The sequence below is a fragment of the Neophocaena asiaeorientalis genome, unplaced genomic scaffold (genome assembly GCF_003031525.2).
Source record: "Neophocaena asiaeorientalis asiaeorientalis breed wild unplaced genomic scaffold, Neophocaena_asiaeorientalis_V1.1 scaffold388, whole genome shotgun sequence".
Lineage (NCBI taxonomy): Eukaryota > Metazoa > Chordata > Mammalia > Artiodactyla > Phocoenidae > Neophocaena > Neophocaena asiaeorientalis.
Window position 1 is genome coordinate 4,220,247 of NW_020172738.1, and position 56,988 is coordinate 4,277,234.

A 56,988-nucleotide genomic window follows, 5' to 3' on the forward strand; every position below is an offset into this window, starting at 1 on the left:
GGGGGGGGGGGTTGCATTCCTGTCTTGCTAGTTGTTTGGCATGGGGTGTCCAGCACTGTAGCTTGCTGGTCGTTGACTGGAGCTGGGTCTTAGCACTAAGATGGCGATCTCTGTGAGAGCTTTTGCTGTTTGATATTATGTGGAGCTGGGAGGCCTCTGGTAGACCAATGTCCTGAACTCAGCTCTCCCACCTCAGAGGCACAAGCCTGACACCTGGCCAGAGCACCAAGACCCTGTCAGACACATGGCTCAGAAGAAAAGGGAGAAAAAAGAAAGAAAGAAAAAAATAAATTAATGTTATTAATATAAAAAAACTAATTATTAAAAAAAATTGAAAAGGAATAAAAATAAGGGAAAAAAAGAAAGAAAAAAGAGAGCAACCAAACCAAAAAGCAAATCCACCAATTATAACAAGCAGTAAAAATTATATTAAAAAAACTAAAGAAAACAGACAGAACCCTAGGACAAATGGTAAAAGCAAAGCTATACAGACAAAACCACACAAAGACGCATACACTTACACACTCACAAAAAGAAAAAAAGAAATATATATATATATAATCTCGTTGCTCCCAAAGTCCACCTCCTCAATTTGGGATGATTCTTTGTCTATTCATGTATTCCACAGACATCAAGTTGATTGTGGAGCTTTAATCCGCTGCCCCTGAGGCTGCTGGGAGAGATTTCCCTTTCTCTTCTTTGTTCTCACAGCTCCCAGGGGCTCAGCTTTGGATTTGGCGCAGCTCTGCTACTTACTAAATAGAAATAGCTGAGTAGTAAGACTGTGAAGAAAGCTGACGATGGTTAAAGGCATTTGTTAGAGAATAATCAACCAGTGAGACTCCCATTTCATATGAAAGCTCTTTTGAGGCTTCCCCTATTGTACCTGAAGGCAATAAACATTAATGTCTTATAACTGCGGGGGAGTAACGTGAGAAGAGGAAAAATGTTGATATTTCTTGACATTTGAGACCACTATGTCTCATCACTGGCCCAGCAATCCGCAGTGTGTTCCGCCCACTTACCCTTTATCTTATTATTATAAAATTTAAACAAAGGTTCCCACGCCACCCCTGGTATAAGCAAACATTGTTATTTTTCAAAACCAGTGGCGACACTGAACCAAGCAGCATTCGAAAACCACAAAGCTTATTTCTAGCAAATGTGAGCTAGCTGTGCCTTACCCACGCTGCGTTGCTCGGTGGTTCATTACATCAGGCACACAGGAGTGTCTTTCTCTTTAAAGAATCTTCATCTTTAATTGCCTCAGCCTTCTAGACGTTAACCTGCGGTTTTTCTACCTAAAACTGGTATCCCAAAGTTGCAAACTCTTCTTAAACAGTGGCTTTGCCCCAAGGAAAGAAAGTAACGTATTAGAGTCCATGCAAGTTTTCAATGCATGAAGAGTCTGTGAATTCCTGTAAGGCAGTTTTCTCTCTATCCTTCAGATCCTCGTGTGAGTGTGTGTGTGTGCGCGCACGCAGTTTTTTTCTTAAGAATCATTACATATACATATGTATATATACATATATAATGGTTCTTAAGAAAATGGTTCTCAACAGTCAGCCAGGGGTTATCAGTTAGGGGAAACAGCTCACTTTCACCCAGACAGCACGGTGGGATTTTAGGGGTCAGGAGGGGATGTATCTCCACCTGGGCTGAGACTGTAGTCAAAAGCTGCTGGACAGAGTGAGGGGTCTGCAGGCATCCTGGAGAAGTGGTCCTTCCCCCTCCACTCACCCACCCACACCCCACAGTGGACTTGCAGCACTATTCTTAGAACTGCAGTCTGTTTCCAGGCAGTTCGCTGCACACAGGGTGGAGAAGAATTCAACTCTTGTCAAGAATCCATCCAAAAGTCGGGTGTAAGAAAGGATTTTTCTCCTCCTAGATCAGTTCAATAAGTGATTTTTAAGCACCTGGCCTAGTTGTCCTGGAGGAGTAATAATTACTGCACAGTTATGGCTTCCCACTGGTGTTTGGATAAAGACAAAATTCTGAACAAGTCCCCAAGCCCTAGGTGGCCCGACCCCTGCCGACTCTTCAGCCTCGTTTTGCTCAAGCCCCACTCCCGCCTCCGTCCTGAAGCCATGTGGTCTGTGGAAGAAAACAGCTATCCCAGGGAAAGCCATCTTTTAGTCACTGGCTAATGCTGTACTCAGATCAGGGGGTGGCAAACTTTTTCTGCAAAGGGCCAGATAGTAAATTTTTTAGGCGTTGCAGGTCATAGGGTCTAGGTCACAACTACTCAGCTCTGCCATTGTAGCACAAGAGTCCACAGATGACAACTACCTGAATGGGAAGGACTGGGTTCCAGTGAAACTTGATGACACTGAAATTTGAATTTCATATAATTTTCACATCACAAAGTACTATTTTCCCTTGATTTTCTTCCACCCAATTAAGATGTAAAAACTGATCTTAGCTCATGGGCCAAATAAAAGCAGGTGACAGGTCAGATTTGGCCCGTGAGCCATGGTTTCCAACCCTTGCTCTAAATGACCTGCCCTTGCAAACTCTGCATGAGGCCTTGACACTGACCGGAAAAGGGTTAATGGCAGTAAAGCTCCCTAAGCTACCCCATCAACGGGATAAAATCTTAGGCATTAGATGACCTAGAGTCTATCAGAGAAACATTATTCACTCATTATCCCTGTGAGTTATCATTTCACAAATATGCCTGTATTAATTTGCTTGGGCTGCCATAACAGAGTACCACAAACTGGGTAACTTAACAAAAATGTATTGTCTCACAGTTCTGGAGGCTGGAAGTCTAAGATCAGGGTTCCAGCGTGGTTGATGTCTGCTGAGACTTCTCCCCGGGGCTGGCAGATGGCCACCTCCCTACAGTGTCTTTACATGCTCTTTCCTTTTGGGGTATTGTGTCCTAACCTCCTCTTCTTAGGACACCAGTCATATTGGATTAAGGCCCACCCTGATGACCTCATTGAACCTTAATTATCTCTTTAGAGATCCTATGTCCAAGTACAGTTCATTCTCAGGTATTAGGGTCGGGACACGAATATATGAATTTTGTGGGGAGGACACAATTCAGCCCATAACAATGCTTTACAGTCATCCTTTTGTCAAGACCCAAGAGCCAAAACACTTGGGGATGATACGCACAGGAAATGACAAGACTGGTCGTTCTCACAGGTCAGCTGGGATTGACCCTTTGGCTCCAAATAAGACCTCCCTGAGCTAATCCCACCCAGAGCACCCAGTTTCCTGTCTTGGCCAAAAACTCTTGTCAAGGCTACTGATCCACGTGTCCAAACTTGTCGGCCTAAGATAACCTAGTGGAACTTTCAGGCTGGCAGCACATGGACTCTCAATGTAAGGCTCCCCCTGGCAGCCCCGCGTTAGCCCACCACACTGCACACTCCGCCAAGGAAGCAGGAGAAATAGAGCAGGTGTCACCGAGGCTGCAGTGTGTCTGTGACAAAGGACAAAGGCTGGGGGTCCTGGGGAGGAGGGTGGATCCTCTTCCATTCACATCCCTGGTTTTCCACTTGACAAAGCTATATGGCACTAAGAACGGGCTCTTTCTCTCCACATTCACGTGCACATTTTCCAAAACGGCCTTCTGTGCCCTGGTAACCCCAGTATTCCAACCTCGTCGAGAAGTTCTGAGACCCTGTGGGAGGGCCGGTTTCGCTTTCAGTCCTAGAAACATACAAGGATCTTCTCCCAAAAGAAAAGGAAAAGATGGGCAGATTTGTCATGTTACCCACGCACGGCACCTTGACTGTAGCCTTTGTGCCTTGCAGCGTGCTGCTGCCCCTGCCTGGAATGCCTTCCAGCCCAACCTTCCTAATTTCTGCTTCAAGGTCACATCCTCCAGGGAGCCTGCTCTGAAGTCCCCAGGCAGACTGGCGGGGGCACACGTCTATTGTTGCCCTTCCCAACTGCAGCCACAAGGTGGCAGCACAGGGCTGTGTTTGAGAGCCCAAACTGCCTAAATTCAACCACCAGTTCGGTCAACTAGTAGTTAAATGACCCTGGGAAAATCAACTAATGCCTCTCTGTGCCTTTTTTTTTTTTTTTTTTTTGGTCTGAAAGATGGACGCAAAACAGAATCTGCTTCATAAAATCATTGTGTGGATCATACGAGCTAATATGTGAGAAGTGCTCAGAAAGTCCCACGGTAAATGCTCAGTAAGAACTGTTAAATTTCAATTTTCTATTGAGGTGTCTGCCCCTCCCAGCCGACTGTGATTAGTATTTCATGCTTAAACATGAATAGGAGAGAAGCTATTTCATAGGAGCTGCTTAATTCTATCCTAGGGGTTTCACATTTTCAAACTACTTGCGAATTTTCCTGGCCGGTTATAATTACCCCCTCTCCTTCCCCTCCCCCCTGCTTCCTTCCACCCTCCGTGAACTGCTTGGTCAAACACTTTGTTTTCTGTTTTGTTTGTTTTTGCTTTACGCGGGCCTCTCACCGTTGCGGCCTCTCCCGTTGCGGAGCACAGGCTCCGGACGCGCAGGCTCAGCGGCCATGACTCACAGGCCCAGCCGCTCCGCGGCATGTGGGATCTTCCCGGACCGGGGCGCGAACCCGTGTCCCCTGCATCAGCAGGCGGACTCTCAACCACTGCGCCACCAGGGAAGCCCCCACTTTGTTTTTTTATTTCCTCATCGGAGGGAACTTTTGAGAGCAGCTCTAATCATGCCACTCCCCTGCTTCAAAGTCCTGTCTGCTTCGCCGTTGCCTGGAGGGTAAAGTCTGACCACCTCAGCTCAGTTTACAAAGGTCCACCCGGGTTCTGGATTAACTCTAGAGAACCATGAGGTCCTTTTCACTTCCCTTTCAAGAAGGGAAGAGGTCAAGTGAAGACAAGAGGCCTGAGACTAGGAGAGGGAGAGGGGCTGGCGCTTCCTGCCACGTGGAACCTGGAGGACCCACTGGCCATCTCAGTGCAACCAAAGGACACAGACATAGGAACCACCAAGCTGAACCCTGCCAGCCCACAGAACTGCAGGGGGTCATAAAGCAGCTGTTGTTTTAAACCACTAAGTCTTGGGGTGCTTCAGTGAGGCAACAGCAGATAATAGAAACATTCTTAATTATTGGTGGGTTTTCTGAAGACTCCCACCTTTGCCGCTTGCTGACTATTCTGAATTTTGACGGAGCAGGGCTGCGCTAGGCTGACGTGTGGTCAATGTCCACAGAAAGCAGACTTTTCAGAAGACCCAGGGTGTCTAGATCTGGCACTAGCCCGACGTGCTCCTGGGCATGGATAGGTGCCCTTCATCCTTCTCTGAGCTCAAGCCCTGAAAACAATCAGCGCCCACTAAATATGTAATACCTTGAGCTGAATTGAACATAACTCCCTGCAATTTGGCTCTAAGTTCACTATTTCTATTTTCTATGGAAATAAAGAAAAATTGGTAGCCTAAGGATAATTCTTTACATTTAAAAACATGTATTACAGGGCTTCCCTGGTGGCGCAGTGGTTGAGAATCTGCCTGCCGATGCATTAGAAACTGATTGGCTAAAGAAAAAAGTAGCATTTATTTGATTAAACACACTAACAATTTTATGAAATTTTTATTATTTTTTATTTTTTGCGGTTCGCCGGCCTCTCACCGCTGTGGCCTCTCCCGCCGCGGAGCACAGGCTCCGGACGCGCAGGCTCAGCGGCCATGGCTCACGGGCCCAGCCGCTCCGCGGCACGTGGGATCTTCCCGGACCAGGGCACGAACCTGTGTCCCCTGCATCGGCAGGCGGACTCTCAGCCAGCGCGCCACCAGGGAAGCCCAAAATTTTTATTTTTACTCATTTTACTTATTTTTATGCCCCACAGACCCCTGCGTGCTTAAAATCTAAACTTGAGACTTTAGTCAGAGGTGAAATTTAAGTATATGACCCTGACCAGGTAACAAGGTATGATTGTTAAATCTTAGGAAAGAAAGGGAACACAGAAGATTGCCACTTCCTGGTGTCCAGAGGCTGGATGGTGATGGTCAAAATACATGTGTAGACCTGACCGGGGACACCCCAAGCATTACCTACATGGCTGAGAACTCCAGTATTTTGATTCCAGCCATTGCCTACAGCAAAGAAGCAATAAAGTCAAAAGCATATAAACGTCATCATCATTTATTCATTCATTCATTCACTCACTCAGTAAAGCCTTGTCGATCCTGCTGGTCAGTTTCTACATGCCAAGCCCGGTATAGCTCTGGGCATACGACCTTACTAGCCATGGTTACACATTCAACCAACAGCAAATCATTCTCCAGAGAGATAGTGAACATCCGCTGTATTCGTTTTTTATTGCTGCTGTAACAAATTACCACAAACTCTGTGGCTTAAAATACAAATGTATTATCTTACAGTCCCAGAGCTCCAAAGTCTGAATGGGTCTCACTAAAGAAAGTCAAGTTGTCTTCCGAGGCTCTGGGAGAAGATGGGTGCCTTTTAGAAAAGCTGCATTGCCTTGTGGTCCATCTCACTACAGAATCACAGTTACCCAGGAAAAAATGACAATATGAATTATCAATTCATATTGAAAAATAAACAAATAAATCTTCCCTGCAACCTCTTAGCAAAGTTCAAAGTGGGAAATGGATCACAGAAGCCAGATAAAAACATCCTAAACACCTTCATCTCCTGACTCTCCAGTGCCCTCCACACCAGAGTGTGGCCAAACTTCTCACATCTCCCCCGTCTCTCAAAACTACCCCCAAATTTCCAAAGAACTCAGTCTGGGCTTTCGTCTCTCATGAACCACCTATTTTCTTTCCTTGTCTAATCCTTCCCTTTTCTCCAGATATAAGTTGATTTTGTCTTTTTGAACTTCTTTCATTCTCTGCTCTCAGAGCTAGCAGGCAAACTCAAAAACTATGGGGTGGAGGGGAAGATGCCATTTTTACCCATAACTCGCTTTCATCTGTGTAACATATGCGACACCTTATCTAAGACACTGTGCACACCCAGATATATGTACCATGATGATCCCACTTCTGTAATTTTACCTAGGAATAGGTGGCATGCAAGGGGCTAAGTGCAAGAAAACAAAGCATCTTCTATGCTTTTGTGAATGTTTGGTTTTAAATGCACCCAGAAACATGTTTCCACACATATTCAACAAAATACCTCAGGCTCTTTTGAAGACAAAGAACATAGCTGTGACTGTGTTAGTCATTTAAGAAGCTGTTTTCTCCACTGTGAAAACAGAGCCTGGGGAACTGTCTGTAAAGACGCTTTACAGCCAATTATGAAACTTGACCCTTTCCTCGTCTGGTGCCCTTTACTCTCTTGTGCCGTGTGCTAAGCGGCGGCACCCTGATTTTGCATAATTGTAATTCAAGCAAGTGAGCATTCTCTGTGCTATTTATGCAGCCAGCTTTCTTCTGTAGACCAGAACATGTGTGCAGAACACCACAAAAGTGCTCCAGCCCCAGCTAGTAGCCGTAGCTGATGTTCCTTCAAAGGCAAACCATACCCCATTTAAAGTAGGATGTTCGATGAAAATATACCTGGGACCTGCCACCTTCCATGTATTCACACAGATTTTAGTAGATGACTTCTGCTATCAAATGGTTCCTGGGTGTAGGTTTTGGAAAAGAAAGGGAACATATGAGTCACTGAATACAGGTGAAAGCGTGAACCCTCCTCTTCTTTCACCCCATCGACCTAAAGCACGGAATGGGGATGGGGTGAGGACACCAAGACCAACCACGATCTTCTTCACCAATTCCTCAGGCCAGCCCTCCAAAATACCACCCTGAATGCCAGCCAACTGCCTCTCATAAATCAACATCATTGGGATATAGTCCAGCAAACTTGCACACACCTATGCACGTGGAGGCGCCCACATCCTGTGCTCGAGGAAGCTGACTGTCTATATGATTTGCTAAGCAGCTCCTTTGTGCCTTTTCTGTTTGTCCATCCTTGTTTTCCTTAGACCTTAATCATAAAGATGAGACCATTAGGCAACATTCAACTTAGCTCCTGATTTCTGCTCTTCTAAGTATACGTAATACCTCGCCTAACGTGTTGACTCCTTTCCTGGATAAGCAGGAATAACAATGAAGAATCAAGTAAAGAATGACTGACTCTCTACCCCTAGCTTCCCCTAGGAAAATTTGCAGGTGGACCCTGTGGGTGCAGGCAAACCACAGGGCCAAGAGAACATCCAACTAAAGGTGGACCACGTGAGCAAGACAGCACCCCAGGGAAGATGGGTAGAAGTCAGCAGTCCTGCACGCAATGGAAAAATGACCTCCTGCCTTAATGGTTAACTGAGATTGTTTCCCCTTTTTCTCTTTAAAAATTGTCCTGGCTGAGCAAAATCTTGGGAGTTGGTCTCTGGATGCAAGTCCACCTTCTCCCCAGATTGCCAGCTTTTCTGAATAAAGCATCTTTCTTCTCTACCAAAGCTTGCCCCTCGATTTATTGGTTGTTGAGTGGCCAGCAGCCCAACCTGAGTTCAATTACACTAAGTATCTTCACCTGTAAATTTAGGTTCTGGAAATGGGAACAGTGCTCACTGAATCCCAAACACATCAAGAAATATTGTTGTGATTAGAGTCTTAGCCAAATAATGGCCAAAAAAAGAAAGTTGTCTACTGAATGGAGAATACACATTGACACTGTGGTTGTGAAAATATATAAGCAATAAGCTATTTTTTTCAAAACTAATAAAGCTTTGTGTTTCTTTGGTTTTATTTTTAACATCTTTATTGGAGTATAATTGCTTTACAACGTTGTGTTAATTTCTGCTGTATAACAAAGTGAATCAGCTATATGCATATGTATGTCCCCATATCTCCTCCCTCTTGCGTCTCCCTCCCACCCTCCCTATCCCACTCCTCCAGGTGGTCACAAAGCACGGAGATGATCTCCCTGTGCTATGCAGCTGATTCCCACTAGCTATCTATTTTACATTTGGTAGTGTAGATATGTCAATGCCACTCTCTCACTTCGTCCCAGCTTACCCTTTCCCCTCCCCGTGTCCTCAAGTCCATTCTCTACATCTCTGTTTTTATTCTTGTCCTGCCCCTAGGTTCATCAGAACCATTTTCTTTTTTTAGATTCCATACATATGTGTTAGCTTACGGTATTTGTTTTTCTCTTTCTGACTTACTTCACTCTGCATGACAGTCTCTAGGTCCATCCACCTCACTACAAATAACTCAATTTCGTTTCTTTTTATGGCTGAGTAATATTCCATTGTATATATGTGCCACATCTTCTTTATCCATTCATCTGTCGATGGACACTTAGGTTGCTTCCATGTCCTGGCTATTGTAAATAGTGCTGCAATGAACATTGTGGTACATGACTTTTTTTTTTTTTTTTACTTTGGCATGAAACGTATTTTTCACGGAATTGTGTCCTTACTTTTAATAAACGCAAAACTGAAACAAACTTTAACAAATATGGTATGATACCACTTATATGTGGAATCTAAAAAAATGATACAAATGAACTTATCTAAAAAACAGAAATAGACTCACAGACATAGAAAACAAACTTACGGTTACCAAAATGGAAAGGAGGTGGGGATAAATTAGAAGTTTGGGATTAACATAGACACATTACTATATATAAAATAAACAAAAAGGACCTACTATATAGCACAGGGAACTATATTCAATATTTTGTAATAACCTATAATGGAAAAAAATAATATGTCTACATATCTATATGTATCTATGTGTGTCTATTTACAACTTTAGCCATTAGGTAATTTTTTCTAACTTTGGTCTGATTAGTTGATGAGGTCCTAATCACAAGACAATGTCTCGTCTTCTTCCTGATCTTAGTGGAAATGGTTTCAGTTTTTCACCTTTGAGAACAATGTTGGCTGTGGATTTGTCATATATGGCCTTTATTATGTTGAGGTAGGTTCCCTCTATGCCTATTTTCTCGAGAGTTTTCTATCATATATGGGTGATGAATTTTGTCAGAAGCTTTTTCTGCATCTATTGAGATTATCATATGGTTTTATCCTTCAATTTGTTAATATGGTGTATCACATTGATTGATTTGTGTATATTGAAGAATCCTTGCATTCCTGGGATAAATCCCACTTGATCATGATGTATGATCCTTTTCATGTGCTGTTGGATTCTGTTTGCTAGTACTTTGTTGAGGACTTTTGCATCTATGTTCATCAGAGATATTGGCCTGTAGTTTTCTTTTTTAATGACATCTTTGTCTGTTTTTGGTATCTGGGTGATGGTGGCCTTGTAGAATGAGTTTGGGAGTGTTCCTCCCTCTGCTATATTTTTGACGAGTTTGAGAAGGATAGGTGATGGCTCCTCTCTAAATGTTTGAGAGAATTTGCCTATGAAGCCATCTGGTCCTGAGCTTTTGTTTTTTGGAAGATTTTTAATCCCAGTTTCAATTTCAGTGCTTGTGATTGGTTTGTTTATATTTTCTATTTCTTCCTGGTTCAGTCTTGGAAGGTTGTGCTTTTCTTAGAATTTGTCCATTTCTTCCAGGTTGTCCATTTTATTGGCATAGAGTTGCTTGTAGTAATCTCTCGTGATCCTTTGTATTTCTGTAGTGTCCGTTATTACATCTCCTTTTTCATTGCTAATTCTATTGATTTGAGTCTTCTTCCTTTTTTTCTTGATGAGTCTGGCTAATGGTTTATTAATTTTGTTTATCTTCTCAAGGAATCAGCTTTCAGTTTATTGATCTTTGCTCTTGTTTCCTTCATTTCTTTTTCATTTATTTCTGATCTGATCTTTATGATTTCTTTCCCTCTGCGAACTTTGGGGAATTTTGTTCTTCTTTCTCTAATTGTTTTAGGTGTAAGACTAGGTTGTTTATTTGAGATTTTTCTTGTTTCTTGAGGTAAGATTGTATTGCTATAAACTTCCATCTTAGAACTGCTTTTGCTGCATCCCATAGGTTTTGGGTCGTTGTGTTTTCATTGTCATTTGTTTCTAGGTATCTTTTGATTTCCTCTTTAATTTCTTCAGTGATCTCTAGGTTATTAAGTAGTGTATTGTTTAGCCTCCATGTGTTTCTATTTTTTACAGATTTTTTCCTGGAATTGATACATAGTCTCATAGCGTTGTTGTTGGAAAAGATACTTGATACGATTTCAATTTTCTTAAATTTACCAAGGCTTGATTTGTGACCCAAGATACGGTCTATCCTGGAAATGAGAGGAAAGCTGGTCATTAATCATTAATGGTGCGTGTGAAGTTCATCTCTTCCAATCTCACCTAACCTGCCTCTCTTTGGCATTATACACAATTTACTGTTTTGAAGAATTATTGGATCCTTTTCTTTACCATGCATCAAAATAAAATAGGTGGAAGTTTGGGGGAAATGAACATAGAGAAAGGTTTTTCATAAAGCATACCCTTTTCCTGCAGGAAGAAAGATCTCAGGGTGGATCAGTAGGAACAAATTAGAGAAGCTGAATTCTTGGGAAGCAACGGCAAAGGAAAGTAAACCACCAACATTTTTCTTGGCTCAAGTGCAGATGGCTTTTGTTGATCGCTTATTTTCTTTCTTGCTTATTTATGTTCCACTTTATTTCACAAAGGACTTGAGATAGCTTTCAGAAAACACGCAGAAAGATAAAGTTGAAAAAGTAATGGCAAAGGGAAAATATAGGTGTGTAAATCAAAGCTAAGAGGAGAGATTAATACAGAGAAATATACATTATTCAGTGCTACCCACCACTAGAGTCAATAAAAAGATTTTAGGCTTCCTTCCAATCAAAGTCAGGCAGAGAGAGTTATGAAACCTATTTAACATTGTATCCTTAGTGTTTAAAGTACATACTTTAAAAAAAGTTTTTAGAAGTTTTTTTGGTAGATGACTTTTGCAAGAAGGGGCACTAGACTCTAACCCCTTCTCAATAAACCAGACTAACTGATTCTTTCATGGACCACAAAGACAATCATAAAGTTGCTGTGTCTTTCTGATTTTAAAAATAATTTTAAAAATAATTTTATAGTGTGTATATGTGCGCATACCAATGTATAGTAATGTTGAGGAAGGTCTTATATCATTTCGTGAGAAGAATGTAATATTGATTCCAAACTAAGGGCCATGCCAGAGGAGAAATGTGTAGGGACATTCCACTTATAAAATTCACTACTTCACTAGATTGAAGGAGAAAATTTAAAAGACTATCTCAATTTTTTTATGCAGAAAAAAATTTCATAAAATTTGAAAGCTGTTTATGGTTTATGAAAAGAATATCTCTTATCCACCTAGGAATGTCTAGTTAACTTACAACAAACATTATGTTTAACAGAGAGACTTTAGCTGTATTCTAGTTACTGTCAGAAACAATACCGGGATGCCTAGAAATACTAATAGAACCAACTGATAAATCATTAGATCTAATAAGAGAGCTTAGAAGGGTGACCAGATGTAGGACCAAATAGAAGAAATCAATAGCAGTTCTTTATATACCTCTCTTAAATGCAGGATATTCAACACCTATAATTTCCTAGGATTGCTGTAACAAAGTGCCACAAACTGGGTGAGTGAAAACCACAGAAATTTATTGTTTCACAGTCCTGGAGGCCAGGAGTCTGAAATCAAGGTGCCTGCAGGACCACGCTCCCTCTGAAACCTGTACGAGAGGATCCTTCCTTGCCTCTTCCTAGCCTCTGGTGGTTTTCTGGCTATCTTTGGCATTCCTTGGCTTGAAGCTGCCTAACGCCAATCTCTGCCTTCCTTATCACGTGGTGTTCTTCCTGTGTGTCTGTCTTCATATGGCCATCTTCTTATAAGGACACCAGTCCTATTGACTTAGGGGCTCACCCTGCTCCAGTATGACCTCATCTCAGCTAATTACATCTACAATGACCCTATGTCTAAATAAGGTCACATTCTGAGGTCCTGGAGGGTTGTGACTTCAACATATGAATTGTTGAGGGGGAAAGATACCATTCAACCCATTACAATGCTCACCTGCGGCAGAATATAGCAAGTGCCCTAGAGTGGGCCAGGCGAAAGGCTATGGGTAAGAGACAAGAGTGATGCCTTGTACCCCAGCACCTTACGAAAGGCGGAGAGAGCACTTCAAATTGACTTTGTAGGGACTTCCCTGGTAGCGCAGTGGTTAAGAATCCACCTGCCAATGCAGGGGACACGGGTTCAAGCCCTGGTCTGGGAAGATCCCACATGCCACAGAGCAGCTAAAGCCCGTGCGTCACAACTATTGAGCCTGCGATCTAGAGCCCGCGAGCCACAACTACTGAGCCCACGTGCTGTAACTACTGAAGCCCACATGCCTAGAACCCATGCTTCACAACAAGAGAAGCCACTGCAAGGAGAAGCCCGTGCACCACAACGAAGAGTAGCCCCCGCTCGCCACAACTAGAGAAAGCCCGCACGCAGCAACTAAGACCCAACACAGCCAAAGATAAAATAAATAAATTTTAAAAACAAATTGACTTTGTAAATTTGGTCCAGGTGGAGAAAAATCATCGAATTTTTGACATCAGAAATAGTGGAAGAAAGTGTGTGAGTTAATGCAAATATAGATTGAATGAAGAGAAATTGAAAAAATTAAATTCAGAAAAAAGGCTGAGGGGGGGTCTTGAAGGCATTGGTACATGAGCAATTAGGAAATCGGACCCTTCCTCGTTTTATCAGGAAAGAGCATTTTGCAGGAAAGAGCTCTCTGCAGGAGGCCCCTTTTGTCTCGTCATGAACCTTAAACCAGGCGCCACCATGCTCCACTCATGTCTGGCCCTAGCACACCTTTCAAATCTTTTGATCACACAATGTCTTGAGTAACCTGTTAGTTCTTTCCATAGAACAGAGAAGTAGAAATGAAGAATAAGTAATTAACAGATTACCAAATCTCTTCCCTACCTCCCGCTTCAGTCATCTCGTGAAAAAAACTGTGTGAACAAAATAGCATCAAGAGAAAGATTGCAAGAAGTCCACAAGCCCGCACACAAGCCGACACACAAGCCGGCACACAAGCCGACACACAAGCCGGCACACAAGCCTGCACACAGTGGGGAACGACAACTCTGACCCCTTATCTCAATGACTAACTGAGATCACTTCTCTTTTTCCTTTTAAAAACTGTCATGGCTGAGCAGAATCTTTGGAGGTGGTTTCTGGGGGACACTGAGTCCACCATCTCCCCAGATTGCCGGAATTCTGATTAAAAGCAACTTTCCTTTCTACCAATATTTGCCTCTCTTGGGTGTTGATTTTCAAGCAGCAATCAGCCAGACCCGAGTTCGGTAACACTAGTCCAATCTCTACAGACATTCAGTTACCCATTCTTTTTCTTTTTTTCACTCTACTGATTTGTATTGAGCGACCAGCACAAGCTATTCCTGGTTCTGGAGACATAGCACTAAACCAGACTCTCATGACACCTGCAGTAAATATGGGAGGGATCAGACCATAAAAGGCAAATTCCTATCATTTCAGTATGTGAGAAATACTATGATGACAGTCAAACAGAGCAAGGGCAGAAGGCATCTCTGAGGAAGTAGCTTTTGACTGAAGGATGGCAAGGGGCCAGAAGTGCAAAAATCTAGGGAAAGTGTGTTCTAGGAAGATGGAACAGTAGGTGCAAAGGCCCTGAGGCAGGGAAGATTAACATACTGCCTGGAGCACAGAGTGTGGGAGAACACTAGAAGCCAGTAGCCAAGGACCAGATCACACAGAGACTTGGTCAGGAGAAGCCTTCAAATGGCAATGAGTTTTAAACAGAAATGCTAATATTCAATTCACGTTGTTCATGTCAAGGTTTGAGGGGTGTGGAAAAATACAATAATATCACCAAATAACGTCAGCAAAGCTGATTGGTGGGGTGCTCAGAAGAGACCTGACTCTCGTTGGAGTCTCTTTCTTGATTTCACCACTATTCCAAAAAATAAAAATCAATAAGATATGCTTCTGAATGTGAAAATATCTATACTTAAATGAAAAAAGACAGTCGTCTGCTGGGACAGGAATGGGACAGACATCTTGTTTCATACTTCATAAACTTCTATATTGTTTGAATTTTTCCAGTCTTGTATTCACATACTACCTGTGTCATTTTTTTAAAGTATGGCTAAGATGGCAACAGCTCATTTTAACTAGTTCTTCAAAGACAGCATCAATTTTAAGTGTCTTATCTGTAAACCCATCCCAGACATACCTCCCTGAGGTTACACCCAAAACTATCTAATCAGATTTCAGGTGTTCCTGAATCTCCTTAATCATACATCCCCAGGCAGTTTCTTGGCTTTGATTATTTCTTCATGAACCGACATCATCATGACTTTTTTTTCCTCTGAAAAAAATGGTGGGTCTTCCCTGGTGGCGCAGGGGTTGAGAGTCCGCCTGCCGAGGCAGGGGACACGGGTTCGTGCCCCGGTCCGGGAAGATCCCACATGCCGCGGAGCAACTGGGCCCGTGAGCCACAACTACTGAGCCTGCGCGTCTGGAGCCTGTGCTCCGCAACAAGAGAGGCCGCGATAGTGAGAGGCCCGCGCACCGCGATGAAGAGTGGCCCCCGCTCTCCGCAACTAGAGAAAGCCCTCGCACAGAAACGAAGACCCAACACAGCAAAAATAAATAAATAAATTTATTAAAAAAAAGAAAAAAGAAAGAAACAGTCACAAGACAAGGCAGCTCCCATTCTACCATGTAACAGCTTAGAATACTATTCACATGTCGTGAAAATTCCTAAACATTAAAAGGGAAACACTTAAAAATAAATGGTGCAAAAATTTTAATGTACAAAAAAAGACAAACAGTGAAAAATAAATTTCCCTCTCTCTCCTGTCCTTCAGCCACCCAATTCCCCTCCCTTGTCATTATCTTGAGTATCTTTTTAAAGCAGTAGTCCCCAACCTTTTTGGCACCAGGTTTCAAGGTTTCCTGGAAGACAATTTTTCCACGGGCAGGGCGGGCAGAGGGGGTTGCTCAGGCCGTAATGGGAGCGACGGAGGACAGCAGATGAAGCTTCGCTCGCTCACCTCCTGCTGTGTGGCCCGGTTCCTAACAGGTAGCCGTCTGTGGCCCTGGGGTTGTGGACACCTGTTCTGAAGCATAGGTTACCATTGTGTTCCTCACTTTGAAAGTAATACAGAGACAGCTGCTTCATTTTTGTTCATTGCTACATTTGATTCTTTTTCATCTATGTACTGTAACTGAACTAAGTCTCCCTTGGATGGATCTTTAAAGGTTTCCGTTTTTTTTTCCTTCTACAAATAACGCAACAAGTATCCTGGTACACACATCATTTTGCCCCTGCAGGATGCATAGATTATATTAGAAATCTTCCTAATTTTATTCTTAGAAGTTAATTTTGATTCTAGTTCGAGGCTCCCTTAATACTATGTGTTCTGTTTAAACTACTCCACCTTGGTGGGTTTACAATAAGAGTATGTGTTATGAACTGAATTGTGTCCCCTCAAAATTCATATGTTGAAGGTTTAATCTCCAGTGTGACTGTATTTGGAGATAGGACCCGTTAGGAGGTAATTAAAGATAAAGGAGGTCATTAAGGGTGAGGCTCTGATCCAATATTACGGAGGTCCTTATAAGAGAAAGAGACCAAGGATGTTAGCACACAGTTAAAAGGCAAGAAGATGCCTGTCTGCAAACCAAGAGGCCTTAGTATAGAGAGGCCTCAGGAGAAACCAAACCTTCCAAGACCTTTATCTTGGACTTCCAGCCCCCAGAACTGGAGGTATAAATTTAAATAAAATAAATAAATTTCTGTTGTTCAAGCCATTCATTCTGCGGTATTTTGTTATGACATCCTTAGGAAATGAATGCAGTATGTACTCTTGGCAGATGATGGAATTAGAAGTTACTTAAATTGTTTAGTATGTTACACCATATTTCTTAGTAATTGATCCTTGATATTTGTGTAATTAAAAACTAAATATTACAATACTTTTTTCTTTATCACTGGAGGTTTAATTCAGTATCATATTATTTTAGGTTAATTAGTCTAACAAATATTAAAAAACAGTTATTACTTAAATCAGTTGACAATGTAGGGTAGATTGAGGGCACCATGCTATTAGTTCAGGTTCTTGGCAAGTTCTAAAGATACTCTCATGTTGACGAAACCTGAGTCACTGATTAATACAGAAAGTCAGTAAGGCTCTGTTTTAACTTCAGGCATCTTTATGAAAATTGGTCTTTTTTCCTTTGACAACAAAGAGAACCATGAGTCAAGTCCAAAGAGAAATCTAAATAGACCAAATCTCACCTTTCCAAAGTGTAAGGTGTGTGTGTGTAAACATATATATATACACACACACATATACACACACACACGGTATACACAGTGTCTACTCAAACAGTATATATTAGGAAACTAGAGTATGTACCAAGCCCTATGACCCATACAAAGTATGTTTGGGGTCTACAGTCTGAATCTAATATTCCTCTTAGAAGTGAAGGCAAAAGATCTTGATTAGATAAGTAGACCAAAACAGCGATTTTTTCAAGCCGAGATCTTTTTTGGTTTAGCCAACATAGCAAATTAAGCAGACCTGCTTCTTCTTGGAACGCTCATGCCACTGGAATAGAATAAATACACCACGAATGGGAACAGAATGATTTATGAGAGAATTTCACCTGTAATTCCTTGGACGGCTCTTTTAGGCTGTTATCAACTCCCTTTACCTTTATGCCTTACAGAGTGAAACAAACAACCTTAAAGGAAATGGTCAGTCCCTCACCTAATCGTTGTCCCTATTTAATACAAATTTTTAAATGGGCTACCTTGTACAGTATCCCATATCTCTCAGAAAAAAAGAATAAAGGCCACCATACACTGTTCCATCACTCTGTCAGTCAGCTTAGGCTGCCATAACAAAACACCATAGCCTGGGTGTTCCACAGCAGAGGTGTATTTTCTCACAGTTCTGGAGGCTGGAAGTCTGAGATCAGTGTACCAGTATGGTCAGGTTCTGGTGAGGGCTCTCTTCCTGGCTTGTAGACGGCCACCTTCTCACTGTGTCTTCACATGGCAGAGAGAGAGCTCTGGTGTCTCTTCCTCTTCTTGTACTGATCCTATCAAGAGGCCCACACCTTCAGGACCTCATCTAAACATAATTAACTCCCAAAGACCCCATCTCCAAATACTGTCACATTGGGGTTTAGGACTTCAGCACATGAGTTTGGGGGATACATTTCAGTCCACAGCAATCACCATTGTTATCTCGCCCATGTGTAATGGTAGATGTTGTCGACATTTATTGGGGTTTGTACTTGCCCACAAATACCCTGGCTGTCCCTCTGCCATTGTTTCAAGTCCTTGTTGTTTGTCCCAGGATTACTGACATAGCTGCAGTTCTCCCCATGAACCAATTAACTGCAGGTTGCTGCACAAAAGTCCCTCCTCGAAAACCTTCACTGGCCTACAGCACTGCTGCATGTCAGAGCTCCACCACCGGCAGCTGCTGTGTGCTTTAAGCAAGTTATTTAAGCTCTCTGTGCCATGGGCATAATAATAGGGCTTCTATCAAAACATGTAGTACATTCTTAGAAGAATGCCTGGCTTTTAAGGGCAACATGTGTGCTGGTCAGTGCTGTTATTGTAAATGACAGACCTAGTCTTTTCAGTGCCCATTTCTAACTATTTATATTGATATACTCTGTACTTAGGTCAAACTCATGGCTTGCTAGTTCCCATATGTGTCTTGAACCTTTCCATCCCTCATTTGTTTGCCCTACTTCTAGAATATCTGCCTCCAAACATCTTCACCTGTCAAAACCTTACTAATTCTTCAAAACACATCTCAAAATGTCATCTCTTTCTTGAAGCTACTCTACCCTTTGCACCCATTTCCCATCCAACCATGAGGAGCCCCTCCTGCCATGATACACAACATCATGGACTTTTGGTACGTTTATTACTATTCTGTCTTGTGTTCATGGTTATTTGTGTATGGCTGGATTGTAAATCACACCAGGGCATAATTATTTGTGTATCCTTGAGAGCCCCCACCCACGGAAGACCATAATTAAAGCTAGTTTAATAAAAAAAAAACTCTAATCATAAAACAAGGGAAACTGTTCAGAATTTATTTTTGTATTTTATTAAGAGATTTTTAGGGCACCATCTAGAAGAAACTCTATGGCCACAGGAAGAACAGAACATTTATGGTAAAAACAAGAAGACAATGCATAGACAGAAAAGAATTTAACAACAAAGGTGTAAATCATCACCTCAGTTTTCTGAGCTCAATAACCAAGATGTTCTCCATCTTTTTTCTTGGATGACATTGAATAAAATATCCACGTGACCATCTTAAAAATAGAAAAAGTTACTTAAAGTCAGAGAATAAGAACCAAAGAGGAAAGTATGATAAAGCCCAGGTGGCAGAGAGACAGCACAGAGCAGACGGAGGGGTGGAGGGAAGCCTTAGCAGTGGGAGCAATCAGACGCCCCAGCAGCGCCTGCAGACCAGCCCGCTTAGCAGCAGCGTTGCTTCCGGCAGCAGCTCTCTTGCTGGCAGCAGCCCTTCCACAGCCGCAGCCACACGGGCTGCAGCTCCAGGTGCTGCGATGGCGGCAGACCGCGGGGACGCTGCAGCAGCCCCCAGGGCCGCCGTAGCAGCAGGGGCAGCAGCTGGGGCAGCAGCCGACCTGGGAGCATCTGCACGGGGCGCAGCTGCCGCCACCCCAGCCGAGGCAGCCACCACACCTTCCACAGCCACAGCTGCCCACGGTGTCGGGAGAGAGGACTCGGGAGAGGTGAGGAGGGAGACCCAGGAGGGGAGGGAGGTCTGATGCCACCTTCTGCTGGCGAGGCTCTTATATACCATCTTCAGGGGCTGAGCCCAGAATACACAGCTTGTGCCTTGTTGTAGATCCCACTTCCTATAAAAGACCTCACGAGGCCCCTTACGTCCTTCCTTATTGAGGTCTTGTCTGGTGAATATTGCTATTTTAACCTTTACCTGTCTCTTAAATCTATATTTGAATTAGAACACACTTCTAACAGTTGTGTGCCCGTAAGAACTTAAATGTGCATGTACTATATGGTTTGCCCCAGCGTCTAGAGTAGCGCCTGGCCCGTCCTAAGTGTTCAACAGTCAGCTGTTGAATTAGATAAATGCCTGCACTGAAAATTTTAAAACAATCTTCATTTTGTATGACCATGAGAGTGTGAATCTAGGGCCAGGTAAAAGTCCCATGTTTCTACATATACTTCTTAGTCATCGCGGGTTAGAAAAAAAAGAAGATTGTTTTTCTCTCTACTGGGATTCATTACTAACCCTTAAGTTACAAAAACCTCTTGGAAAAATAAGTGAAAAGCCAGACCCAAAAGGGAAAGAGTCAGCTTCCCTAAATGTATTATATCTCATATTATACCTCACCTTAGAACACAGCTATGTTTTTTTCTGGCTCCCTGAGATTCTTTGTTCACCAGAAGAATTGCTTGATCATTAAAAGTTACAAAAAAAAAAAAAAAAAAACTTGTGTGATGTCATATGCTAAAAATATAATTTTGTGTAGCCTACTCCTAAGTCATCTGCTGAGAGGGAAGTTCCTACTTGTTGTCTGTCTGTTAATTAACTGGGAAAACAAAAATAAAAAAGATTTCATCCGGTGGCTGGCCTTCTCTCATGCCTCTCCAGGTTTAAGACCTGTGGCCAGCCCAGCGTTTCAGCCCGATCATGGCCCAGGGGAACGTTTATTCGAAATGAATGGTCTCCATCTGGCTGGCTCTACCTGTTCAGCATTCTTCTTTCTCCCCAGGTAGCCTGCAGGTGTGAACGGTCGTCCATAGAGATGCGCTCTTGCTTGCCTGTCTTGAAAACCGAGGCCTGCCCGGCTGCTCCCAGGGCTCCAGGCAGCTCACAGGGAAGGGACCCACTGCACAGTCTCCCTCGAGACTTGCACTGCAGCTTCTGGATCCGAGATGCCCAGGCTTTGGCGGGTCCGTGCTTCTCCCAGGATGTTGGTGTCCCTGGATTGACAACTGGCACCTCTTTGATAAGTTTATCTTTTTAAAAAAAAAAAAAATTATTTATTTATGGCTGTGTTGGGTCTTCGTTTCTGTGCGAGGGCTTTCTCCTGTTGTGGTAAGCGGGGGCCACTCTTCATCGCGGTGCGCGGGCCTCTCACTATCGCGGCCTCTCACTATCGCGGCCTCTCTTGTTGCTGCGGAGCACAGGCTCCAGACACGCAGGCTCAGTAGTTGTGGCTCACGGGCATTGTTGCTCCACAGCATGTGGGATCCTCCCAGACCAGGGCTCGAACCCGTGTCCCCTGCATTGGCAGGCAGATTCTCCACCACTGCGCCACCAGGGAAGCCCAAGTTTACCTTTTGAAAGCAAGAGGAAGAAGACTGAAAATGCCCTCCTTTGATCTACTTCTCACCCACCGGCAGGCTGTCAGGACTCTCCCAGCCCTCCAGTTCGGGTGCCCGGCATCGTGGAGAAACTCTTCTGCACTTGTGGAAACTCGAACCATCTACGATGGTCGTGTCTGAGATGCAGGCAACGTTCTGAGGCCCCTGGGGCTGCTTTTTCCCTACACGGTCGGCCATCACTTTTCTACTTCTGAACTAAAGATGTAACACACAACTATTTCATCCCTAACAGAAAACTCAAGGTTATGAGGCTGCTTGCTAAAAATAACAAGTTATCATGGCACAGGTACTCAAGAAGGAAGTAAATAAAAGGTCTTGGGAGATTCTTCTGTGGAAATTGGGCTAAAAAAGGGGGGGGCTGTCAGTATGTAAGGGCCTCCCCCAGCAGAAGGCGGCACCAGACCTCCCTCCCTTCCTGGGTCTCCCTCCTCACCTCTCCCGACACCATGGGCAGCTGTGGCTGTGGAAGGTGTGGTGGCTGCCTTGGCTGGGGTGGCGGCAGATGCTCCCGGGTCGGCTGCTGCCCCAGCTGCTGCCCCTGCTACTACGGCTGCCCTGGGGGCTGCTGCAGCGCTCCCGCGGTCTGCCGCCATCGCCGCACCTGGAGCTGCAGCCCGTGTGGCTGTGGCTGTGGAAGGACTGCTGCCAGCACAGAGAGCTGCTGCCGGAAGCAATGCTGCTGCTAGGTAGCCGATGGTCTCTGTCTCTAGGGTAAGAGATGCTAGGAGCTCAGCTCACAGCATTTGGTAAGACTCTCCTCCATCCCTCCAGCCCTCTTCCTCCTGTCCCAGGTACCTTGATGGCTTGGAACTGCTCTTCTGCCCCTTTTAGGCTTAAGTTTCAGGGCTTGTTCTTTCCCTTCAGTGTGGTGTCATGATGACAATTTCTTCTCCCTGTATCTTCAGAACTTAGCATAAGGAGGTATTTATTCTCTGTCATCTTTGTAATCTTGTCTCCTCTTGGAAAAAAAAAAGATGAAAGACCAGCATACACTACCAACATTAGTGCGTGGGAACACAGCCTCTCGTGTCAAAAATCTATTTATGTTATAAACATAACGAAGTAAAATCATGATAGGTAATATTTCGTTTTTTTGAAAACATTACATACGATGGATTTTTTGTTCTTTCCTGTTGTACATTTACTAACTTTTTCCCCGTTTCTATGTTTTGTTAAAAAAAAAAAGGAACTCTTTCTTAATTAAAAAATGATCTTTTCTTATTCTAATATGTCTCTCTGTTCTATGAGTTGTATACCAGCCCATGGGTGAGGCCAATGGCACAAAAGACGAAGAGTGATACACAAAGATCGGGATAGGTTTCAGTTAATGGATGATTGGTCCTCTACTGTCCTACATCTGGTTTTACAATAAAGATAGAAATTTGGGGGGAAATCCCCAACATTTAGTTGTCAATATCATTGAGGGAAATTCCTGTGCTCTCCTACAGATGCTGTTGTGACGTCTGTGTCTGCATCTGAGTTCTGGTTTTAAGAGTTGACAGCCCCGTTGTGGCTGGTCAGAGCTTCACTCTCTCTATGTGTTTTTTACTCACTCATTCAGCCAGCAAATACGTACTGTATTAGGCCAGATATTCAGCCAAGCACTAGAGGTCTGAAGCTAAACAATCACTTGCCTTCAAGGAGTCAACATCAGAGAGGGAAATGGAGGGTCAATTACAGTACAGCTTTCTATTTCAGTTTTCTTTGTCTGGTCACCTTTTCTCAGTGATTGATTCTATATCAGCAATTCAAATAGAATTTTGGGTACATTATTGCTGCCACTTTGATGAGTACCAATGTAAGAGACACTCAATTCACTTCCTGTATAAGCCAACCAAAGGAATAGTTGACACCTTCCACAGGGCTTTTCACCCAGCCTCCCAGCAACAAATGACACAGTTGACCACGCCCTCCTCCCTGGTAACACCACCGTACCCTTTTTTTTCTCCTTCCTATTCAGCCTTTTCTGCGGGTCCTTTCCCAGCATTGGTACCCAAGGCTCAGGACTTTGCCCTCTTCTCCATCATTCTACACCCTCATCTGATCTCTACTCTTTTTTCTTTCCCATAGTACTCACCACTTTCTAACATACCATAACATTCATGACTTTACCATGCTTACCCTTTGTCAATCTCTCTGCCTCACCCCACACCCAACTAGAATGTACAAAGATTCTCACTCTTGTTCACTGACATTTCTCTAGCACCTAGAACAGTGACTGGCACATAGTATGTACTCAAGAAATAGCTTCATAATGAACAGATGATTTTTTTAAACTTTTTTAATCATAGAAAATGTCAAACACACACAAAAGTGGAGAACAGTACAAGAAGTTCCTAAGAACCATCACCCAAGACAACAGCTGTTAACACATGGCTCATCCCTTGTCATCTATGCCCTCACCCACCCCCCTCCCACCACTGGATCATACAGAATGGAGTCCTCACATCATCTCCTCAGCAAATATATTTAGGTTTCTATGAATGAAAGAATCCCTCATCATCTCTCTCTGGCTTAGACTATGGCTAAGAGAGATCGGAGAAGCACAGCAGTAAACTTCTCAAGGTCCAAGGTGAGGAGGTCTCTCGGGGAGGTGTGTAGAGGAAATGCATGACACCCTCACCTTTAAGAAAACTTCAGTTTTCCCTGGGAGGGCCCTACAGTATACTCATTGCCGCTCCTGTGGTGCATCCTGGTAATTTATGGGCAGACTTCTTAAAAGTTACAGGAGGATGAGAATAGAAAATCTAAGCCAATAGGACTTAGTGACCCAAGACGCCTGGGGAGACTTTTAATCAATTCCATTCTCACTAGGAGCCTTTAGAAACCAAGCAGTGTTCATCTTTGGAGAGAGTTTTCTATTCCCAGCAACAAATAAAGAGAAAAATTTTTTAAACAAAACTCTATTTTAACCAATGAGATCTTCATAATGCTTTTTTAAAAATCTCTGCTTAATAAAAAGTATTTGATAAATGGACTATTTGTATTAGAAAATTCTCAAAGCTCCAGAAAACCACCACCTCGCCACCGTTAAAAACAGAAACAAAAACAATGGCTATAAACATTGGCTCTGGAACTAGGATATTCTGACAAAAATCCAGGCTTCTCTATTTACCAGTCTTATTTCCTTCAGGCTCACTTTATTTGCAACATGGGAATCATGACTGAGCCTGTCTCATAAATTTTTGGAATAGATGGATTTATACGAAATGACATATTTGTAAGCAGATGATCGACACTGCATTCTGCTCATCTTGCTTTATTTCGTTGGGTATCAACATACTTTCAGTTGGTCTTTTCAGGTACAGAGTTGTTTGCCCGCAGACCGCGGATTCCCGCCTCTAGTTCAAAGGTTCTGGAAGCTTGTAAAGAGCCCACACAAAACTTTGGGGCGGGGCCACCGGCTCCGAGAAGGGCCGGCCACGCCCTTGCCCCGCCTCCGGGGCCGCCCCCGCTGCTACCTTTAGAGCCTGGCTTCATCATACCCGACTGCTGAGGGTGCTGGTCCCGGGGGCTTGATATCCCGGGCTGTGAGCAAGTTGGCGAGCAGAAATCCCCCCCTGTAGGTAAGAATGTCTCCAAGAGGTAAATTAATTGAAGAAATACCTTCATCCCTCGGCCGCCTCGCCACTCCTTCCCCCAGTTTCGGGAGCTTGAGCGGGGCGGGTACCTGCGCTGTAGCAGGAGGGTTCGGACTGGCCTGGGTTACATCCCTGGGCCTTTGGCGGACAGCCAGCTGCTTCCTGCTGCTACTCCCCTTCGGATCCATAGCTCTGCCATCCACAGTGCTGAGATTTGCCCAAGTAGGTTTGGCTAGAATTGCTACTTTCAACCATCTGGAAAAGCAGATTAAATAAAACCTGAATTCTGGTAAAGGGCCAGCATTCCCCATAGTTACATCCATGGTCACAGCTTTTAACTAAAAAGAAATCTTAGCACACTATTCAAAATCCCCATCCAAGAATGTCGTAAAGGTCTTAGTGAGGAAAAGAAAGGGGACTTTAAAGGTACGAGATCCGGGACCCTATTGAGACTACTTTAACTGAAATTTTAAAATAATAACAGTCGTATCTTACAACAATATTTCTGGAAAGGATACCTAATTCATTAAAAACGTGTGACAATTACTTATCAAGTCCATGTTGCTGCCGTAAATATGCAAAAGGCTTGAGCTCGTGGAGCGCTTAAAATTTGAAAAGGGTGAAGGAAATAATGTTTTCTAAAAATACACAGAAGTGTTTTGCCTCTGCAGACAACAGAACATATTGGTGTCTCGTAAGGCAAAATGTATGTCTTCGTTAAGGTACGTGTTTTAAGTAGACCAAAACATAACTTCCAAATACAGACATTCTTCCCTTTATGGAGTTTTTTAAATACTTTTGCTCACTTCTGTGTCTGTGTCACATTTTGGTAATTTTCACAGTACTTTCAACTTTTTTATTATTATTGTATTTGTTATGGTGATCTGTGACTTTTGATGTTACTACCACCACTTGCTGAAGGCTCAGATGATGGTTAGCATTTATGTAGCACTAAAGTATTTTGAGATGCTGTGGCCTTTCCCGTTGCGGAACACAGGCCCCAGACGCGCAGGCTCAGCGGCCACGGCTCACGGGCCCAGCCGCTCCGCGGCAGGTGGGATGTTCCCGAGCCAGGGCATGAACCCGTATCCCCTGCATTGGCAGGCGGGCTCCCAACCACTGCGCCACCAGGGAAGCCCAGCATTAAAGTTTTTTTGTTTTTGTTTTTGTTTTTTTTTTTTGCGGTACGCGGGCCTCTCGCTGCTGTGGCCTCTCCCGTTGCGGAGCACAGGCTCCGGACGCGCAGGCTCAGCTGCCATGGCTCACGGGCCCAGCTGCTCCGCGGCATGTGGGATCTTCCCAGACCAGGGCACGAACCCGTGTCCCCTGCATTGGCAGGCGGGCTCCCAACCACTGCGCCACCAGGGAAGCCCAGCATTTTAAAATCAAGGTATGTACATGGGTTTTTTAGACAACGCTATTGCACACGTAATAGGATATGATATAGTGTACACATAATTTTTATATGCCCTGGGAAACCAAAAAACTCCTGTGAGTCGCTTTATTGCAATATTACCTTTATTGAACCCACTCACGGTAGCTGGGAAGTACGCTTACATGGTTTTTTTTTTTTTTCAAGCTGTCTTAGTGGTAGCTGAAATGGACAAAAATACTAATTTCTTTCAGTCATTATTGGTTATGGGCCAACAGTGGTTTCTCAAGGTTAGGTAATGGTAAATGCAATTCAAGCCTAAGTATTTAAAGATGAATTGATTTGGCTCACTGCCCCTTAGCAGTTTAGGTGAAATTAGCTACTGTGTACCTTTCTGAAATTACTGTCTCTGAACTATGAGGGCCCAGCTGTGTTCATTCTGGTTGGATATGCAAGGCGTGCTTGCATGAGGGAGACGGGAAGGAAGCTGTGTTGAGCACCTCATATGGGCCAAGAACCAGATGGAGCAGTTCCTGAAATAACCTTATGGGGTGGCTGTGATTATCCCCATTTTTTAAAAATTAATTTATTTATTTTTGCTGCGTTGGGTCTTCGTTTCTGTGCGAGGGCTTTCTCTAGTTGCGGCGAGCGGGGGCCACTCTTCATCGCAGAGCGCGGGCCTCTCACTATCGCGGCCTCTCTTGTTGCGGAGCACAGGCTCCAGACGCGCAGGCTCAGTAGTTGTGGCTCACGGGCCTAGTTGCTCCGCGGCATGTGGGATCTTCCCGGACCAGGGCTCAAACCCGTGTCCCCTGCATTGGCAGGCAGATTCTCAACCACTGCACCACCAGGGAAGCCCGATTGTCCCCATTTTTAAGAGGAGGCTGGAAAAAGTTAAATGCCTGCCATGAGCGGGCGGGGCCAGGAGGAACATGGGCTTCAGACTCTAAACCTATGCTCTTTCCACGGGACCACACTGGCTACCGCAAACACAAACCTAGGGGAAAGAATTAAATAAACAAAATATGTACAAAATAGATAACTAATGAGAACGTGCTGTATAGCACAGGGAACTCTGCTTCACTTTGCTGTACAGTAGAAACTACGACAACATTGTAAAACAACTGTATCCCAATAAAAAAAAAATTAAATAAACAAGCGTAATGCTGGGTAGTCTGCAGTGAGATGTCAAAAGATCAAAGCTCATTCGGTAATCTAACAACTAGTCGCAAATCATTTAGATTCAGAAGAATAAATTGGAGGTTATTTGCATGGGCTGGAGGCACAGTGAATACTTAAGTATTAAAAGATACTTTTCAGAAAGAGATAGTTATGACTCTCATACAGATTGAAAAATAAACACATGTTAAAGGTTTTATTAACTCATTAATGAGGAAACTGGTGAGGCTGTTAGAACCAGATCAAAGGAGAATCCAAAGAATTGGTAACATTTATAGATCAGGAATGTTGAAATGGAGGTAAAACTGGTTTTCCATGGAGGTGAGGGGAAGAAGGCTATACCTTCCTTGGACAGCACTCATTTTCACGTCTACAGACAAGAGTTATTTCACATTGCCTCTGAGTTACTACAATTACTGTGCAGAGTTGCAAAATAGCTCAGACAATGCCTAGTTTTTCCTTGAAGCACTTTTTCCCTCCACCTCCACCCCACCCCGTGCCTTTGACTAATTACCACACTGCATTTCAGTGGTTAGATGCGATGGGGTGACTTCGCCAGGGTGATGGTTTGATAGGCATATTCCTCCAGCTGCACCTAAGACCAGATTGATCTAAGCATAGACATACAGAGAATAAACAATCTGGGAGGGGATGATTAATTCCTCAGCATATGTTTCGTGCAAGTAAAAAAGGAGTGCCACATATGATAAAATGGAATTCGAAGGGTACAGTTTAAAGGTCACCTGTATCTACTCTTGCTGTAGTTTTGACCAAAAGCAGAACTATTCGAGCCTGCATACTGAATATCTGGACCTAATTACCTTTTAAAGTTGTGTGGAGTTTGGAAGTTGTGTGTGAGCTTCATTTCAGTGCTGATTCCATGGTTTTGGTTTCACTTTGGTTTGGTTTGGGGGAAGGGGGCTACCTGAAGGATTATGAGTGGGTGGTGGGTGATATAGGACTACTTCATAGTTTCCTTAGATTCTAAGTCACTTCATACAAAATTCTAGAGAGACTAAATTAGATTACTTTAGTAATAGCACTCAGAGGGGAGTGCTTTGTTGTTTTTACCTCCCTAATTATCTGTGTTTTAGAGAGATCTGAATCTCTTTGCCTGTTTTATTCAATGGCATTCTAAAGAGGGTGGCTACGGAACAGGGTGGGTTCCAGAGTATGAAGCCATCAGAAGGGGGGTGAGGTTTGGTGCATACAAAGCCATTGCTTCTGACAGCTCCATTCTGAAGGAGGGCTTGAAACGCCAATGAAAGGAAGGGGCATTGTGACAGGGACTCGAAGCGGCTGGCAGCAGGAAGGAGCCGAAGCTGGATCTCAAGGCAGGAAACCGGACTAGGTTCAGGGCACAGAAGGAGCAGGTAACTCTGATTCTATCTGTACTATTTTGAAGGATGTTATATGTGCCCAGACTTACAAAGTTTGCTGGTCTGTCCTAGATTTGATTTATGGTCACTGTTTCCATTCCAATATTCTAGGACAGACCCAGTTTCAAAGATGATGTTATTTTTTTGGATTAAATAGAGGCCTTGCCCCGATGTAGAATTTGGAAAAACCTTAATTGTTGCACCAATAAGAAAAGTGCAACTTTTGGGGAGTCCTACACAGCAAAATGCTCTGATGGGGGGGAAGCAGGTGTATTTCTTTTAACTGAGGTATAATGTATACACAATATAAAGTATAGATTTTAAGTTTGAGTGTTTATAATTGTATACACCTGTGTAACTATAGCTTATCAAGATATAAGATATTTATCAAGATATTATCAAGATATTTCATCACCCCCAGAAAATTCCCTCATGCCCCTTTACAAACAGTTCCCACCCCACCTGCCCCCAGAGGTGACCACTGTTCTGATTTCTCTCAGTAGTAGAATCATATAAGGGTGTCTTTTTGTGTCTGGATTCTTTTTAGGCAGCATAATACTTGAGATTTATTTTGCCTTATTCCAAGTATCAATGATTCGTTCTTTTTTTTCAAATTATCTTTATTGAGGTATAGTTTACTTGCGTATAATAAAATGTACATAAAATGCAAATGAATGTTGACAAATGTAAGTTTGTAATTGCGCTACAATCAAGACGTAGAGTATTTTCATCACTCCAGAAATTTCCCTTGTATTCCACTGCAGTCAGTCCCTCCCTTATCATCTCCTACCCCAGGCAACCACTGATCCAATTTCTACCACTACAGATTAGTTTTGCTTGTTTTAGGACTTTATATGTATTAATGGAATCATAGTTTTAAGTCTTGATTCTTTGGGACAGCATAATGTTTTCCACATTCAACCAAATTTTTGCAATAGTTCATTCCTTCCTATTGCTGATTAAGTCAGTATTGGTTGCTTAAATATACAGCATTGTTTATTCATTCACCTTTTAACGGACATTTCAGTTGCTTCCCTTTTTTTTCTTTTGCTATTATCAATACTTGAACTTTCTTGTATAGATTGCCAAAAGGTTTTCCGAAGAGTTGGTACCATTTCACATTCTCACAAGCTACGTGTACAAACCCAGTTGCTCTAAATCTTTGTGAACATTTGGCATGCTAGTGTTTTTGTACTTAGACCTTCTAGTGGTTGGGAAGTGCTCTCTGTGGTTTTTCTTTCCAGTTTCTTAATGGTAACTCTTGAAGAGTAAATATGGTTTTTTTGATGAAATTCAATGTATCACTCTTCTTCAAGTTGTGTCCTTGCTGTCACTGCAATGAAATATTTACCAGTCCTTAGGTCACAGAGATACGTTTTCTTCTCGATGGTCCTCTATGATACTAGAGTTTACGAGGTCAAATTCGTTTTTCTGCAGAGAAGTGAGACAGAGATAAGTAAAACGCATTTGAAATACGATGAAGTCACAGCTAAAATGCAGTAGCTTGCTAGAAACCGCTGCAATCACCCTCCAGCCCTGACTTTGCAGAAGAGAACAGTAGCTAAGCGGTTCCCGGGAGTCACTTCCCCGGCCCTTCCTCCAGCACGGCCTTGTCTTGACTTAAGCAGACTGCAGCTCTTTGAGCTGGATGTCTTACTCAAAATCATATTTTCTTCTGTTTTAGTAGGAAGTAGATTAAAAAGCATAATTAGTTGTTATTCTCAATCAGCAAAAAGCGAATGTTTCAGTTTTTGGTGGTTAAATTTTTGATTTGCTTCTAGCTGGTGGAGAAGCTTGGCCTGGCAGTGTTGAAAACCCAAAAGGGGAGCTTGAGCTTTTTGGAAAACGTAACAAATATTGGTTCTACCTCTGTTTTTACAAAAGCTTTGGGCCTTGGGGAGTGAAACCTTTTGCAAATGTCATCTACTTGCCCCACTGCCCAAGCCCTTTGGAATTTAGAGGCTGTGAGATTCATAATTATTTTAAATTATCAATCTCTTGCTCTGGTATTTGAGATAGGTGTTCTGACTACAGTGAAGGTTCTGAAAATTATGCCCACTGGTCGGGTGCTGGTCGTCTTGTCAAGCACCCTCTCCGAGATGAATGGAATGATTAGTAAGGAGGGGTGCATAGGAACTGGGTGGAGACTGAGGCTTCTAGATAGTTTCCTTCAAAATTATTAGCATCTCATTGAGTTCTGGCAGCATCTTCTAAACAAGCATGGAAGAGGATATAATAAAATGAATCCTTTCTGCTGACCCAGTCCCTTATACTCCAGGCCCTCTGTTGTGGGAACCATTGCAAAACCGGTTTGGGGGAAGGTCTTGACCCCTGCCTCAGGGAGCCCCGCCGCTCTGAAAACTTTGGCTCTGGGAGCAGAATTCCATCTTCTGGGAGTGGGTGGGGGGATGTGATCAACTAAGGTCCTTTTTAGCTAGGAAGTCCACCCAGATCTCAGAGCCAGGAAGCCTACTGGTGTGCGTCAATTTCTACAGTTCTTGCTTTTTAATAGCTGCCTGTCCTATGCCACTGGAAATATATATTTAGAAATTTGTGGCCATAAGAATTTTTATGTATATATTCACAGCCTATGGGTTAGGAAATAGGACACTGTCCATGCCTGAAATTTAGATGAAGTCCAAGTTGTCATAGGCCCAATATGGGTCCCTGTGGTATACAGGAATAATACATGAAAATTTTTATGTGCACAAACATGGAAAAGGTTTATTTCACACAATGAGTCTACAAGTTAAGACTAACTGAAGGACATACAGCAAAGTGGAGGGCTCTGGACTCCCTGGTAGAGGAACCAGGAAATGTGCATTCTAGGTTAACCTTGAAACTCACTCAAAATGGGATCCTGGCAACAAAGTCAATATTTTTGTTTGCTTTCCATTAAAAAAAAGTTTTATTTTCCCCATACCATAGAATTATAATGACAAATGAATTTCTTTTGCAGTCAATATAAGAAAAATGGGAGTTTCAGGGATGATATTATAAATTAGGGAAACACTTAGGATTATTCCTAAAGCTATGCACATTCACATAGAAAAGAGTGTTGGCCTGAAACCAGTTGGAAAGATTTAAGGATGTGATTAAAGAACAAAAGAAATGGAAAAAGTCAACAACATAGTAATTATTGGAATAAAAGAGGAGAGGAAAAATTGAACTCTGATACCAAGACACTAAAAACAGTTAAGAGGTTGCATAGAAAAATTTTTCCAAGGCAGATGGAAACAACCAGCCCAATTTGATCATAGTCGAAAGTAAATCTTAATTTTTTTAGGAGATGAAGAAAAGTCTCTGAGCACCTCAAAATGAAGTCAGATTAGAAGGGGATTGTTATATTAAGGTTACTGTCTCTACATACCTTGAAGAAAGAGAAGCAGCAGTAAAAATGTGGGAACTTCTAGGACTAGATCCAAATTAGAGATTGAGAGATGCTGAAGATTTAACAGTAGAATATGAAGGATCCCTGGTGGGATGGCTGTGGATTTCAAAGAAAAAAAATCATTATCCCCCTGCCAGCAAAAAGAGAAAGGAACACATAGATCCCAAAGTAATTTAGGTGGGTCGCTTCCCATCACAAAGGTGTTGGTGGTCTTTGGGGTTCGTTCCAGGTCACATGGGCTGGCTGGTCACCCCAGTGGTGCACATGGCAGTGTACGCCCAGGGCCCGTGTGATGTGCCCCCCATGTGTGCAGATAGCACAGCTGGGTCTGGCCTGCGGGGTAGGAGGCACAGGGAGACTGCAACCTGCCTGGGGCCACCGTGGCTCAGGAGTGAGCAGAGGCTAAAGCTCAGGGCTCACCTGCTCCATCTGCTGTGTCAGCTGGAGTTCACCCTCTGAAGAGTGCTCCAGGGCACCCCAGGCCACCAAGGAAGTCTCTATGGTAGATGTAGCTGCTCCAAGTCTCTGCTGATTCATACAGCCTCTCATGTTACTTGTGCCGTCTTCATTGTAGATTTCGAGTCACGGTAGCCAGATAGGCTGACTTTTGTTTGGAGACTGTCCTTTTTTCTTTTTCTTTTTTCTCCTTTAACCTATCACGGTAGCCAGATAGGCTGACTTTTGTTTGGAGACTGCCGTTTTTTTGTTTTTTTTTTTTCTCCTTTAATCTATTGCCCGCACAGTGTCCTTGTACCTTTTTTACAACAGTGACGGAGCATGTGAGTAATATGTGAGAATTACTGCCACGGGAGCAGCTTTGGAAAGGATTATCTTATTTGGAAAATGCAGAAAGGGGAAAGAAAAACATCTTTCAAAAGTGCCAACTCAGAAAATCAACCTGATTCATGTCCTCAGGTTAGATTCAATGAAGCAAAGGGAAGCTTAGAGTACTCTTTAGAAGGAGGATAATTTTATGGGGTTCAAGTGGAATGATAAGTGGTCAAGTAGCAAAAAACCCAGCCTGTTCCAGAATGGTACATTGCCCTGAAGGCTGTGGTCCTTCCAGATAGAATAGGTGTTCTATGATGATGTAAACAGGTGTGCTTATGAGGGATGTCATTCAATATTTATTCTTTCCTCTGAAACTTCTAACCACTGGCTGTATCCACAGCAGTATAATGTACAGTGTGGTCATATATATATACAGTTGACCCTTGAACAACACGGTTTTGAGTTGCACAGGTCTGCTTATTTACAGACTTTTTTCAATAGTAAATACTCCAGTAGTGCCCAAGCTGGCTGGTTGAATCCGCGGATCCAGAATCATGGATAGGGTGAAACTGCGAACACAGAAGGCTGACTATAAGTTATACTTGGATTTTCAACGGCAAGGAAAGTAGGCACCCCTAACCCCCCCTGGTTCAAGGGTCAACTGTATTGATATATTCCAAACAGAAGTTTTGGAAAACACAGGCATACTCTGGAGTACGCTTTGATATTTAATGTTTTTCTGAAACATTTTTTTTTAATCCTGTTGGCAACCCACTAAAATTTTTTGATACTGACAATCTGAAAAACACTATTTAAAATAAATTTGAATTGGAATTTTGAGGATATAGCCAGGCACTCTCAACACAGTGTAAGAGGAAAGATTACTGAACTTGTAATTAGAAAAACTGAGTCCAAGTTCAGGTTTTAATGTTGGTTAAATGTGAAAACCGGCACAAATCTTATTGCCTCTGGCCCTCAGTTTCCTTATATATAAAACAAGGACAATACCACCTCCTCTATCTACTTCACAAAATTGTCAAAGAAAAATTAAAATAATTTGCAGCCATTGTGGAAGACAGTATAGAGATTCCTTAAAGACTAAAAATAGAGCTACCACATGATCCAGCAATTTCACTCCTGGGTATATATCCGGAAAAAATGAAAACACTAATTCGAAATGACACCTGCATCCCAGTATTCATAGCAGCACTATTTATAACAGCCAAGACATGGAAGCAACCAAAGTATCCAGCAACAGACAATTGGATTAAGAAGATGTGGTATGGGACTTCCCTGGTGGCACAGCGGTTAAGAATCCACCTGCCAATGCAGGGGATACTTGTTCAAGCCCTGGTCCGGGAAGATCTAACATGCCACGGAGCAACTAAGCCTGTGCGCCACAACTACCAAGCCTGCTCTCTAGAGCCTGTGAGCCACATCTAATGAGCCCACGCACCACAACTACTGAAGCCCGCATGCCTAGAGCCCGTGCTCCACAACAAGAGAAGCCACTGCAATGAGAAGCCCACGCACCACAACGAAGAGTAGCCCCCGCTTGCTACAACTAGAGAAAGCCCGTGTGCAGCAACGAAGACCCAATGCAGCCAGAAAGGAAGGAAGGATAAGTTAACGTGTTAAAAAAAAAAAAAAAAGATGTGGTATGTATATACACAATGGAATATTACTCAGAATGAAATACTACCATTTGTAGCTACATGGATGGACCTAGAGAATATTATGCTTAGTGAAATAAATCAGACAGAGAAAGACAAATACTATATAATATCACTTATATGTGGAATCTAAAAAATAATACAAATGAATGTATATATAAAACAGAAGCACACTCGGACGTAGAAAACAAGCTTGTTTTTATCCAAAGAGAGAGGGAAGGCAAAAGGGACAAATTAGGAGTATGGGATTAACAGATACAAACTACTATAGGTAAAACAGATAAGCATCAAGGACCTACCGTATAGCACAGGGAACTGTTTTCAATATCTTGTAATAACCTATGATGGAAAAGAATCTGAAAAAAAAAAAATATATATATATATATATATAAACTGAATCACTTTGTTGTACACCTGAAGCTAACACAATATTGTAAATCAGCTGTACTTCAATGTAAAATTTTAAAATAATTTTCCAAATGTAAAAATTGTAGAAAGAAATTGCATAAGTGATTTGATTATCATAGTCATGGTCATGATGACAGAAAGAGCAGCATCTCCTCAGTAAGATAAAAACAAAAGGTGATAACTAGTACTTCCAAGCATTGTGGGGCCAGTAGCCCCAGGCTTCTCCACTAAGAGAGAGGATTTGGGCGGGACCCAGGTTGTTCGGTTGGAATCCTAGAGCCCATATTGACAGCGCTTTTTGGGGTAGCTGGCAAGGAAATGAGAAGAAAATGTCGAGATGGTGGGCATGGTGCCACGGAAGTAGGAGGCATCTACCCCTCAGGGAAAAGTAAGATAAACTTGGAGCCAACAGACCCAACCCTGAACTCAGATTTAACCCTTTTTAGCTGAGTGGCCATGAGCTCTGGGGAGGTTCAGTTCCCACGTCTGAGAAATTGGGGGCCATATATATATATATAATCTATAATATAGTTGCTTTATATAATTATTTGTCTCTAATCCTTAGAACAATCCTAATTTTATGTAAATTTTATATATATAATATATTGTAAACAGATCTTCCTTGACTTACAAGGGTTAGGGTTAGGCCTCAATAAGCCCATCAGAAGGTGAACATATCCTAAGTCAACAATGCATTTAATGCACCTGACCTACCAAACATCACAGCTTAGCCTCACCTACCTTAAACGTGCTCAGAACATTTACATTAGTCTACAGTTGGGCAAAATCATCTACTACAAAGCCTGTTTTATACTAAAGTATTGAATGTCTCATGTAATGCATGGAATACTGTACTGAAGGTGAAAGGCAGAATGGTTGTCAGGGTCCAGAAAGGTGGTAAGTGTGTCGGTGGTTCACCCTGATCGCCTGGCTGAGTGGAGGCTGCCGCTGCCCAGCATGACGAGAAGGGATGGGTTAGACCACGTGTCACTAGCCTGGGAAAGGATCAAAATTCAGAGTGCAAAGTGCACTGTCTACTGAAGGCATGTCACTTTCGCACCATCATAGAGTCAAAATATCCTAAGTTGAACCATTGATAAGTTGGGCATTACTGTATTATATAATATAGAATTATAATTAATTATATATCATATTATATATAAATATATCGTATTTTATATGTAATATGTAAATATATATAAATATATTTTATATAATATATAAACTCTATATTATACATAACATAAATATATAAATTTTATAATATATAAATTATATTTATATATAATATAAATATATTATAAATATATAATATAATTTGATATAACAAATATATAATAAAATATATTAACATTATATTATAATTTAACATAATATATATAAATGTATAATAAAAAGATGCATACATATTTAAATATATATTAATCGCTGTGGTGACTGAAGGAGCCAGAGCCATGGTGCTTTGTTCAGGGCTGAACACAGACACTGTTGGATCAGCAGTTTAGGTTGGATGGGACAGAACAAGTCACAGACGGAGTGCTGTGTGCGCGTCAAGGGGATAGTGTGTGGGGCAGGATTGGAGAGTCCTATCTGAAACGTCGGAATCCCCTGAGGATTCTTCCACCCGTCCTGGACTCTCCAGGGCCTAGAGGTGCAGCAGAGAATTTGGGGGTAATAGGTGTATGTGTAGGTGTGGGAAAGCTCCCTGGATGGTTTCCACCACCTCCCCCACCACACTGTGGCGTGGAGCTGCTCAGCCCGGTGCATGGATCAGGGAGGAGGGGTTCTTGGGCCTCTGGCATCAGACTCACTCAGCGCCTATGAATGCAGATGCCTAGGCCTCGCTGTGCCTACTGAATCCCACTTTAGGGCTGCAGCCCCGGAAGCCGTATTTTCGCCAAACCCCCGGTGATGACGACGCGAGTAAAGTTCACAGTCGTAGTAACTGGCCAGGGTTGAGAAGGGCTACGCGGTGAGGCAAGTGCTTGACGAGGAGACCCTGGGCAGTGGGTGGGGGGAGGGAGAAGAACAGCCAGATACCAGCAGCCCAGAGTCTCAGAGTCTCCCAGGGGGCAGCAGGCAGCGGGCGGGGACAGGGGCCGTGGCCCTGGAGGCTGAAGAATCACCAGCAGGTGAGACAGGATCTCAGAAAGGGTGTAGGAGCTCCTGCTGCAGCTCAACCAGGAGACTCCAGCTGCTCTACTCAGCCCTCCTCAGTTAAAGGACTCCTGAGCGTGTTCGCTTAGATGCCTTCTCTCATTTTCTCCGGCAGAAAAACTAGCTTTGGAGCATGCGTCTGTTTCTGTGGGAAGGGGCTGGAAAAGGAGGAGAGAAGGAAGCCCAGCATCCTCGGGCCCACGCGTGACCCCCCCACCCAGGTGTTTCTCAGTTCTTTTCAGCTAAACTCAGACACCCTCCCTCGTTTTCTCCTCATTAAGCCCGAATCACTGTGGGGCCTGCCATGTGGAGAGAGCCGAGGGAGGGAAGATGACATGTTTGAGCGGCAGCTCTGTGCCCAGCAAGGCGCCAAGTCCCTTCCAGGTATCAAAGCCCTTGGTACCCACAAAAAGCCCACGCATGCAGGTAGCATTGTTGTCCCACTTTACAGATGAGCAACTGAATGCAAGGTGCTCGTACAGTTGAAAACCTCCTTGGCTTTTACCTGATGCTACTAGGAAGGGCCCTCAGGAAATCCAGACAGAGCTTTCCTGCTTCTCAGAGGTTCATCCCCTTCCTTCTACGAGACTTACTGTGTGGAGAGGTCTTCTAGGCACAGGGATAGAGCAATGACCCAAACAGACAAAAGGCTCTGCCCTCCTGCTTACTTATACTGTCTTTCTCTGCTTGACCTTCCCAACTAAACCCAATGGGGCAGCACTATTAGAACAGTTGTGTCTATGGTCCTGGCACGCTGAACGCACCCCATCTCACCTGATGTCGGAAGCTAAGCAGGGTCGGGCCTGGTTGATATCAATACTTGGATGGGAGGACAGTTGTCAGATGGAAAGACAGATGAGCCAGGGGTCTCTTCTCAGCCCAGGAGCCACGGGCATAGTCCTAGGTCTCTGGGATGCACAGAGAGAACAACGACTTGTGGAGTTAGTGCACAATCCATGGTCAGCAGATGGAAAGAATGTTCTAGATGTAGAGTCAGCCGATGTCACCCCATTAAGACTACCCTTTGAAAGATGGCCAAGCCTCAGTAATTGCCTACCCAGGATAGCCCTTTCTATAAGAACATTACTCACAAACCCTGGTAGCAACTCAGGAAGAAGATAAATCCCGTGCATTCTAGGCTGAGGCAGGAGGTAGAGGACCGTCAAATCCAATACGCTCTTGGCAAGAAGTTCACATTGCTCACATTGTTGTAATCCACTTCCACGTCCATATCCTTCCCCTGATCTCTGCTCAGCCTCATCAAGGGTTTTGTTGACAGAAACAAACTCATTTAACTTAAGAGAGGAACGACGCAGCTGTCTGGGACCACCTTGTGAAAGGGTCGGGTGAGTGGCAGGCCAGTGGTGTAACTCAGCAGGTCCCCCACCTCCTCAGCCCCTAGCAGAGTTCCCACCCCACCTTGCTCTTGTGGAGTGAGCATCGTCTCCCCTCTCTCTGGCCCACTTTCAACCTGTAATTGCCCCTGGAAGCTCTGGGTATTAAGCCATACTCTTCAGCATGAATGTGTTCATAAAATCACTTCCCTCACTGTGGGGAGAGGATGTCATTAGGTTGATAACAGCAGCCAAGGAAGAAGGCCACCAGAATGAGGCCAAGTGGAGCAGGTGACAGGACCCTGGAGCTGGGAGCCAGGAAGACCTGGGTTCAAATCTTGACCATGTGGTTTGAAGTCAGTTGTTGGACATCTTGGATCTCCCATATCCTCACCTGGGAATCTGGGAAATTATTGTGTGTTATAGTTTTTATGAGGATTTAGTTAGATTAGATACAGAAAAGCATCATACAGCAGGTTAGTTTCTTTCCTAGGACTTAGAGAACTTAACCATGCGCAAGACCACCAAAAAATGTGTCCCCTTTACAAAGTAATGCTCGATCCAAAATATGAAGGCATGAGGGTGAGCTTTCCCGTTGCACATTGTAATCCCCATGAAAAAGCAAGATGTTTTCAAACGTGGCCACCGTAAAATAAGGGCTTTGCTGTTCTGGTTTTTCTGTGCAGTGATAAATGAAATCCTCTACTGGAGTTTTTGTCTGAAATGCGAAGTTCAAGCAATTTTATTTCTGGGTTAGGAAAAAACGTATGAACTGAGTATGAACTGTTAATGAGCTACCTGCCCCACTGAGTGGTGTGAAACTCCAGACTTAGAGATGAGATGGGCCCAGTCAAAAAGAAAAGCGGAATAACAGTCTAAGACGTGACACCTTCTATTCCCAGCCCAGAGTTAGCACCAGGATGGAAAAGGGGGGAAATATGGAAAAAATGGCAAGTCAGAGCTTTATCCAGTTTAATTTTTTAACTGAAGAATTATAAATTCTCAGATCATAGACACAAATAACAAAAATAACTTGGAGGTCTATTATGTGTCAAGCAAATTACTAATCAGGGGAGAGCCTGATGGAGGGAAAAGGTGTAAATAAATACATTCAGTGTATTAAGATTTCTGAGTCAGAAGTTTCCGTGCAAAATAAAGTGTGCAGACAGAAGAAGCCTTGAGCAACTCAGTCTCTGTTCTCTTGGTTTTGACCTCCTAGAAGGTCATGTCCAGACAGACCTCGTTTTATTGCACTTGACTTTATTGCCTTTCACAGATACTGCAGTTTTTACAAATTCAAGGTTTTTGGCAACTCTGCCTGGAGCAAATCTATCAACACCACTTTTTCAACAGCATTTGCTCACTTCGTGTCTCTGTGTCACATTTCAGTAATTCTCACAATGTTTCAAACTTTTTCATTTTTATTATGTTTGTCATGGTGACCCCGTGACTAGTGATCTTGGATGTTAACATTGCAAAAAGATTATGAGTCGCTGAAGGCTCAAATGCCGGTTAGCATTTTTTAGCAATAAAGTATTTTTTAATGAAGGTACGCACATAGCTCTGTTAGACATGATGCTGTTTCACACTTAGTAGACTACAGTACAGTGTAAACATAATTTCCATATGCAGTGGGAAACCAAAAAATGTGTGGTATTTGCTTTATTGTAATATTTGCTTTGTTGCAGCGGTCTGGAACCAAACCGGCCGTAACTCTGAGGTATGCCTGTACACCAGTAATTCACTAGCCAATGTTTTACTTACTTTTAAACATCCACTGGCCCATTGTTTACCAATTGTTAGTAGCTACTTATTACCATGTTTATGACGGAGAGCACTAAAGAAGTGGGACTCTTCCCGCAGCAATAATGAGTAAGAAGTTTGTTGGCAAAGGAGGGTTGACTAATTCCCCTAAGGACTATTTGAACGCAGTTATTCATCCCTCACCTTTTCAGGTCAGCTTCAGATGGATGAAACTTTGTCCTTTCATTAAACATTTAGAAATGAGCTTTTCATGACATCCAGGATGCCAGAAAGAATAAACATCAGTTAATTTTGTTTTGTTTCCATTTGATCAGCCATGAGTTGTTTCCAAACTTCAGCGAGCCATTCCTGGATTTATCCCACTGTGATCCTCTGCCTGTTTGGATTCTTCTCCATGATGAGACCCTCAGAACCCTTCCTTATGCCGTATTTATCTGGGCCAGATAAAAACCTGACCAGTGAAGAGGTGAGTTAATATACATACATATCTTGATGTGGTTTAATCTTACAGGACTCAAACAAGGACCTAGAGTGAGGTTTTCATCCAACTGGAAATAAGATTAACACTGACCTCAATGAATCCCATCTTCATAGTATGTGTTATTTTATAGAACTGTTCAAACTACTCTTTCCTCCTCACACTTGCAAAAGTGGGAAACCAAAACACATTGCATGTGTAATAAATATTTTCACTTTTGTAGACTTCTAACATTAGGCTTAATGCATGGGAACATGTCGAGTCTTCATTGATTCTATTATACTAATCCTAATTCTATTACACTAATCCTAAAATAAAATCAATGATGCCAGGCACAGGATCTAGTCCTAATAAACTTTTAGCCTGCTGGGGTATAAGCAGAATCTGTTTAAAAATTGTAGCATTTGTTTAGGACACTAACTCCATTTTGAAAAACTATTTATCAGCAGGTGAGACATTAACAGCTTTATCTCCCAGCTTTATCTTCCCCAGAAGTCCCAATTCTCTTACTCAAAGGATCCACCTCTTTTTTTTTTTTTTTTTTATGACAAGTGCAACAAGAAAGTGCACTGACCCAGTCGGAGAATTACCCTGGGCTGGTTTTATAGTCTCCAGCCATAGCTAAGAAAACACTGTAGAGTGTGTGGCTTCACCTGAAAGGCTCACTGATGCTGCTTTATTTGGTGATAAAGTAGTATGGACGGAAGGGCAGGCTTATTCTACTGTAGTGTAAAATCACTTAGGGGCAACTCTGTTTCAAAGTTTCCCAGATGGAAGCATGTCACTATTAAGACAAAGCTAACAACAGATAGACATCCAGAATCAACCAGTGAGCCCCAGGGGTCTGCTTCCTTGACCACTATGGACCAGCTGGACCTCAAAGGTGCAGCCCAGTTACCTTAGCCTTTCAAATCACTGAACATTCCCCTGTCATTGAAACAGGAACCCACTGAGGTTGCTGGAGAAAGCAGGGGGCACAGAACAAAGTCTAATGCAGCTGACCTGCACCTGTACCCATCACGCCCCAAAGATCAACAACTTCTTCAGTCCTTTCTGTGAATGAACCTTGAGGTGCCATGCATTTCTGACTAAATCCATGAGATGACCCATATTAAACTGAGGCCAGAATTGAGTAAGCAGAGACAAATCAGTAGAATTGGAGGGAAACGGGGTTGGGAACCCAGCAAATTTGGCCAGGAAGGAGATGAAATGCATTGCTTGTTCCCACACCATAATTCTGCAAGATGATTTACCCTGTGCTGTCTTCATATGGGTGTTCATCCAGACTTGCAAGGCTGAGATTTTTGCCATAATGATGAATCACATAAAGGTAAAGGTTGCTGGATTATTCTAACACTGTAGCTGCTTTATCTAGTGTTGTTATCTCTGAACAAGAAGAGAATAGTATTTTTTAATAGCCTGAAAAACCCACAAGTGTCTGTTGAACAATTTTTAACTAGTTTACAGGCACACCTCAGAGATATTGCAGGTTTGGTTCCAGACCGCCGCAATAAAGTGAACATTGCAATAAAGCAATCACACAATTTTTTTTTTTAATTTCCCAGTGCATAAAACAGTTATGGGGCTTCCCTGGTGGCGCAGTGGTTGAGAGTCCGCCTGCCGATGCAGGGGACACGAGTTTGTGCCCCGGTCCAGGAAGATCCCACATGCCGCGGAGCGGCTGGGCCCGTGAGCCATGGCCGCTGAGCCTGCGCGTCCGGAGCCTGTGCTCCGCAACGGGAGAGGCCACAGCAGTGAGAGGCCCGTGTACCGCAAAAAAAAGAAACAGCTATGTTTTCACTCTACTATAGTCTATTAAGTGTGCAATAGCATTATGTCTAAAAAAAGTATATACCTTAATTGAAAAATATTTTATTGCTAAAAAAAGCCAAAACAATTACAATAGTAACATCAAAGATTATTGATCATAGATCACCATAACAAATATAATAATAATGAAAAAGCTTGAAATATTGTAAGAATTACCAAAATGTGACAAAGACATGAAGTGAGCAAATGCTATTGGAAAAATGGTGTCAATAGACTTGCTCAATGCAGATTGCCACAGACCTTTAATCTGTGAAAAACAAAACAAAACAAAACACGATATCTGCAAAGCACAATAAAGCAAAACACAATAAAATGAGGTATGCCTGGGCTCTAGTGTACATACTATTATAAATTTAATATAGCTCAGATTGCACATTAAGCCAATATATTCTTCTACGGAGATGCATGTAAGTATATGAAGTGGGTTTTTTGGTGGGGTGTGGGGAGCTCTCCTTTCTTACTGGGTTCCTTGAAAATCAGTTTTCTATTGTGCTTTCTCATAATACGGAGAATACCCTATTTGATTGGATGCAGACTTTTGTATCGGGCAAGCGACATGTACCTTAGTAATACACGAATCTGAGAAAGGTAACCCTCCTCACTTCCTGGTGCTTCATGGTCACAGGATCCATTTTTCAACTCTGCAGATCACAAATGAGATCTTCCCCGTGTGGACATACTCATATCTGGTGCTGCTGTTCCCGGTGTTTATCCTCACGGATTACGTCCGCTACAAGCCAGTCATCAACCTACAAGGGATCGGCTTCATCATTACCTGGCTGCTGCTCTTGTTTGGCCAAGGAGTGAAGACCATGCAGGTCATAGAGTTCTTCTATGGGATGGTCACTGCCACCGAGGTGGCCTACTATGCCTACATTTACAGCGTGGTCAGCCCAGAGCATTATCAGAAAGTGAGTGGCTACTGCAGGAGTGCCACGCTGGTGGCCTACACGGCGGCCTCAGTGCTGGCCCAACTCTTGGTATCCCTGGCCAACCTATCATACTTTTACCTCAACGTCATAACCTTGGCCTCTGTTTCCATGGCCTTCCTTTTCTCACTTTTCCTACCAATGCCTAAGAAGAGCATGTTTTTTCATGCAAAACCCAGCAAAGAAGCTCCTCCAAAGCCAGCAGGAAAGGATGCTGTCTTAGAGGAACCTCAAAAGGATCATGAACCAGGTGGACAAGAAGTAGTCACTGTTTCAGGGAACTCATATGATGGCCATTGGAGCAGCTCAAAGCCAGAAAGTGTAGCTTTGAGGGTTTTTGTGCAGTGGTTACAAGATTTGAAGGAGTGTTACTCCTCAAAACATCTTTTTTACTGGTCCCTATGGTGGGCTTTTTCCACAGCAGGTTTTAACCAGGTTTTGAACTATGTTCAAGTCCTGTGGGATTACAAGGCACCAGGCCACAGTTCCATAATATATAATGGAGCAGTAGAAGCTATTGCAACCTTTGGAGGTAAGTAAACTTTGATCTTCCTTTGACGGGCTACCCCCCACTAAGTTCATTTCTCCAGTTGCTAAATTCTCCATGGTGGTAAATTAGGTCTGTTCAGAAGACATATTAATCTTTTCCAGGAATAGAAGGCAGTGGGGCACAAAGAGGGGCAGGACATTTCTATTTAATGTGTTGCAGTTACTGGTAACTCAAGAGCTCGGAATTCAGCACCAAGTGATCACATTCTAGTCAGATTCCCAAGATTCCATTTCATCATCAAGAAAAGTATTAATAATGCCCCCTGTTCTTTCAGGATTGTTTTTAATATCAAAGAGAAAATAGACATCTTGTGTATAAAAAAGGTGTTTTTATTATTTTAGAAAATTAACTGAACTTTTAAGACTTCCAAATTATCACTGGAAGGGTTTTTGTTAATAAAGAATTTGATTTAGCTAGTGCCCATCTTTAAGCAATTCCAGGCTCTACACCACAAATTTTCAAAATTAGCTTTCTTATGAGATTTAAATCAGAAGTGGAAGATGTTATGTGAGTCAGGATTCTAATATCAGAGGAAAATCTGCCTTTGAAGTTCCCTCTACAATAAATATTTATATCCTGGTTAATGGAAACTTAAATTCAACTAAGACTTTGAAGGTATTTTTCTAGGAAGTAGGAGATTTCCACACCCTCTTTTACATAAATTTTCAGAAACCTCATGTGGTGTCTGTTTTATTATTGTCTCGCTTTTAGGAGATTTCAGTTTAACTCCTGGAAACCAAGACTGTACTAGAGTTAGTTCACTGAAATTATCACTCCTACATTCCAATTTCTGGGAAGAAAAGTAACTTTATGTCTTTTGCAGTGTGGTTCTTGCCTAGATCACATGTGGAAAAGTTAATCAAATCTCAATAATTTGAAACATAAATATCTCTCACTTTGTTAAAGAGAACTATAATTACTAACTCTAATTACTGTCAATTATTCAATCTCTTAAACTCTGTAAATTGTTCACCCAAAACCTCAAGTAAATTAAGCCAGATCTTGAAGACATTAAGATGGAGATTAGAAGTAAAATTAAGAAAGATTAGTAATAAAGACTAAAACTTACTACCTGATGCAACGTATCTGTTACCTATCACTGAGAAAGACAATAAAGAAAGGCAAATATGAACAGGCTAGGTGTACTGCCAGAGCAGTTGTTTCACCTTTATCTATCCCTGCCCTGAGCATGTTGTATTAAGTGACTGAGTTTATGTATCATTTCTCCCCACTCTGTGGGTGGTTAGGAACCTTTCTAGTCCCTCTGCATAGAACAGTGCTTGGCATGTAGTTGATGCTAATTAAAAGTGTGACAACTAAATGACTGAAAGAATAGAAATTAAAGAGAGTAGCCAAAGGAAAACATGCTTGAGACACGGATAAATCCCCATTTAGGTGGATCACACTATTTTCACGAATTGGGAAAGCAATATGTTTATCTTTCAGAATTACCTGAGACCTGAGTTCTTAAGAGAACATGTTGATGTTTCCCATGGGCAAAGTCAATATGTTGGATCTTCCTTAATGTTTCTTCTTTAGGGGCCCTGGCTTCCTTTGCAGTGGGTTATGTGAAAGTCAACTGGGATCTTCTGGGAGAGTTGGCTCTGGCCATCTTCTCGGTTGTCAACGCAGGCTCTCTATTTCTCATGCATTACACGACCAGCATATGGGCGTGTTATGTAGGCTATTTGTTATTCAAGACTGGCTATATGCTTCTTATCACCATAGCAGTGTAAGTATTACTAAGCATTTCTTCCCAGTCCTAAAACTAAACCATATTCTCTTTTCTGTATTCCTATAATTCTTTTGAGAACTTTGGAAGGATTTTAATCAATTGCAATATTAAATGTTGACTACTTCATATTAAATTAGGCACAATTGAGCCATCTTTTCATTTAATTGCTCACTGAATATTGCTAATATTAATCAGCAAGGGAAACAAGTTCTGTAAGTTCATAAACCAAAGGCAATGATACATGGTCAGGTTGTGATTTTTATTTCAAACAGTTTGCCAATTTGCATGGTGTAATGCAATTTGATTTTGAATGATTAAGTTTGGATTACACCTCTGATTTCACTTGGTTGCTTGAGTAATTCCAGGCATATACTTTTGTATGAAACAAAATATTTTCAGCAAGGTGGATACTGAAAAAAGTAGATGCAAAGATTACAAGAAACTATGAATCCCAGAGATCATTTTTTTAACGATTAAAAACATTTGGTTCTATATATAAGTGCAGAGAAAGCTGACTATAGGATATATGCTTTGGTATTAACCAAAAGAGATAAGAAACATTTGAATTTCAAATCACATGAAAGTAGAGCCAAAAGCTTTATAAAGTTTTGAGTTTTAGTCTGTGAAAAATGCTTGATAAGTGATTGACAAAACACGGAAATGTGGACCCTGAGAAAAGATCATGAAACAAAGGAAAGAGATGAAACTTGAGGCAAGTTCATTTTTTTCACCAAAGGGTATCTGTTTAATGTATCAAACTCATGTGTCTTGAGTTTTTTTTAAGGCGAGTATTTTGTTAAGGTAAGATGACATTGTTTCTTTTCATTTTAAGAATATTCAGAACCGAAAGCCTTTTACCTGCATTCCAAGGAAGAACTATAAATAACATATATCTGCCAGTCTTTCAAAAGTGCTTTGTAATAAGATTTCAATATCTATATAATTATAAAAAACAGGTTTCTTATGAGATTTAAACCAGAAGTGGAAGATGATTCCAATTCCAATTCCAATTCTGGCCTCAGTTTAATATGGGTTATCTCAAAGGAAGAACATTTAGGTTCAATTTCTGGAACCGTTAAATTGGATAGGAAGAATTTTGCCATATTTCCTTTAAGTATATTTTAATTCAGCCTTTAAGTATATATTTTTTCCTTGTTCTGCCTCTTTGTCTATACTGGAGGAGATTTAGACAAAAAGTGCTGTTAACAAGACACTGTTTTCTCTTCATTTTCTTTTAAAGATAAGAATCCCATGTACGTTCTCGTTAAAAATCTTATTCTATGTTGAATGACAGGTTTCAGATCGCAGTTAATCTGAGTGTGGAACGCTACGCCCTGGTGTTTGGAATCAACACCTTCATCGCCCTGGTGATTCAGACTGTTATAACCGTGATCGTAGTAGATCAGGGAGGATTGAGGCTGCCAGTCCACACTCAGGTAAGCTGCAGTACTTCCATTTTCCTATTCACGCAGTTGAGGGGGGATGTAGAATAACCTGGTCATCTCAGAGGGCTTTTTCAACCTTACCACTGGCAGTATTGAATTTCTTGGCTAGGCAAATTTTAAAATAAACCATGCCTTAGGACTTCCCTGGCAGTCCAGTGGTTAAGGCTTCACCTTCCAATGCAGGAGGTGCAGGTTTGATCCCCGGACAGGGAGATAAGAACCCACATGCCTCACGGCCAAAAACCCAAAAGATAAAACAGAAGTAATATTGTAATTCAAAAAAGACTTTAAAAATGGTCCACATAAAAAAAACTTAAATAAAATAAAGTAAAATTAGCCATGCCTTTAACTATCAACTGTAAAACCAAGTAGGTTTTGAGCAGTAATCAGTATAGGTTAGCATTTGCCTTTGGTCCCTAAAACCCTATCAGGTAACACTCTTGCCTTCATGTCCCCCTTATGTCTCCTCCTTCCCCCGTGGTCCAGTACCACAATATACTAAGATGCAACTGGGAAGGGGTGCGTGGCTGCAGAGTTCACTTCCCTTTTAAGTCTCTTAGAGTACTGAGAGACTTAAAATTAGTCCAATTTCACATTTTACATGTGGATCTGAAAAAAAGGGGATAAGGCAGGTAAAAAGTAACCTCAGTGTCGAAAACTCATTCCTGGAGACATTACATATAGCATTGCACTATCCTCCAAACACAGACACGTAAATCAGTGGGATTTAGCGTTTCTTTCACTATTGGTGGCATGTGCTAGAATTTGAATCCAAGCAACCCTGAGTCCAGAGCCCACACTCTCAGTACTGCATTGCTTACCCTTTCATGCCTGGTTCTTCTAAGAGGGGAAAAGAGATCATTGTGCACATCTAAAAGATCCATATTAAGATCCTGATTCTCGGTTACCTCATTATCCAAGTAAATCAACAGCATCACTATGTATTATCAATAACATAGATAGTCATATTTCATGTGTGTCTAATTAACTCTGTTTTTCTCTAGTTTTTAGTTTATGGGAGTTATTTTGCAGTCATTGCTGGCATTTTCCTAATGCGAAGCATATTCATTATCTACTCAACCAAATGCCGAAAGACAGTGCAGAGCTCTGCTACAAGTCAGAATCCATATGGGCCACACCCAGAAGAACCAAAGAACAACTAATGAACAAGGCTCTAACCTCTGTCAACCACTACAAGCCTCTGAGCAAGGACTCTGCTGGTCACAAAGTCACGGAGTGCCATAAATTGACACACTTCACAAGTCTGTATTCCAGTGAAACTTTTCAAAGCCAGGAAAGTTCAGCTTTGGACCAGATATCTACGTACCCAGCTGAACTGGTTGCAGCTGTTCAGGTATACCATCTCAATTAAACAGCCTATGTTGGGGAACCCCAGTGAATAACAATGACTGGAAAATTCTGGTTTTGATTGCTTGCAAGGATGTGCAAGTGGCATGGAAACAAACCATGAGAAAACTCCAACCATCCTAGAGTTTGATATTCCTCATTTGTGAGCAGAAATACTAACTGAAGTGACCCTCTTGCTTGGCTTAGATATTTGTTTTATTTTACCCAAAACAGGCAACACAATGGATATTTTTTGTCACATGAGCCATTGTCCTTCTTCTTCCATTAAGTATATTTCTTTAAAACTTACAGTTCCTTGAGAGAATTACAGGGCTTGGTCCCATTTCTAAGGAATCCTTTTCTCTCCTGATAACACAGTATTATTCAAAAGCTATTATTTGATAATATCACCACTTAATTTTTTAATCATTACTCCTCACTTTGTGCTCTTCTGAGCTTTGTCGTTGAAACTCTACCTCAGGAATAACTCCAGACACTCCTGTGTGGCCACAGAATGACATTCATGCCAATTCCCAGTGGCCCCAGGAGAGACAATGAGCTTTCTTCTATCATGACCCCAGACAAATGTTTTAATGTCGTGTCAGTGTGATGTCTGCCTAAAACAGAAAAACTTAAGTAGAAATTTTCAGGGATTTCTAGAAATATTCATAAATAAGGAAACACTGATGGGGGGGAAAACACCTAATTTTTAGATGACACAGATTGTGCTAAATAAAATTAATTGGTGCAAAAATATTAAAGAGCCTTTCTGATTTTTTGGCGAATTGTGCTGAAAATTGGCTGAGTTTATCTGTCATTTGAAACTTCAACAAAAATTTCATTGAATATTCTGCCACTGGGAATAATGAATGCTGATTCAAGATTTGTGTTTCAAATAGACTTTTCTCCAAATCTCAAAATTCAATCTCTGGACAAAAAATTAAAATTCAGTCCAAAAACCAATACAGTGGAGAAAACTAATAACTAATTACATCAAAAGCAAGAAAAGAATGACTACTGTTATCCTTCTTGGTTATTGTCCTGAAGATATTAGCCAACACAGTTAGACAAGAAAAAAAAATGAAAAATCAAAAGTTGGAAAGGAAGAGGCAAAACCATCACAATTCCAGAGGCTACAAGTATGCACCCAAGGGTCTCAACTAAAAACTGAGTTAGTAATATAGAAAGTAAGTAAATAGAAATCAAAAGTTTTCATGATACAACAACCATTTAGAAGATATATGGGAGTAAAAGACCACATTTATAATAGAATAAAAATAAAATACCTAAGATTACATTTAATCTATTTACTCATTTAATAAATGTGTAAGACATATATAAATGTGCCTGAAAACACTTTTGGAGATTATGAAATAACACCTAAACATATGGAAAAGCCTACCTTGTTCTTGGTTAGGAAGAAAAAAATATATAAAGACATCAGGCTTCTTAAATAAATTTATAAGTTAAATCCTATCCCAGAGGAAAAAAATGTATTTTTTTAACTAGTAAAGGTGATTCTAACTTTATTTGGAAATTAACAAAGAAGAATGAGGAAAATGTTTTTTAAGTGGAAAAATGAGATTAAATTATTTGCAAGGAATAAAATCCTACTCTAAATGCTTAATTACAGTAACATAATCAGCATGAAGAGACAGTCCAATGCAACAGAGTAGGAAGTTCTGAAATAGTCCCTAATTCATATGGTATTTTAGACTATGATAAAGATAGCATTTCATACAAGAAGGAAAAGATGGAATATTTAATAAGATTGGAACAATTTTTTTCAAAGGAAAAATTAAGTTGGACCCAAGAGTGCTAGAATAACCATCAGTGTGTGATGTGTATCAATATGCAGATGTGAAAAATGAAACTACAAAAGTACCAGGAGGAAACATGCAAAAATTATAACTTCAAACCTGTCTAAAGTAACAGAAAACCTAGAAGTCATAAAAAAGTGAATTGACAGCATAAAACTAAACTTATGCATGGAAGAAAAAGTAATATAAGCAAAGCCAAAAGACAAGTGATAATCTGGAAGAAATACTGCAACTCATCAAAGCTACTTTCCCTAATTTATATAGAACAAATACAAATTGACAAGAAAAAAGGTCAAAACCCTGATGAAAAGATGGGCAAAGGATGTGAACGGGGAATTCAGAGAAAGGGCTCAGACATGTGAAAAAATGCTCATAAGAGAAATGTGTACAAAAACTACAATGAAGAAGATGGATTCAAGATGCCAATGTGGGAAGACGTGGAATTAGCATCTCCCCACATCTAGGGTGCCGGCTGCTGGTGGGGGACTCTGACATCCAAAGAGACGGGAGGAATCCCAGACTGAACTGGTAGGACATAGAGGGACTGAGGGGGGGAGGAGAAGTGGAGGCCAGACAGGATCGGTGCCCCTGAGGTGGGGGAGATCAGGAGAGGCAGGTGGCAGGGACTCTCCAGGAAGAGTGGGAGAGGAGCAGAGGGTGATCACCTGGCCCACTCGGGCTGGGGAACCTGCTGAGCTCCCAAGCCGGTTCCCCCCCACTCCAAAGCCCCATTCAGGCCACCTGGGTCATGGGGGCATAGGAGGGAGGCCAAGGGGAGAACAGGAGAGGCAGGTGGGAAGGGCCCCCCGGGATGAGCGGGAGAGGAGCAGAGAACAATTGCCCCACCCACTCAGGCCTGGGGAGTCTGCTGAGCTCCCAGGCCAGTCCGCTGCAATCCAAAGCCCCTTCCAGGTCATGTGGGTCCTGGGGTCATTGGAGGGAGGCTGGGGAGATCAGGAGAGGCAGGCAGGAGGGACCCTTCAAGACCCCAAATTGGAGGAGCAGGAGAGGAGAGGAGGGTATTTGCCCTGCCCTCTCAAGCCCAGGAAGGCTGCTGGGCTCCCAGGTGAGGTCCCCTGGGGGGGCACAACTGGATCCCTTCTGTTCTTTGAGCCTAAGCCCCAACCCCCACAGCCCCCAGGGCCTTTTTCAGCCCTGTGGGTCCTTAGCATTGGCTCCGCCCACCACCCAAACCTCACCCTTGCTTAGTTCCTGCCCTCCACAGCCAAGGCCTTCCCCCAACCATTTTTCTTTTCTCTTCCCTCCTTCTCTTTTTGACTATTGTGGTACTGATGTACCTTCTGGTTGTTGATTCATATATATTTTTATTTTTACATTCTTTCTAACATATCTGTTAGTTTCATAGTCTAATTTTATTTTTTATTTTGTTATTCTTTCTTTTTTCTTTTTCTTTTTTTTTTTTCTTTTTTTTTGCCACCCCACATGGCTTGCGAGATCTTGGTTCACAAGCCCAGGGTCAGGAAGAAGCTCCTGCAGTGGGAGCTCAAGTCCAAACCACTGGACTAATAGAGAACCTCAGACCCCAGGGAATATTCATCGGAGTGAGGTCTCACAGAGGTCCTCATCTCAGCGCCAAGACCCAGCTCTACCCAATAGCCTACAAACTCCAGTGTTGGAAGCCTCAGGCCAAACAACCAGTAAAACAGGAACATAATCCTACTCATAAAAAAAAAGAGACAGCAAAAAAATATGTAACAGATGAAGGAGCAAGGTAAAAACCTACAAGACCGAATAAATGAAGAGGAAATAGGCAATCTACCTAAAAAAGAATTCAGAGTAATGATAATAAATATGATCCAGAATCTCAGAAATAGAATGGAAGCACAGATTGAGAAAATACAAGAAATGTTTAACAAATATCTAGAAGAACTAAAGAACAAACAGAGATGAACAACACAATAACTGAAATGAAAAATATACTAGAAGGAATCAGTAACAGAATAACTGAGGCAGAAGAATGAATAAGTGAGCTGGAAGACAGAATGGTGTAAATAGCTGCCATGGAACAGAATAAAGATAAAAGAATGAAAAGAATTGAAGACAATCTCAGAAACCTCTGGGACAACACTAAACACACGAACATTCGAATTACAGGGGTCCCAGAAGAAGAAGAGAAAAAGAAAGGGTCTGAGAAAATACCTGAAGAGATTATAGTTGAAAACTTCCCTAACATGGGAACAGAAATAGTCACCCAAGTCCAGGAAGCAGAGAGAGTCCCATACAGGATAAACCCTAAGAAAAACACACCAAGACACATATTAATCAAACTAACAAAAATTAAATTCAAAGAAAAAATATTAAAAGCAGCAAGGGAAAACAAAAAATAACATACAAAGGAATCCCCATAAGGTTATCAGCTGATTTTTCAGTGGAAACTCTGAAAAATCCAAGGAGGGACACTACATAATGATCAAAGGATAAATCCAAGAAGAAGATATAACTATTATAAGTGCTTCTGCGCCCAACATAGGAGCACCTCAATACATAAGGCAAATGCTAACAACCATGAAAGGAGAAATCAACAGTAACACAATAATAGAAGGAGAATTTAACACCCCACATACATCAATGGACAGATCATCCAAACAGAAAATAAATAAGGAAACACAATCTTTAAATGACACAATAGATGAGATAGATCTAATTGATATTTATAGAACATTCTACCCCAAAGTGGCAGAATACACTTTCTTCTCAAGTGCACATGGAACATTCTTCAGGATAGATTACATCTTGGGTCACAAATCAAGCCTCAGAAATTTAAGAAAATTGAAATTGTATCAAACATCTTTTCCGACCACAACACTATGAGATTGGAAATCAATTACAGGAAAAAAATTGTAAAAAACACAAATACATGAAGGCTAAACAGTGCACTACTAAATAACCAAGAGATCACTGAGGAAATCGAAGAAGAAACTGAAAAATACATAGAAACAAATGACAATGAAAACATGATGAACCAAAGCCTATGGGATGCAGCAAAAGCAGTTCTAAGAGGGAAGTTTATAGCAAGTCAATCTCACCTCAAGAAAGAAGAAAAATCTCAAATAAACACTCTAACCCTGCACTTAAAACCACTAGAGAAAGAAGAACAAAGAAAACCCAAAGTCAGTAGAAGGAAAGAAATCATAAAGATCAGATCAGAAATAAATGAAATAGAAATGAAGAAAACACTAACAAAGATCAATAAAACTAAAAGCTGGTTCTTGGAAAAGATAAACAAAATTGATAAACCCTTAGTCAGACTCATCAAGAAAAAAAGGGAGAGGACAAAAATCAATAAAATTAGGGGGCTTCGCTGGTGGCGCAGTTGTTGAGAGTCCACCTGCCGATGCAGGGAACACGGGTTCGTGCCCCAGTCCAGGAGGATCCCACATGCCGCGGAGTGGCTGGACCCGTGAACCATGGCTGCTGAGCGTCCGGAGCCTGTGCTCTGCAACGGGAGAGACCACAGCAGTGAGAGGCCCACGTACCACAAAAAAAATAATAAAATAAAATTAGAAATGAAAAAGGAGAAATCACAGCTGACACTGCAGAAATACAAAGGATTATAAGAGACTACTGCAAACTATATGCCAGGAAAATGGACAAACACAAAGAAATGGACAAATTCTTGGAAAGGAACAATTTTCCAAGACTGAACCAGGAAGAATTAGAAAATATAAACAAACCTATCACAAGTAATGAAATTGAAACCATAATTAAAACTTTTCCAACAAACAAAAGTCCATGACCAGATGGCTTCACAGGCAAATTCTATCAAACATTTAGAGAAGAGCTAACACCGATCCTTATCAAACTCTTCCAAAAAATTGCAGAGGGAGAAACACTCCCAAATTCATTCTATGAAGCCCCCATCACCCTGATACCAAAACCAGAAAAAGGTATCACAAAAAAAAGAAAATTATAGACCAATATCACTGATGAAAATAGTTGCAAAAATCCTGAACAAAATACTAGCAAACAGAATCCAACAGCACTTTGAAAGGATCATACACTATGATCAAGTGGGATTTATCCCAGGGATGCAAGGATTCTTCAGTATACGCAAATCAATCAAAGTGATACAGCACATTAACAAATTAAGGAATAAAAACCATATGATCATGTCAGTAGATGCAGAGAAAGCTCTTGACAAAATTCAACACCTATTTATGACAAAAACTCTCCAGAAAATGGGCATAGAGGGAACCTACCTCAACATAATAAAGGCCATATATGACAAACCTACAGCAAGCATCATACTCAATGGTGAAAAACTGAAAGCATTTCCACTAAGATCAGGAACAAGACAAAGGTGTCCACTCTCGCCACTCTTATTCAACATAGTTTTGGAAGTCCTAGCCCACAGAAATCAGAGAAGAAAAAGAAATAAAGGAATACAAATTGGAAGAGAAGTAAAACTGTCACTGTTTGGCAATGACGTGATACTATACATAGAAAATCCTAAAGATACCACCAGAAAGCTACTAGAACTAATCAATGAATTTGGTAAGGTTGCAGAATACAAAATTAATGCACAGAAACCTCTGGCATTCCTATACACCAACAACAAAAAATCAGAAAGAGAAATTAAGGAAACACTCCCATTTACCACTGCGATAAAAAGAATAAGATACCTAGGAATAAACCTGCCTAAGGATGTGAAAGACTTGTACTCAGAAAACTATAAAACACTGATGAAAGAAATCAAAGATGACATAAACAGATGGAGAAATATACCATGCTCCTGGATTGGAAGAATCAACATTGTGAAAATGACTATAGTATCCAAAGCAATCTACAGATTCAATGCAATCCCTATCAAACTACCAATGGCATTCTTCACAGAATTAGAATTTAAAAATCTTACAATTCGTATGGAAACACAAAAGATCCCAAATAGCCAAAGCAATCTTGAGAAAGAAAAACGGAGTTGGAGGAATCATGCTCCCTGACTTCAAACTATACCACAAAGTTACCATAATCAAGACAGTATGGTACTGGCACAAAAACAGAAATATAGACCAATGATACAGGATAGAATGCCCAGAGATAAACCCACACACATATTGGCACCTAATTTATAACAAAGGAGGCAAGAACATACAATGGAGAAAAGACAGCTTCTTCAATAAGTGGTGCTGGGAAAACTGGACAGCTACTTATAGAATTATGAAATTAGAACACTCCCTAACACCATACACAAAATAAACTCCAAGTGGATTAAGACTTAAATGTAAGACCAGACACTACAAAACTTTTAGAGGAAAAAATAGGAAAAACACTATTTGACATAAACCACAGCAAGATCTTTTTTGACCCACCTTCTAGAGTAACAGAAATAAAGACAAAAATAAACAAATGGGACTTAATTAAACTTAAAAGCTTTTGCACAGCAAAGGAAACATAAACAAAACAGAAAGACCACCCTCAGAATGGGAGAAAATATTTGCAAATGAAAAAACAGACAAAGGATCAATCCCCAAAATATACAAACAGCTCGTGGAGCTCAATATCAAAAAAACAAACAATCCAGTTAATAAATGGGCAGAAGACCTAAATAGACATTTCACCAAGGAAGACATAGAGATGACCAAGAGGATCATGAAAAGATGCTCAACATCACTAATTATTAGAGAAATGAAAATCAAAACTACAATGAGGTATCGCCTCATGCCGGTCAGAATGGCCATTATCAAAAAAGCTAGAAACAGTAAATGCTGGAAAGGGTGCGGTGAAAAGGGAACCCTCCTGCACTGTTGGTGGGAATGTAAATTGACACAGCCACTATGGAGAACAGTACGGAGGTTCCTTAAAAAACTAAAAATAGAGCTACCATATGACACAGCAATCCCACTACTGGACATATACCCTGAGAAAACCATAATTCATAAAGAGACATGCACCACAATGTTCATTGCAGTACTATTTACAATAGCCAGGACATGGAAGCAACCTAAATGTCCATCGACAGATGAATGGATAAAGAAGATGTGATACATATATACAATGGAATATTACTCAGCCATAAAAAGAAACAAAACTGAGTTATTTGTAGTGAGGTGGATGGACCTAAAGTCTGTCATACAGAGTGAAGTCAGAAAGAGAAAAACAAATACCTTATGCTAATGCATATATATGGAATCTAAAAAAAAAAAAAAGAATGGTACTAATGAACCTAGTTGCAGGGCAGGAATAAAGTGGGAAACATAGAGAATGGACTTGATGACATGGGGTGGGTGGGCAAAGCTGGGGCGACGTGAGAGTAGCATTGACATATATACACTATGGAATGTAAAATAGTTGGCTGGTGGGAAGCAGCAGCGTAGCACAGGGAGATCAGCTCAGTGCTTTGCGATGACCTAGAGGGGTGGGATAAGGAGGATGGGAGGGAGGCTCAAGAGAGAGGGGATATGAGGTCATGTGTATGCATATGGCTGATTTGCTTTGTTGTGCAAAAGGAACTAACATGGTATTGTGAAGCAATTATACTCCAATAAAGATCTATTTAAAAAAAAAAAAACTGTAGGGCTTCCCTGG

At 41.8% G+C, this 56,988-nt stretch overlaps 1 protein-coding gene across 1 annotated transcript; it reads left to right on the forward strand.

Moving 5' to 3' along the window:
* Positions 1-24,785: 24,785 nt before the first annotated feature.
* Positions 24,786-49,378, forward strand: SLC19A3 (solute carrier family 19 member 3). The gene is made up of 6 exons (XM_024740546.1): positions 24,786-24,865; positions 40,623-40,774; positions 43,264-44,077; positions 45,635-45,827; positions 47,125-47,266; positions 48,280-49,378. Exons 2-6 carry the CDS (start codon positions 40,625-40,627, stop codon positions 48,436-48,438), a joined length of 1,458 nt encoding a protein of 485 aa, XP_024596314.1. The 5' UTR covers positions 24,786-24,865; positions 40,623-40,624; the 3' UTR covers positions 48,439-49,378.
* Positions 49,379-56,988: the final 7,610 nt, after the last annotated feature.

What these genes read in the sequence shown, in the direction of transcription:
- SLC19A3 (XM_024740546.1), top strand. Translation starts at nt 40,625, where the DNA reads ATGAGTTGTTTCCAAACTTCAGCGAGCCATTCCTGGATTTATCCCACT. An exon ending in AAAACCTGACCAGTGAAGAG is followed by an intron (nt 40,775 to 43,263) that starts GTGAGTTAATAT and finishes TCAACTCTGCAG; the next exon opens with ATCACAAATGAGATCTTCCC. An exon ending in GGCTGCCAGTCCACACTCAG is followed by an intron (nt 47,267 to 48,279) that starts GTAAGCTGCAGT and finishes GTTTTTCTCTAG; the next exon opens with TTTTTAGTTTATGGGAGTTA.